Raw genomic sequence first — 72,089 nt, forward strand, 5'->3', positions numbered from 1 at the left:
ATAACTTTGCTTCTTTGCCCAAGCTCCCTGGAATTACTAACCCTTTCAATTCTGGATTTTGCCTAATAGCTTGAGCTAATGGTTCTATAGCTAACACAAAAAGCAGTGGAGATAAGCCACAACCCTGGCGCACTCCTGAACGAACTATAACAGGGGGGGACAGATGGCCATTAACCAATATGCGACTTTGACACTCTGTATATAACAGATTAATCCATCTGCGTATTGATTCCCCGAGCCCAAAGCCATCTAATGCTTTACGCAAAAAACAATGGTCTATGCTATCAAAGGCCTTTTCTAAATCTAATCCTAAAACACATAAGGGTATTTTGCGATCTTGTGCATAGAGAAGAGAATCGCGTATCAAAGCCAAATTTTGATGCAAGGATCTACCCTTAACTCCACTTGTTTGCTCATTCCCTATTAAACTTGTCATGATAGTTTGAAGACGAAAAAATATTGCTTTAGACAGTATCTTTACATCAGTTCCCAGCAATGTTAAAGGGCGCCAATTCTTTAGATCGGTTTTATCCCCTTTCTTAAATAACATAGAAATGGTACCCTCTCTCAATGTCGGGGGAAGTTTGCCCAGAACCAGACTTTCTTTGAACATTGACAGCATTGTATCTTTCAACTCTTCCCAGAATTTTACATAAAATTCTTTGGGTAAACCATCCATTCCCGGACATTTATTACCTTTCATACTTTTAAGTGCTCTTGTCAGATCGTCAATTGTGAAATCTTTTTCCATATCGATCAGTGACTCTTCTTCAATAAGAATTTTTGGAAGAAGCCTATCCATTATTTCTTCATCTATTTTCTTTTCATAAAAGAGATCTTGATAAAAGGAGTGAATGTATGAAATTAGTTCTTTTGTTTCAGTTATAGATTCATTGTCTTGATTTTTTAATTCATTTATAACCGATTTTGACCGGAGCACTTTTTTAAAGAAGTAGCGTGTACATTTCTCATTAGATTCTATATGTTGTAGTCTACTTCTTATCATCAAACTCTTACTCTGATCCGCATAAATGTCTAAGATTCTTTTTTTCAATCTCCTAATATCATCCATAACGTCGAACCCAGAATGAGCCATAGTATAAAATTGTTTTAATTCCTTTTGGTGTGATTTACAAGCCATTGCTTTTTTCCTCTTGATTTTTCTACCCTCATTCATAAAGAATTTTTTTGTTCTAATTTTACAATCTTCCCACCATTCACCCATAGAATTATATAATGACTGCAAACTTTTCCATTGACTCAACTTTCCTCTGTATCGACGCACCACTTCCTGGTGATCTAGTAAGGTGATATTCAGTTTCCAATATCCCATACCTTTCGCTCTTATCCCTCCAAGTTCTAATAATTCAGCATCCAATTTAGCATGGTCCGAAAAAAAGGTTGGGTTTACTTCTGAATTCAATACTGTTATCTGCGATGAGGTAAAAAGAAAATCAATCCTGGAACAACTCCGGCCATTAGACCAACTGTACCCAAGGCTATCTGGGTTTTTGGTTCTAAAGGCATCAACTAGTCCGAAGTCTTTAACTAATTTAATTAATTCTTGGGAACTTGAGTCCAAATTAGCTGTAGAGGAAGACTTTCTATCCTTCTGACTTAAATGACAATTGAAGTCTCCTCCTAAAATAACTTCTTTACCACAAATTAGTAGAGATGGTATTGCTTTCAAGACTTCTTTTCGACTTTGTAAGTCTGTGGGGCAATATACATTAATCACACGAAAATAAATATTGTCAAGTTTTACGTCAACATATATCAATCTCCCATTTACAACTTCTTGTGTTTTACAGATTTTTAAATCATTCCCTTTGAAGAGGATAGCTACACCAGAAGATCTGTTGTTGTTGTCTCCAGACCACACAGACGGACCATAAGTCCATCTGTCTTCTAGATATTTATAATCTGGTTTAAAGGGGATATTACATTCCTGAAGCAAACAAATATCATGATCTGCATTATATAAGTAGGAAAACACTGAAGTACATTTCACTGGATCCATGATACCTCTAGTGTTAATAGTAGAAACAGATAGAGGAACCATTATGGGGAGATGGGAAAGGAGGACAGGCAAATAACGTTAAGACAGTTCTGTTTTGCTTTTCAGCCTTTTCCTCTTTTTCTTTTTGTCTTGCATTTCCGTTCTTTTTGGGAGCGGTTGTTTATTAATATGCATGGTACAAGAAAGAGAAGTTATTTCATTGGAATCAAGAAAGGGAGTCGAATTAGATGACAGGGATGCCCAATTGGGAGAGTCCTCTTGATCTTGGATTCCCGATGATACATTAGTCGATGGAGAGGAATCTATCCCTTCTGCCATTTGATCGCCTGATGATGAGGAGTCTGAAAGAAGTGGAAAGGATGCAGGGAGAGTCCCCAAAACATCAAGAAGTAAGTTTCCATTGCAGGACTGGGGTTTCTGTGTGGGAGTGGAGGAGCCCAGAAGAGGAAAATCTGTGAGTGATTTTGGCGTATTCATTTCTAAATTAATCTCTTGCGTTTGTAGAGTAACATTTCCTCCATCTTTTGTGATGTAGTTCCTTCCTGCCCGAACAGGGTCCTCCTCGCCGAAAGACAGAGGAAGAAGGGCTCTCGGAGTAGCATCTTCACTCTGATCTGTTGTGGAGTTGATTGCTGAAGAATGTTGGTTGCTGAAAGGGATATTATCCGTTTCAGTTGTTTCCGGAGGATTGGTTTCCTTTTCCAAATCATCCCAGGTTGTTGTCGAACTTTATTTGCATATGCAGAAGGACAATCACGAAATCTATGATTATCTGCACCACACAGATTACACTTCATAGGTACCGGGCAATTTTTTGACAAATGGCCTTGGTTTTTGCAGTTTCTACAAAAAACAGATTCACATTGGGCTGCTAAATGGTTCAGAGAGCCACATTTTCTGCATTCTTTGGGTTGTACGTTGTAGAAAACAAAACCTCTAATTGTGCCTAATTGGATGATGGATGGCAAGTGGAGAAGCTCTCCTTTCTCGTTAGTTCTCAAACGAACATGAAATTTAGATGCTCCTGTCTTAATTCCATCTTCATCTTTGATTTGAAAGGCTTTTGTAACTGAGCAATGCATTGAAAACCAAGTAGATAAGTCCTCAATTTTAATCCTCTCTGAGTACATCATCACAGTCACAGTTCTGAGTTCTCTCTCAGCCAATGGAATCAATTCAATCTTTTGGAAGCAAGCAGCTTCCTTCTTTTTTGTTTGAAATCTTTCTAAGCACTGTTCGTATAGCAATAGCGTTGCAAAAATAACTTCAAAAGTTTTCCTACCCGGTAAGGCAAAAATGAAGTCCAGTTGAGAAGCACTAAAACCCAATTCTGTTTGCAATATCCTTCTGCTGAAAGTCAGCCGATCCATTTCTAGATCTTCCAGCAGCACAAATCTTGCTGTATTCCTTCGTGGTACTTGAGCCGCCATTTTCTCACTCCAAACCCAAGGGGCGAAGCCAAATAATCAGAAAAGAAATCTGAACCAAGGAAACAGTCCCTGGGTGAACCACCTTCCTGATCATGGTGTCTCCCCTGCCAGGTAAGTATGAATTCCCAGGCCTCCCGTCAGAGGCACCCTGTCCCTCTCCGCAATCCTCACCAACGGTCGGACAATCAAACACACACCTGATTCAACTCATCAGCTCATTCGTAAAAACTCCAAGAGATAAGAGAGAGACATCAAAAATCTGCAGCGTCGGGCTCTTTTGCTGTTGTTGTTGTTGTGGATGATGTTGTTTTCATGCTCCGGATCCATGAGCCAAAAATCTATTTCATACGCGGTCACCGGATAGTGGACGAATCAGATGTTAAACGAGATAAGAACAGAGTTGTTTTTTTTTTTTCCTCTCACACCACCATTACCTGTATAGCATATGATCACCTACAACACCTTTAAAGCACCCATACACAGCAATATACGTTACTTCCATTAACCCTCTGGGGTCCTATGTGTTTTGGGGTCCTGGAGGTGTTCTGACATGCTCTAACATTTGTGCTTTTTTCAGTTATTTATAAACATGTTAATGGCAAAGGTGTAAATTCACTCTATATAGCACAAACAGGGCTACCATAATATGTTAGCAAGATGTATGTACATGTTTGTATTTTTCAGAGAATATTGTTTATGCATGGTTATTGAAAAAACTAAAACTTAAAGTCTCTGAAATAAGGCCACAAAACACATACTAAATATGTGTCCACAAGCCTTTTGACTAATGGATGTTCTCGCCTAGGATTTTTGCTTCAAAATGATCTGAAAATCATCCTTCCAAATCATTCACATAAAACAATACATTGATTTAAATTTAGTAAAACACTTTTTGTTTGGAAAGGCAATATGCGAAATGGGCGTGACTCATGTATAATGGTCTGATTCACACCTGTGAAGACAAAAGACCTGCTTAATGAGCCTGCATAATGTGCTTTTCACAGGTGTGTCACTGAGCCACAAGAAAGAATACAAGGACACAAGAAAAGAAATGTGTATATATACTACAAAATTGGTTCACAGTTGGAAACATCTATAAAATCTATGCAGCATGAGATCAAGGAATATTATAACACTAAGTTTGAAGACTTTAACGAACATGAGCACAAAAAGTCTGTTTCTGATGACACACACAGACATCAACAATCAGCGTATGAATCTCAACAATGGTGACAATCAAAAGTACTTTGCTGCAATGCATGCTGGGTACCACCATAGTACAAAACTCCCAGCATGCATTGCAACATGAATAAATTATGCAGCTGAACTGTCCTATAATTTTGTTTGATTCTAAATATTTGTTTATTTTTTGCTGTTGTGTTTGTTGTGAATTAGTAGCTTTTCAGTGATGTTCTGAATTAATCTGTTTATCTAAATATTTGTGATTGTCACCATTGTTGAGATTCATACGCTGATTGTTGATGTCTGTGTGTGTCATCAGAAACTGATTTTTTGTGCTCATGTTCGTTAAAGTTTTCGAACTTATTGTTATAATAATGCTTGATCTCATGCTGCAGTATCAAGGTTTGTTGTGAAAAAAACAATTGTTAGATTAAAATACCTCAGTGAATCAGTCTGGTTCATGATGATTATAAAACCATCAACCATTAACCATCATCAGCTGATCTCATTTCACTTTAGCTTTCTTTGCTGCTCCAAATGTGTTTAACAAACACACTGTCACAGCAGCAAAAAAAGACAATAGATATAATAAGAGTTAAGAGCCCAACTAATGGAATCATTGATCACTGTTATGGTGACTTCAAATGGAAAACAGAGTTAAATCCCTGTTAATTCTCAATAAAACATTTGTAGACGCCTGACAGAAATAAAGTCATTCTGGTTAGTGATAAGTATTTGTTAAAAATAAGCTAGCCTCTCTCGTTTATATTCTTTTGCATCTATTTATTACAAATGAGTTAGGCTAACTGATTTACATTCTGTTGAATGGATGTACTCAGATTGAGTTGGGGCTACATATATTTATTGGATGGAAATCCTGCCCACAACTTAATTGAGTTCATCCAATGAATATTTTTTTTAAGTGGAGCTATTCATAATTTTTTAGTTAAACCAATTAAATATATTTACACATATGATCTTAAATAGATTTATTTAAATAAAGTAAATTAGATTTAAATGTGTCACCTCTAAGAAGGGCTTGAATCATTTTTTTGAGTGTACAAAAACTTACTTCTCAGATGGATATTTCATATTTCTTTGTAAAAACTAAAGTATACATTTTATCATACATATTTCAAAGTTAAGGATTCATTAGTTTGAATAAAGCCTACATTGGAACAAAATCTATAATAGCATCCTAGTTGATGACTTTATTTTTGACAAAACAAACATAGCCTAATATATAACATTTGAGCAGAAATTGGTGAACAAAAGCTTATTCAATGTGGCAGTAGTCTAGTTTACAGTAAACAGTTAATAATCTATCCAAAACTAGTCGACGAAATGTTGTCTTTCATATTTCGTCTGTAACATAGGCATGTCGTTTTTTTATGAGCCTATATTAGGGCATACATATTAATTTGCAGTTTAATACGTTGCTAATACAAAGACATTTTAACGTTATTTCAACATATTTCAGTAGATTTTCACTCATCTCAGTATAGCAATAGGGTTTGGTAAAAACTGTTCAGTTCATTCATTCACACACAGACGCGATTCATATTTAAACAGTCTTTTTGCGGTTTACATACACTATGATATCGCGATTAGAACAATACTAAAAAAAAACTTACTTATCAGATGGATCCGTTGCTCCTCGAAATGAAAAAAAACTGTACATGTTCTGAGGTAAATGTCCCAGGATTATTCCTCACACAGCCTCGCAAGAAGAAATAGTAGGCTACATTAATCTGATGATTACATTTGTTGTGTTATCGCGTTTATGAGGGGCGTTGACACTTTGCATGTGTTGCTTCAGATCATTTGCGTTTGAATACCGCGCGCTCTCCGTGGGCGTGTCAGATTAGCAGAATAATGAGCTGAGAGAACGATAATGAGATCGGCTGACACCTCTCTCTTTTTTAATAGATTACATAAACAGAGAATATTTATTTTAGTTTTGAATTAGATATTTTAAAAGTACAAATTTAAATGATTATAAAGATATATTGCTCGTGCTTGTGTGAATAGTATTCGCTGAGCTTTGTTTAAGTTTAGAGACGTGCACCAGAAAAAAATTTAACGGAGACAGAGAGGCAGAAAGCACACCCTGTTTATTTTCTTCATTTTACAAAAGCACACGGTTTTGATGTTAATGTGAGTGTACACAAAAAAAAAGAAGACCCTCTATAGTTTATAATCATGTGTTGATTTTATTTATATGACCAAAAATGACGGAGTATTTTAAGTCTATGTTGCTGCTATGTGGAAAAAAAACAGCAAAACGCGCCGGCGCGTTTCTCGACCCCAGAGAGTTAACACCTGCTGCCACACAAGACTAAAACATCTCTTTCATTGAACACAGTTTTGGGGGTGCACCGTTCCCAGAAGTACTGCAATACCGGGTCGATGCGTGGAGTGGACGGAGCAAGCCCCTGTTCCATCTCCCAGTTCCAAAAATCAATTTAATATATGGTGCCCGGGTAGGGCACGTATCAGATATTAAACTGATAAGAACAGATTTTTTTCTTTCGAAAAAATTTTGTCACAAGTTTTCATTCCATGTTTTTATTTATTTATTAATAATTTAGTATTTAGTATTAATTTAGTATTTATTTACACATCTTAAAACAACAAAACAAACAAATAAGAGGACACAATTTATAGTTAAAAATCAATTATTGATTGTGTGTTGTGTAAAAGTCCATGTATGTTAATATTTGTGTTGTTTTAAAGGAAACGTAAATGGATTAAAATAAATAGGAATAAAACATAAAAACAATAGAACAATAAAACATGCCAAATAAAACATCTCTTGTACAGGATCGAGGGTGAGTCCCTATCAAGATTGTCCATTCACTCCAGGTCTCCAGAACAGGCCCCAGACTCCCCGCTTCTGGTGCCCAGCGGAGATCCCCTCTCCTCCGGCCCGCTGGCCCGCTGTTCCCGTAGCCGGTGTGGTGAGGGTGCATCTACGGGCGGCCAGGGTCGGTGGCGGCCGGGACCTTCTACGTGTGACCCCGGCCCCCCCATCCGAATAACGACGTGCGGCCCACCCTGCAGCGTTGATCTTATTTTCTGCTCGCACGCGTGGAGGGGGACCGTCACGCGTTTCCCCACCAGCAGATTTCTGGTAACCCAGATGGCATCCTTGATCACGTTTAGGGTGAGCCAGAGCGAGGAAAATTTTGGTTGTGTCAGCTCCTTCAAGCCCTGACCCACCCCCAGGATGGCGAGCTTGTAGTCCACCTGGGCCCCACCCGCTGGCAGGCACGGGAAAAACAGGAGGCCGGTCTTGGCCCACAGGTCCTGCGCAGCGCCGCACTCCCAGAGCAGATGTCGAACGGTCTCCGGGGAACCACATCCGGACCGTGGGCAGGTGGAGTTTTTGGCCATGCCTCTGGAGTGCATAACCGCCCTGACCGGGAGGATCTCATGAGCCACCATCCACGACAAGTCTTTAAGCCTGTTCTGGAGAGCTGGGTGGGCTGCGTTCCTCCAAACGTCTTTGGCCTCACCTAGTGTGAGGCCTGGAACCGGGCTCACCGATTCTCGATCCTGCACAAGAGAGGTAAGAGACTTGTGATTAGTTAAAACAGTGGCATCATTTGTCTCTAAAAGGTATTTCTTTAAAAGTTTCTTAATAAAACTATGCTCTTTTGACAAATTAAAAGACACTGGACTTTTAAGATTAATGGGTAAAATTTTCAAAGTTCTTAGGTATGACCCCATCCAGAATCGGGTCATGGCTGCTGTCTTGTGTTCTCTGGATGGGGTCAGTGCGTACTGGATGTGGAGGGCGGCAAAGCGGCTGCCTAAAAACAGGTGGGGGTCTGGGAGGCCTTTCCCTCCATTTTCTTTTTTCTTTTTGACGACCTCCCTCTTTAGTCGTTCCCACTTGGACCCCCACAGGACATAAAATACCGCCCTCTCCAGGTTGGCCAGGAATCGTCTTGGGGGACTAAAAACAGAACAGACAAGTAAAATTAGTGGTAAAATCACTGCTTTAAAAATTAAAGGCTGAGCCCGTGCTGAGCCCGTGCACAGGTGTACCGACTTGGGTGTAATTGTCTCATTCCGTTGGAGAGATATGGCCATTTAAGTAAAGCCCGCCTCGCCCACTCCGAACGTTTTGGCGTCCCGTCGCCAACGTGAATCGAAATTCCGACTTTTTTCCCCATCGCTGTCGGCAATCAGACTCCAGGGAATCTTTCTGCACCGGTTTGGGTCAGATCGGGCGAAAGACCTAGGACTAGTGTGCAAAAGTAGCTTTTTCACAAAATCCCAAATACCCGAAAATCTCGCCAGCGCAACCATCGAATCCGAGGCCTGCGTCTTGTTCGGCCCGAGCCAAGGATTCCGGTGATGTAAGACACTTGGGTCTGCGACGGACGGTTCAGGAGTTACGAGGCATTTCGTACTTCTGATCGCTGCAGCGCCACCTTGGGGCCGATTGGGCCGAGCCTTGGTGATGTTGTAGACCGGGCAGGTACTACCATCCCTCAAGAGTTTCAAGTCTCTACGACATATGCTTTGGTCTGCCCGCTCACTTTTAGGGCAGAATGTTTGTTGGTCCAAAATCCCAGGTTGCACTCCAAAGTGTCGTGTTGTGCGCTCTGCTGTGATCCATTTTCGGTGTCAACAGTCAAGCTGAGCTTGTATTGCTGTGAGCTGAGCTTGTTTGTTGGCGACCTTTAGACCCTCTCGCCACGGCCCAGGTGGGCGTGGCCTTTGACGGCTCCCCCGCCAATGCGTCATTGTGTCATCGCTTCTCGGCCTTTTGGCTAAGATCAAGTATCTGGTCGTCAGGTGGAGTTGCGATCGCCTCTTGGAGGTTTCCTGGCTCGAGATCGCTTGTGTCCCGGGCCCTACACCTTTCGGGAGGTAAATTGAACTTGCTGCTTTCTATTTTACAGATTTAAGGTAAGACCTTTTTTATCCTTTTATCTTGTTATTTATTTATTTATTTATTCATTGTATAGTTTTAAACCTTTTAGGCTGTCGGTGCCTCCATCATGTCGGCTGCCCGTCCCGGCGCGCGGAGGCACCACAGCGTGCGTTTTATATTCAGAGAGGTTGAGGGGAAGCTCCTGGGTATGTCCCGTATGGATTTTTCCAGGAAGCTGATCCAAAAGACCTTACATTTTAAGCCAGACGACTTGAATTGTTTGATGACTCTGCCCCTAAACAAGGGATTTGATTTGAGCTTCAAGACTGCTTCCCTTCTTAATGATTTTTGGCAAAGGTTTGAAACTGTTAAGGCCCAGTTCTCCATGTTCACGGTGGAGAAACTTTCTGCTAACACACTTAAAACTGTGATTGTCAGGATGTTTAACGAAACAGTGACTGGAGATGATATTTGTGTCTGGCTGGGTAGATTTTGCACTGTTAGAAATCAGCCTGTCAAAGTGCTAGATGAGGATGGCATTTGGAATTGCTCCTGGCGGATTCCCATCAAACAATGGGAAGACGCTGGGGGCTACCAGGGCCTGAAACATCTGCCTTCTATGATTGTGCTGGGAGAAAACAGAGGCTACATACACTATCAAGGGATGCCCAAGCTGTGTAGGAAATGTGGAAGAGTTGGGCATCTTGCCGAGGCATGCCAAGAATTAGTATGTGGGAAGTGTAAAGAAATTGGTCACAGTTTTGAAATATGTACCAATGGCAGGCGGTGCAATCTTTGTGGAGAATCAACCCATCTCTACAGAGACTGCCCTAAAAGTTTTGCCAACAAGCTAAAAATGGCCGCCCCACAAGCACACCAAACAAAAGAACAAAGGAAGGAGGAGGTGGTCCCTGAGGTTTTGGCGGGAATTTCAAATCTCCTGCCAACCTCAGGGATTGGGCTAGAGGGAGCAAGTGGGGCGGCCACAGGGGCGGAGTCAAACATTCAAACTGAAAGGAAAGCCACCACGAATGAATTGAAAGCCACCATAATTGTGAAAGATAAGGAAGGAGAGGAGACAGAGGAAGAAACGGTGTCCTCTTTAGAAACAGTTCCGGATTCGTTTTCAGAAACCAGTGGGAGTGAAACTGAGCTTTCACTCCCAAATGCTCAGGTGCAAAAAAGGCCTGCGGGATCTCCTCTGTTTGATACAGAGGAGAAAAAGCCTAGGGCAGCACATCGTTCGGATAGTTCCGATCCGGAACGTATGTGGCCCCTAGATTCCCCAAATGCGGTATCCTTTTTGCACGTAAAGCTAAGAACATCATCACCGAAAGAGCTGCAAGAGGCTTTCTCTGTAGCCCCGGAGGTGGTAAGCATTTGCCTTCCTGACCCCAGTCCATCTGGGAGGAGGGAAAGGCAATTGCAACAAGAGATCACATGATTTTAATGATTTTATTGTAGTCTTTTATTTTCTTCTGTTTTAAATGTCTTATACCTTTTTAACCTTACTGCTCATGGCCCTCACCATCTCAACCATCAATGTAAGAAGTGTGAGGTCCACCATACGAGCACAGAGCATTTTATCCTTTTTAAATACTTGTAAATCAGATGTGTTTTTAATACAAGAGTGTGCTTTGCCCTTTTTAAATAGGTACACCAAGATGGAAGAACTGTGGCCCCCTGGTCCCTCCATATGGAGTGGATCAAACCAAAATAAAAATGACGGTGTTGCTATTTTAATTAAAAATCCCAATATCTTGGTGAAGGGCAGCACAGTGGTGAGGGAAGGGCAGGCTCTTTTAGCGAATCTGACTTTTTTAGGTAGAGATTTAAATGTTCTTAATGTGTATGGTTTTACAGGTAAAAATGAAAGGGATGAGCTTCTAGAAGACTTGCAGTCCCACATGTTAGGTAGGGTTCCCCTAGTGGTGGCAGGGGATTTTAACTGTGTTTTATCAAAAAAAGATAGGAAGAGGGTAGGAGAGGATTTTAAGGTCGATAAGACAACGGTTTTATTACAGGGCCTAGTGAGAGATTTTAAATTAGTCGACTGTTTTAAAAATGTGCATCAAAGAGAGGAGGGCTACACTTGGTTCAGTAGTGACGGCTCCAGAGCCTCTCGCATCGACTATATTTTTACAAGAGATTGCCCGCCAACCTATGCTACAGTGACCCCCCTCTTCTTTTCTGACCACTTAATGCTGTCTTCCACCCTTTCACTGCCCACGGGTGTGACGGTAGGGGGAGGGCTGTGGAAGCTGAACTGCTCCCTTTTAGAAGACGAGGATGTAGTAAAGGAATATAGGGAGCAGTTCAGCCAATGGCAGACCCTCCAAGACTTTTACGATACACATGCACAGTGGTGGGAGATGGTAAAGGACCAGACAAGACAGTTTTTTATGAAAGTAGGAAGGGACAAGAAGAATAGGGAAAAGAGATAAATGATGGGGCTGCAAAAAAGACTACAAAGATATTTTAATCTTTTTAACAATGGCTTTGATTTTAATGATGAAATGAAAGAGGTCAAAAAAGAAATGTCAGTTTTATCCAGTTTTCAAAGTAAAGGGGTTATTTTAAGAAGTAAAGAGAGAGATATAGAAGAAGGTGAAAAATGTACTAGGTATTTTTTTTAAAAGATATTAACAAGGGGAGGGGCTATGACCAGTGTAAAAGTAGAAGGGAGGGAAGTAAAAACAACACATGAAATTTTAAAAGGGGTTGAGCATTTTTACCAGGAGTTATATAGTCCAAAAGAAGTACATGAAACCACTCTAAAGGAAGTTTTAAATTTTTTAGTCAAGAAAGTAAATAGCCCAAATGAGCTTTTAACCCAAGATTTTACCATTTTAGAAACACAAAAAGCACTCAAAGGTTTTAAGAGGGGTAAATCCCCAGGGGCAGATGGACTCCCCCTGGAGTTTTATCTTACCTTTTGGGATATTTTAGCTCACGAATTACTGACTATTTTTAAAGACTTTGAGACCCTTGACAGACTTCCGGACAGTTTTAGAACAGGGATAGTCTCTTTACTTTACAAAAAAGGTGACCGGACTGACTTAAAAAATTGGAGACCTATTACGCTTTTAAATTTTGTTTGCAAACTTTTTAGTAAAGTTTTAACTACACGCATGTCGACCGTTTTAGAGGACGTAATCCACCCGGATCAAGCTTGTGCTGTGCCCAGAAGAAAGATAACAGACAGCCTAGTTCTGATTAGAGATGCCATCTGTTATGCGAGAGACAGAAACATTCGGCTTGTAGCCCTAAATTTAGATTTCGAAAAAGCTTTTGACCGGGTCTCGCACCAGTACCTCTTTCAGGTACTGCAAAAAATGGGTTTTCCAGAGAGGTTTATAGCTTGGGTGGGACTGCTGTATAAGGGCTTGGTCAGCAAAATTCTTGTAAATGGGCATCTTTCCAAAGCTGTAAATATCCACAGCGGCGTCCGTCAGGGGTGTCCTTTATCTCCCCTTCTGTATGTGGCTTGTATTGAGCCACTGGCACAGATCTTGAGAAGGGATACATTGATAAAAGGACTATACATACCTGGGACCGGTGGACTGACAGCAACGTGTGTTTTATATATGGACGACATCACTCTTTTAGCCACGGACATTTTATCCATACGAAGAGCAATGGACTTGACTGACTGGTACAGTCGGGCCTCGGGCGCTAAACTCAACAGAAGCAAGTCCGAGGCCCTGCTCTTCGGACCGTGGGACGAGACCGACACAGATGGACTCGATATAGATTTTAAAGACACGGATTTCAAGATTTTAGGAGTTAAATTTGACAAGGAAGGGGGTGGACGTGAAAACTGGACTGACTTGCTAGGGAAAGTTAGGAAAAGACTGGGGTTCTGGGGACTACGACAGATGACTTTGGAAGGTAAAGTTTTAATTTTTAAAGCCGTCATTTTACCTCTAATGTCACTTGTTTGTTCTGTTTTTATCCCACCTAGGAAATTCCTGAGGAACCTAGAGAGAGCGTTGTTTTATTTCCTGTGGGGGTCCAAGTGGGAAAGATTGAAGAGGGAGGTGGTCAAGAAAAGACCAGAAAATGGTGGAAAAGGCCTCCCAGACCCCCACCTGTTTTTAGGCAGCCGTTTTACCGCCCTGCACCTGAGATATGCCGTGACCCCATCCAAAGAAAACAAGACCGCAGCCTTTGCACGATTTTGGATGGGGTCTTATTTAAGATTTTTAAAACTTTTACCAGTTGATTTGACGACCCCTGTGTCTTTTAACCTCCCAAAAGAATACGGTTTTATTAAGAAGTTTTTAAAGAAGCATGTTTTAGAGGATTTAGATGTCACAGTTTTAACTAATCACAAGGCTCTTGTCTCTTCTGTGCAGGACCGGGAATCAGTGAGTCCAATCCCAGGCCTCACCCTTGGTGAGGCAAATCAAACATGGAAAAACGCGGCCCACCCTGCTCTCCGGAACGGGCATAAGGACTTAGCGTGGATGGTGGCCCATGAGATCCTCCCGGTCAGGGCGGTTATGCACTCCAGAGGCATGGCCAAAGACTCAACCTGCCCACGGTCCGGGTGTAATTGCCCGGAGACCGTGCGGCATTGCTCTGGGAGTGCCGTGCTGCGCGGGACCTGTGGACCAGGACCAGCCCCCTGGTTTTCCCGTGCCTGCCAGCGGGTGGGGTCCAGATGGAATACAAGCTCGCCATCCTGGGGGTGGGTCAGGGCTTGAAGGAGATGACATCGAAACAATTTACCTCGCTCTGGCTCACCCTCAACCATATCAAGGATGCCATCTGGACCACCAGAAACCTGCTGGTGGGGAAACGCGTTACGGTGCCCCTCCACGCGTGCGAGCAACTTGTAAGATCAACGCTGCAGGGGCGCCGGACGTCGTTATTCGGATGGGGGGGCTGCGGTCGCACGAAAGAGGTCCCGGCCACCGCCGTACCTGGCCGCCCGTAGATGCACCCTCACCAACGCCGGCTACGGGAACAGCGGGCCAGCGGGCCGGAGGGAGGGGACCTCCGCTGGGCACTGGAAGCGCTGGGCCGGTTGCCTGTTCCGGAGAGAGGAGTGAAGGGAAATCTTGATAAGGACTCAACCCGGTCCTGCACAAAAGATGACTTCCTTTTTTAGCATTTTATATTTATTTTATGATTGATTTTTATCTTCTAAAGATGGTTTTTGAAACATTCTAACAACAACAGCACCAACAAGACTCTTGAAAACACACATGGACTTTACAAACAAAACACAAGCACAAAGACTTTTAACAAACATACATACATACATACACAAATTTTGTTTTTTTAAATGATTCCACTGTGGTTTTTAATGAAAAAATGTAATGTCTTTGTAAGTTGTATGTTGTGAAAACTGTGACAATAAAACTGTTCAAAAGAAAAAAAATCTGTTCTTATCAGTTTAATATCTGATACGTGCCCTACCCGGGCACCATATATTAAATTGATTTTTGGAACTGGGAGATGGAACAGGGGCTTGCTCCGTCCACTCCACGCATCGACCCGGTATTGCAGTACTTCTGGGAACGGTGCACCCCCAAAAACTGTGTTCAATGAAAGAGATGTTTTAGTCTTGTGTGGCAGCAGGTGTTAATGGAAGTAACGTATATTGCTGTGTATGGGTGCTTTAAAGGTGTTGTAGGTGATCATATGCTATACAGGTAATGGTGGTGTGAGAGGGAAAAAAAACAACAACTCTGTTCTTATCTCGTTTAACATCTGATTCGTCCACTATCCGGTGACCGCGTATGAAATTGATTTTTGGCTCATGGATCCGGAGCATGAAAACAACATCATCCACAACAACAACAGCAAAAGAGCCCGACTCTGCAGGTTTTTGATGTCTCTCTCTTATCTCTTGGAGTTTTTAAGAATGAGCTGATGAGTTGAATCAGGTGTGTGTTTGATTGTCTGACCGTTGGTGAGGATTGCGGAGAGGGACACGGTCCCTCTGACGGGAGGCCTGGGAATTCATACTTACCTGGCAGGGGAGACACCATGATCAGGAAGGTGGTTCACCCAGGGCGAGGCTCGGCCATTGCACTCCGGTTGTGCTGACCCCTGCGAATGGCTTTGCGCAGTACCGGAGTGCAATTGATTGTAAACGTGTTTGGGTGTCATTCTATGATTGATCACATGGTATCGTTCTGTTTACTTCCTAGGTCCACACGTGAGCGATGGAATCCCCGAGCAATGACATCACCAATACAACTTGTTATGATGACATCAACCATTCATTCATGGCTAATAATAGCATTTCAACGGATTATGAAATACTGTTTATATGTGATTGACTACTATCTCTCTCTTTTACTTGAGTATTCATCTTACATTAAGTAATTTAATTTAAAGTAATTATATTAAGTAACTTAATGTTTCATTGTTATTGCTTTATTGTACAGATTATATAAACTAGTACTATGAATAATCTTATATGTACCCCAATTTTCCACACCAATTAAGTATGTACATAAGTTTACTATGGATGTTCATTATTTAATATAAGCATGTAGTTCCTTTACAATGATGATGAAAGTTTGATCTGATGTAATTATTCAAAAGTTGCCTCATTCATATAAATAAAAGGACACTTTTTAACAATAAAACAAATGATCATTTTATTTAGTTACATAGAATAGAATATATTATGCAAGAATATATATATATATATATATATATATATATATATACACACACACACATTACATTACAATAATCAATCAAAAGGTTTACATTGATTTTATTGAAAATTGTTTTAAGTAAACATTGTGGAGATATACACATGTAACTTGCACACATGACACTTTTGAATGATAAAACAAATTTTCACCATAAAATAGAACATATTAAAGGAATGGTTCATCCAAAAATTAATTCTGTCATAAAGTGACAGATAATTAGATAACCAAAGGTGCTGTGTTAAAGTGCACTTTTAATACCAGAACAACACCTCATAAAGTGCATGAAACACATGAAATAGTGCATTTTTAGTGCATGAAACAGGGCAACAGTGCAGAGAACCAAAGGTGCCGTGTTAAAGGGCAATTGTAAGACAAGAACACACAGAACGTAGAACAATAAACAAGAACTATATACATATACATATATATATATATATATATACACTATATATATATGTACACAAGAACTATATACACTATTTACAACGGGCCAGCCGTTCACTCCTCTGAACATTTTGTTTCTGTTGTGGACGGATTATAGTTTTTAAATACTCTGTTCTCCAGTCCCTTGGAGGCTGAACGGTTTATCGAAGGGCAATATGTCTTTTTTTTGTACTTTTTGTGTCCCTGAATTGTTTGCCCGCACACCCTGCAGGTCGGGATATGCCTCACCCTCGTAAGCTTAACACCCAGGTCCGTGGGATGATCTGCCAGCTTCCTCTTATACTGTGTGGATCGAGACCACGACGATCCTAGCACAGGGTTCCGTCCAGAGGCCGGCTGAACAGCTGGCCTGATGGGTACAGGTGGAGTGACCGGGATGGATGCCTGACCAGCAGGGGGCATGGGTTGCGTGGATGAGGGGCCCGCAGACTGGGAGACGAGGGGCAGCACAGGCCTGGTGATGGTGGAGGTGGGGGGGATTCTTCTCACTGGCAGGGGCAGTGGTGGCTGAGGAGGAAGCTGTGGAGGAGGCTGTGGCGTCGTCACCACCATGCTGGCCCGTCCCTTCAACACCTTTGTGCCGGCTGTGCAGGGCGTGGGGACGTACTCCATCACAGGGTAGTCAGGTGGAGGGAGGACGGCAGGCTGGCGCGGTGCAGGAGGCAGCTCTTCAGACGACACCGAGGTGGTCTTGGAGATGACGGCTGGCTGCCTGGTGGCGTGAAGGTTCACCAACCTCTTCTGCTGCCGGATGAAGTCCCTCACTGTTTTGGTGTTTATTTTGGGGAGAGGGATGCCTGCCTTGCACAGGATTGGGTCATCCACCAAGACCCGGTGCTGGATCCTGTCATAGGCCTTGAGGATGCTGGCCTTCTCGGGGTTGGAGCGAGAGGCCTTAGGGGAGCGAGCCACAGCAGCTTGACAAGCACATACATGAGGCGGTTGTGCTGCGGGCTGATGTCCTGCTGTGCTGGCGCATACCTTTTTGCCATCTTCACTTTCTGGACCAAGGCGGCGTCAGCAAGGTCATCCCTCTTAGTACGGCAGTACAGCGTGTTTCCCCAATGTGTGCGGTACAGCTGGTGGTACTTTTGTGGCTGCTTGTCGTGCTCCTCAACCGCATTCCAGGCCTCGAGGACCCTGTTCCTTTGCGCGGTGTTGAGGAGCAGCTTCTCGTCTGTCAAGCCGACCTCTACCAGCGCAGCACAGAATGCCTCCAGCTTTTGAAACCCCGGCAGAGGATTGTCACTGCAGACATCCTCCTGTAAAACATACACAGAGAGACACACAGAAAATTAGGTAAGTTCCAATGCATACAATATCTTTTTTTTCAACATTGATTACTGTATTCTCTTCTATGAGACAAGTCGGTACTCTACTCACAAAGGCAGGAGGGTTGACAGTAGCAGTCTCACTGCTGGTAAGAGTAATGTGGGGCTGGACAGCAGGATGGTCCTCGTCGCTTTGGTACGCCTCGTCCGCTTCGTCGTCTGAGTCAGCCTGCCCAGGCTGAATGACCTCCTCCTCCGGCCCAGGACCGTCATTGACAATGCCCTCAAGAGAGAAGGCCTCCCCCGTGCTTTGGCTGAAAAGATATTCAAGGCCAAGCAGCTCGTCTGACTGGACGGCGGCCGGGGCCCTGAAGTTCTCTTCCACCGTCTCACCAAACAGCTGCTTGCAGCGGGAGTTGAGGCGGTCAATGAGCGGTGCAGAGTATACTCTGTTGTGCCGGCCTCTGCCCCCAAACACGGCGTCCGAGCTGCGGTCGGAGTTCCACCTGGCGATCCCACTGATGAGGTAGACCTGGTAAGGGCGTGCCGCACAGTGGGGACCTGAACATCACAACAGGTATTATCAGAATGATACAAAAGGGACACGTGTTGTTTGCTGTTAAACAAGTATTTTTCTCCCTTAGATTACCTGGAATCATATGGGGCAGCGACTTGTGGAACCCCTCCAGGCTGTTGCTCCCACGCAGGCCCTTATAATACAGGAGGTCCACACCGTTGATGGTCGTGGTGCGGGCAACCCGATACATGGCCATGCCTGGTGGGTCTTGGATGCATTCCAGGTGTCGCTGCTGGCTGGCCCACATCTCATCAATTGCTGCTGTAAACACAAAAACCCACAGACATGCATGATGAGCTCTTGTCATTTTGCACATATTGTGTGTGTGCGTGAGGTGTTTTTTCTTACCAGGGGACTTGAAGAGGCTGACCCCGCTCTCGTCGAGCCCTGCTGGACCCTTGAGCTCTTCAATTACCAGGTGGACAAGACGAAATGTCTCCTGGGCACCGAGGGTGAGACGCCGGACATGATGCTGGAGCTGGTCCCGGGAGATGTAACGCCGGACAACATCCTCGTCCGTCACCACCTCCATTGTGGCCGGGTCTCTGGCCCTGACAGCCGTGATGAGGAGCTGGAGGTCCTCACGGTTGAAGGCCAACACTGCCCCGACCAGCGCAGACTTGAAGGCGGCATACTTAGTGTGGGCCTCGGTACGCAGAGCAGCATCAAAGCGGTGAATCCAATGGAAAATATCCAGCCTCACCACCATCCCGTCGTCCACCCAAGGCTGGAAGAGCGTCTCCAGGGCCGTCGGACCCTGTGCCTTGCAGCATCCCCGGTCGATATACAGGATCTTGGGTGCCGGTTGATTGGCGAGCCGAAACCGCTCCACCACGCCACGGCACATGGGACCCAGCTTCTCTACAGACTCCTCGCAGGTGAGGACAAAAGACACGATCTGTGAGTACTCGTTGCCGATGCTGGTGAACCACTCGGCCGAACCCTTGCCCTCCCCAGACAATTTCTTCACCACCTACAACAAAACAAACAAACAAATACAAAACAGTTTAGTTTAGTTTTGCATAATGTTGCGTTTCCCTGTGAGTACTTGTATGTCAACACACTTGCCTTCTTTGTGGAATCCATTTTCAGGACTGTGCCGAACGTGGAGAGGATCTGGCTCCGGTAGTCCTGTACGTTGTCCGCCTCTGCCAGGAGGAAGGCGTGCCGCAGGAGCCGCGTGCAGGGTAGCTCTCTGGGTAGAGGTGCCGCCTGGAACTCCCCGTGGCCCAACGCAGAGACGATTCCTCCGGGTTCCACCAAGGCCATGAGGAGCGTGGTGTTGAGATCCTTCCTTTGATGGTAGTCCTCCATGTGGTTCTCCTGCACCTGCCGCCACACCTTGATCATGGTGTTTCCCTCCGTGCGGTCACGCATGAGGCGAACTACTGTTTTGTCCACCCCACGCTTTGCGGTCAGCACGGCCGGAAACATGGCCCGATGAGCCTCGCTCAGCTGCTGCAATATTACATCGTCCCAGGCCAGCCACCGACCCATGGGACCACTCGCTCCACCCCTGGCAGCCTTGAGGCACGGTCCACAGGAGACCACCTCTGTTGCCATGGTGTACCAACCGGACACGTCACAGATGTGACGTACCTAAAACACACATCGGAGAGAGGGAGAGAGAGAGCGAGCGAGATCACACATCAGTCACAGAGCAGCATTCAGAGGCGTCTTGTATATTGCGGGTTTCAAGGCTATAAATCAGAGCATTATAATGTTTGTAGCATTTTACATTGTGAATGTAAAATGTGCATGCTTTGATTAAAAATAATAATAACAATGTCTCAGGAATTTAAAATTCATGTTGATGGACATTTCATTTTCAGCAACATTTTGATTAACATTTCAGATTAACATTTTGATTGACAATTATTGATAAATTAAAAATGTATTTCAAGACTAACATGATACATATTAACATTATTATTGCATCATAAACTAACAATAACAATAGAAAATTGTAAATAACATTAAGAAAGTTAGTAAATGCTGTAAGAAAGTTAGTAAATGCTGTAACAAAAATATTTAATTGTTTAAAATTCCCAAAGCATTTACTCATGAAAACAAAGGGGACTTTTTCATGCATGGATGACTATTATCTAATAATTTATCTTCTACTTATGTTGCTGTAGTTAGCAGTCATATAGGAGGATGGCAGGAGGCCGATGGTGTAAGTGCGAGCACATGTTTCTGTGTGTTGTGGACACTGTGCCCCCTCTTAAAAAACAAAAATAAATAGGTACATGATGCCTCAGTCAGAATTCATGTGTGTTAAGTAGTCAATAATTATGTATGTATTACTCTAAACAAAGGTCTGAAGAGACTGAGCCTTACCCGGGTATGGTAACCAGACTTGGAGAGGTGTGTGTTGCCTCCGGCCCCAGGGCACTTATCTCCACGCGGACACTTCAGGGAGCACCGCCACACTCCGATGGGGCGCCAGAAGAAAAAACGGCCTCGGAAAAAGGCCTGTGGAGTGGGGATGCCGCCGCTAACGAAGCCGGGTGGCTCGGGGGATAAAACCACATCCTGTCTGACTTCAGGACGCGCCGCCTTCTAATGACGCCCTTGATGTCCTTGTAGATTTGGACAGGCGTAAAGAGGCCTCTCTCGCTGTCCTCCTTCAGCCAGGGGATGTCTGCTGACGGGATGCCATGGGAGTCTTCCCACAGCCGCACCCAGCCTTCCAGCTCCACCTGCAAGACACAAGACATACAACATTTAGTTAGGGATTTTCTAAAAATTGCTTGTGCATGTTATGATTTTACACTTACAGGAGAGTCACTCTGCGGCAAAGAGGTGGCAGGCGCAGGCTGGCTGTTGGAGGTCGACGGCAGTTCCTTGGGGCGAGCATCAGAGGGTGACTGACCAGGCGCTGAGGACGGGAGGAGCATCTGCTGCTCGGGACGCTCACTAGAGGCAGCCTTGCTGGTGGAGTGAAGCGAGGACAGCATGGCCTTATGCTGCTTCTTGTGCTTTGCCTTCTTGCGAGTAGACAGAGGAGGCTGCTCGGGACGCTCTGCAGTTGCTGGCACGCTGGTGGAGGGCAGCGGCTGTTCGGGACCCCCGGCCGACACAGGCTGGCTGGTGGACATGGGCACCTCTTGGCTCTCAAAGGTGTCGAGGGCATCCACCAAGACGGAGTCGTCCAGAACGCCATCGGACCACGACGAGTGGGAGGTGTCAGCTGCTGCTGGGGAACCTTGATTTATTAAACCTTGATTTAACACACCACACTTCTAATTTACATTATTTTTATTTACATCCCCTTGCATTTGTACATGCATACCTGTACATACCATCTGTTGTCTACTTTTTTGTATATTTTCTTTAAAAAAAAATACATTTTTGTATTTTGTGTATTTCTTTTTTGTAATAAATGTTTTTCATTGTTGAATACTAATTCTAGTTTTATTATTTGTATTATCTGTGTCCTGTCACTGTTATTCTGTTTGTGCTGTAGAAGCTTCTGTCACCAAAACAAATTCCTTGTATGTGCAAAACATACCTGGCGATAAAGCTCTTTCAGGTTCTCTTCTTGAAGAGCTGGAAGTTTCGGCAGCAGGAGTGGCATCAGATGAAGGCTTCTGTGAATTACAGCTTTGTGCTCTTGAAGTTTGTCAACATAGCATGTGTAGTAACAATCACGGCTGTTTAAAAGTCACCTTAACCTACCTCTCTATCGAGAATGTACTGCCTGAAGCGCTTCAGGGATTTGGTGGTGATGTCCTCCTCATTCATCACCAGCCAATGCCGCACAGAGCAGTACGCCTCCTGAGCCATCTTTCGCTCGTAGTCGGTCCCAGATTGCGGGACAGCCTGAAGCAGCTTGTGCAGACTGTACCACTGCCACATCTCGATGAACGTGAACGACCTGAACCGCCCCTGCCCGTAAATGGCCCTGTCCACGTTCATCTCGAGGTGGCAGGAGACCTGTGGAAGCAGCTGCGCATACCTCAGGAGGTAGTCCTTTATCCACCGATCATTGATGGCTCTTTTATCAGGATGCCGGCTTTCTTTGACGTGGCGATCAAGGACACTAAAATGTGACAAAGCATAATTAATTTATGAAAAACATACTGAACATAGTTGGATTACTATTTAACGTATCCAACGTCGTTTTCTACCAGCCATTTGAAAGTTTTCCCGTTGTATTTCCTAAACGTGATTATTAGCTGACCCAAACACTGCACCTCCGTTGGAGTGGACGTGACCAGCCGGCATCTCTCTTTAGCTGAAAACAGAAATTGTTCGGCCCTTGATAACACGCAAGCACATATTCTCTAGTGCACAACAGTAGGTTATCATGACTGCGTTGGAATCATAAGGTGGAAAAAACATCCCAAGGTATTACCTTTGTTATAAGTCTTCTTTGCATCCCTCAGGTCGCCGTCGTCCGTAGTTTGGCGCGGTTTATACGCCTTGGCCTCCTTTGTTGCCTTAAGAAGGCATTGTTGCCTTTCCTTTGGCACACTTGTGTCGAGGATACACAATAAGGGGTCCATGTCTGGTCAATTGTCTAAAAATAAATAAAAAACAGTATACTCAAAGTTTTATAAAAACTCCAGAAGGGTAATGTTTGCAACATCTCACCTACCCCAGTGTCTATCTGATGCTGCAAGTCTTCCAAATTTAGTCTGATTGAGGGAACCTTACATGGTATGGTATATACATTCAGTTGGCAGTCCTTAAAAGTGTTGACCTTAACACAGCCTTAGAGATGACTACTAAATCTAATCATACTGTGATCATTTGAGTCAAAAAGATAATGGTCCTCCACACAGCCTTAGAGATGAAAACTAAATCTAATCATACTGTGATCATTTGATTAATGGTCCTCCACAATTGTATACACATCACCTGGTCACAATAACTAAGGTTATGTAAACATTCACACATATAAACCCCAAAAATTGATGACATAGCATGATGTCATCAATTTTTGGGGCTAATATGTGTGAATGTTTACATAACCTTAGTTATTGTGACCAGGTGATGTGTATACAATTGTGGAAAATGACGTTGGATACATTAAATAGTAAGTCAAAAAGATAATGGTCCTCCACACAGCCTTAGAGATGAATACTAAATCTAATCATTCTGTGATCATTTGATTAATGGTCCTCCACAATTGTATACACATAACCTGTTCACAATAACTAAGTGTATGTAAACATTCACACATATAAACCCCCCAAAATTGATGACATCATGCTTACCTTGAATGCCCAATATAGTGTAGTTCACCTTAACTTTTCACGTGATATTTTATAAGCATGAAGGATCAGCAGATCGTAAACATATTCTTAAATGTGTAATCGTTTGCAGGCGTTTATTATTGTTTACCTTGTGTGAGCTAATCGTTCATATATGGAAATTCAGTAGTAAGCAATACAATCGAAGACAGCAATCTAACATATATAATGAATAACAAAGTAATACAATCAAAGACTTCAATCTAACATAATTATAGATTGAATGAAACGGTAATGCTAGCGTTCTCACACATCACGTAATAAACAGTTAAGTATAGTCATGCGTCACGTTTGGCTTGTAGTTTGACACATAATACAATCATATTTATAATTTTTTACACAATAATATATCATTGTCACTTACCTTCAAATTCTGAAAAGGTTTATTCCGATCTCCATCACCTGTTCGCTCTGATTGAAAGTCTACGCTCGCGGCTGAACGTAGACAGTTCGGCTCTCTGATTGGCCTAGAGTCTACAGTGAACGTAGACTCTGAGCCAATAACGGTTCGCCGGCTGAACGTAGACAGATCGGCTCTCTGATTGGCCTAGAGTCTACAGTGAACGTAGACTCTGGGCCAATGAGGGGCCGTAACTGTCTACGTTCAACGTAGACATTGCACTTCGCTAGAGAGAACGTCTGCGAATTCCCCAAATGTGGGAATCTCGACTGCATAATTTATGGTAGTGGGGGACTGCGTTCGCGCTCTCCCCTGGACACACTGGTTAAAAGAGCAGATTGTTCGAGTTCCTCTTCTTCTGGTAGTTAACGACCTAGGAAGTCCAGAGAATTTACCTGCAGTGGTTGATCGAGAGATGTAAAACTCTCAACCTAGGACCAGTCTGCAAAAGTAGGGCTGTTTTTTAGTTTTTTTTTTCATCATTCTTCAAATAATCTCCATTATTCAACCAGCGCTTTGATTGGCAGCAGTGGTCCTAGAAGCAAAGTTGTTCCGAATGAGGAGTTCTATCATGTGGTATGAATACCTTGTGCATGTGTGAAAAATCACCTGACATACAGTCGCCTATGGCCGTATTCATGTTGTTGTTTTTACTGTTTACAGCGCCACCAAGTGGCCAGTCGCCACATCCCTTTTCACCTGAGCACAGGCTGAGCCCGTGCACAGGTGTACCGACTTGGGTGTAATTGTCTCATTCCGTTGGAGAGTTATGGCCATTTAAGTAAACCCCGCCTCGCCCACTCCCAAAGTTTTGGCGTCCCGTTCCGCAACGTGAATCGGAATTCCGACTTTTTTCCCCATCGCTGTCGGCAATCAGACTCCAGGGAATCTTTCTGCACCGGTTTGGGTCAGATCGGTCGAAAGACCTAGGACTAGTGTGCAAAAGTAGCTTTTTCACAAAATTCCAAATACCCGAAAATCTCGCCAGTGCAACCATCGAATCCGAGGCCTGCGTCTTGTTCGGCCCGAGCCAAGGATTCCGGTGATGTAAGACACTTGGGTCTGCGACGGACGGTTCAGGAGTTACGAGGCATTTCGTACTTCTGATCGCTGCAGTGCCACCTTGGGGCCGATTGGGCCGAGCCTTGGTGATGTTGTAGACCGGGCGGGTACTACCATCCCTCAAGAGTTTCAAGTCTCTACGACGTACGCTTTGGTCTGCCCGCTCACTTTTAGGGCAGAATGTTTGTTGGTACAAAATCCCAGGTTGCACTCCAAAGTGTCGTGTTGTGCGCTCTGCTGTGATCCATTTTCGGTGTCAACAGTCAAGCTGAGCTTGTATTGCTGTGAGCTGAGCTTGTTTGTTGGCGACCTTTAGACCCTCTCGCCACGTCCCAGGTGGGCGTGGCCTTTGACGGCTCCCCCGCCTCTGCGTCATTGTGTCATCGCTTCTCGGCCTTTTGGCTAAGATCAAGTGTCTGGTCTGAAGGTAGAGACAGCGATCGCCTCTTGGAGGTTTTCCCGGCTTGGGTCGTTCAGTGGCTTGAGCCCCAAACTTTTGAGAGGTATATTGATTCAGCTGTTTTCACTTCTGTTCAGTTTTAAGGTAAGACCTTTTTATCTATTTATTTATTTATTTATTTATTGGTATTTTAAAGTTTTAGGCTGTTGGTGCCTCCACCATGTCGGCTGCATGTGCCGGCGTGCGGAGGCACCACAGCGTACGTTTTTTATTTAAAGAAGTTGAGGGGAAGCTCCTGGGGATGTCACGTCTTGACTTCTCCAGGAAGCTGATCCAAAAAACTCTAAATTTTAAACCCGAGGATCTTAACTGTATTGTGACTCTGCCCCTGAACAAATGTTATGATGTTAGCTTTAGAGCGGTTTCCCACCTGAACGATTTCTGGCACAGATTTGAAGCAGATCCCAGTTCTCCATGTTTACTGTTGAAAAGCTCTCTGACAACACACTTAAAACTGTGATTGTCAGAATGTTTAATGAGACAGTGACTGGGGAGGACGTTTGTGTCTGGCTGGGTAGATTTTGCACAGTTCGAAGCCATTCAGTCAAGGTTTTAGATGAGGATGGCATCTGGACATGCTCCTGGCGAATTCCCATTAAACAATGGGAAGACGCTGGGGGCTACCAGGGCTTGAATCATCTGCCTTCTATGATTGTGTTGGGTGAGAACAGAGGCTACATTCATTACCAGGGAATGCCCAAATTATGTAGAAAATGTGGAAAGTTTGGGCACTTAGCTGAAGCATGCCAGGAAATTATATGTGGGAAATGCAGAGAAATTGGTCATAATTTTGAAGAGTGTACCAATGGCAGGCGGTGCAACCTCTGTGGGGAGTCCTCCCATCTCTACAGAGATTGCCCAAAAAGTTTTGCCAACAAACTCAAAGGCAACAAAATGGCCGCCCCACAAGTAGCGCAAACAAAAGAACAAAGGGAGGAGGAGGCGATCCCTGAGGTTTTGGCGGGAATTTCAAATTCCCAGCCAGCCTCAGGGATTGGCCAGGAAATAGGAAGTGGGGCGGCCATAGGGGCGGAGTCACAGATTGAAAAGGAACAGGGGGAGGAAACCACTCCCAGACAAGACAATGAAAATGAAATCGAAGAGGAAGAGGAGGAAACGGTTTCCTCCCTCAACACCGTCTCGGAGGTGAGTATGTCCTCCAGTGGGAGTGAAACTGACTTTTCACTCCCAAATTCTCAGGTGCAGAAGAGAACTGCGGGATCTCCCCTGTGTGTAGCAGTGGAGAAAAGACTGAGGGCAACGCATCGGCTAGATAGTTCCTCCCTGGAAGATCTAGACCGGATGTGGCCCTCAGAATCCCCTAATGAAGTTTCCTTTCTGCATTTTAAGCTAAGAACATCGACACCAAAAGAGCCGCAAGAGTTCAGCTCTGTGGTTCCGGAGGTGTCAAGCTCTTGCCCTCCTGAACCCAGTCCCCATGGGAGAAAGGAGAGGCATGAGAAACAAGATGTAACATAATTTTAAAGATACCTCTGTATGTCTTTTATTAGTCTTCTTTTAAAAGTTCATATTCTTTTAACTACACTGCTCATGGCCCTCACTATCTCTACAATAAATGTGAGAAGTGTGAGGAGCAATTTACGAGCACAGAGCGTTTTATCCTTTTTAAAATCCTTTAAGTCAGATGTGTGTTTATTGCAAGAATGTGCCTTGCCGTTTTTATTGAATTACAGGAAGTGGGAGGAGCTTTGGACCCCAGGACTTTCTATCTGGAGTGGGTCCAATCTTAACAAAAATGACGGTGTTGCTATTTTAATTAACAATCCAAACATCTTGGTGAAGGGCAGCATTGTGGTAAGGGATGGGTGAGCAATTTTAGCAAACTTGACTTTCTTAGATAAGAATTTTAACGTTCTTAATGTTTATGGTTTTACGGAAAAAAATGAAAGATATGAGCTTTTAGAGGACTTGCAACCCCACATGCTGGGTAGGATTCCCCTCGTGGTTGCAGGGGATTTTAACTGTGTCTTAACTCAGAGAGATAGGAAGAGGGTAGAAGATTTTAAAATTGACAAAACATCGGTTTTATTGCAGAATTTAGTCAGAGATTTTAACTTAGTCGACTGTTTTAAAACATTGCATCAAAGAGAGGAGGGCTTCACCTGGTTCAGTGGTGATGGCACCAGGGCCTCTCGGATCGACTACATTTTTACAAGGGACTGCTTGCCAACCGATGCTACATTATCCCCCCTCTTCTTTTCTGACCACATGATGCTATCCTGCACCCTTTCACTGCCCTCGGGTGTGACAGTAGGAGGAGGGCTGTGGAAGTTGAACTGCTCTCTGTTGGAGGATGGGGAGGTTGTTAGAGAATACAGAGAGCAGTTCAACCGATGGCAGACCCTCCAAGACTTATATGACTCACGGGCACAGTGGTGGGAAACGGTGAAGGAAAGGACGAGACTGTTTTTTAAGAAAATAGGAAAAGAGAAAAAGAAAAAAGAAAATAGATGCATGATGGGGTTGCAAAAACGACTGCAGAGGTATTTTAACCTTTTAAATATTGGGTTTGATTTTAGTGAAGAAATAAAAGCTGTAAAACAAGAAATGTCAATTTTAGCCCAAATTCAAAGTGAAGGTGTCATTTTAAGGAGTAGAGAACAAGAGATTGAAGAAGGTGAAAAGTGTACAAGATATTTTTTTAATAAGATTATAACGAGGGGAGGGGCTATGACAAATTTGAAATCAGATGGGAGGGTAGTAAATGAAACGGAAGATATTTTAAGAGGGGTGGAAAACTTTTACAGGGATTTATATGACCAAAAAGAAGTACACGAAGACAGCTTGATGGAAGTTTTACATTTTTTAGACAAAAAACTCCAGAGTCAATGTGCACTTTTAAGACAGGATTTTACAATTTTAGAAACACAAAAAGCTCTCAAAGGTTTTAAGTGGGGAAAGTCCCCAGGACTAGACGGACTTCCACTTGAATTTTACTTGACCTTTTGGGACGTTTTAGCACATGACTTACTAACCGTTTTTAAAGAATTTGACAACCTGAACAGACTTCCAGACAGCTTTAGAATAGGGATAGTGACACTACTACACAAGAAGGGCGACAAGACTGACTTAAAAAATTGGCGACCCATTACTCTTTTAAACGTTGATTGCAAACTTTTTAGCAAAATTGTAGCCACACGTATGTCGACAGTTTTAGCAGACGTAATCCACCCGGATCAAGCATGCGCCGTGCCCGGAAGGAAGATCACGGACAGCCTGGTACTGATTAGAGATGCCATCTGTTACGCGAGAGACAGAAACATTCAGCTAGTAGTCCTAAATTTAGACTTTGAAAAGGCATTCGACCGCATCTCGCACCAGTTCCTTTTTAAGGTACTGGAAAAAATGGGGTTTCCAGGGAGGTTTATAGCCTGGGTGGGACTGCTGTACAACAGTCTGGTCAGTAGAATTGTAGTTAATGGGCATCTTACCAAAGCTGTAAATATCCACAGCGGCGTCCGTCAGGGGTGTCCTTTATCTCCCCTCCTGTATGTGGCTTGCATTGAGCCACTGGCACAGATCTTGAGAAGGGACAAATGGATTAAAGGACTAAACATTCCATGGACTGGTGGACTGACGGCAACCTGCATTTTATATATGGATGACGTGACCCTTTTAGCTACTGACATTTTATCGGTACGAAGAGCAATGGACTTGACTGACTGGTACGGTCGGGCCTCAGGCGCTAAGCTCAACAGGAGCAAGTCTGAGGCCCTGCTCTTCGGGCCGTGGGGGAATGTTGACACAGGTGGACTAGATTTGGATTTTAAAGATAATGATTTGAAAATTTTAGGTGTAAAATTTGACAGAATGGGTGGAGGACAGGGAAACTGGACTGACATGTTAGGGAAAGTTAGACAAAGACTGGGCTTTTGGGGACTAAGACAACTGACGTTAGAAGGCAAGATTTTAATTTGTAAAGCTGTGATTTTACCACTGATTTTACTTGTCTGTTCTGTTTTTAGTCCCCCACGAAGTTTCCTAACCAACCTGGAGAGGGCAGTGTTTTATTTTCTGTGGGGGTCCAAGTGGGAGCGACTCAAAAGAGATGTCGTCAAGAAAAAAAGAGAGAACGGCGGAAAAGGGCTCCCAGACCCCCACCTGTTTTTAGGCAGCCGCTTCACCGCCCTCCACATTAAATACGCACTGACCCCATCCAGAGAGAACAAGACAGCAGCTATGACCCGATTCTGGATGGGGTCGTACCTAAGATCTTTGAAAATTTTACCAGTTGACCTAAAGTGCCCGGTGTCTTTTAATCTGTCAAAAGAGCATAGTTTTATCAAGAAATCTTTAAAGAAATACTTTTTAGAGACAAATGATGCCACTGTTTTAACTAATCACAAGTCTCTTATCTCTCTTGTGCAGGATCGAGAATCAGTGAGCCCGGTTCCAGGCCTCACACTAGGTGAGGCCAAAGATGTTTGGAGGAACGCAGCCCACCCAGCTCTCCAGAACAGGCTTAAAGACTTGTCGTGGATGGTGGCTCATGAGATCCTCCCGGTCAGGGCGGTTATGCACTCCAGAGGCATGGCCAAAAACTCCACCTGCCCACGGTCCGGATGTGGTTCCCCGGAGACCGTTCGACATCTGCTCTGGGAGTGCGGCGCTGCGCGGGACCTGTGGGCCAAGACCGGCCCCCTGTTTTTCCCGTGCCTGCCAGCGGGTGGGGCCCAGGTGGACTACAAGCTCGCCATCCTGGGGGTGGGTCAGGGCTTGAAGGAGCTGACACAACCAAAATTTTCCTCGCTCTGGCTCACCCTAAACGTGATCAAGGATGCCATCTGGGTCAACAGAAATCTGCTGGTGGGGAAACGCGTGACGGTCCCCCTCCACGCGTGCGAGCAGAAAATAAGATCAACGCTGCAGGATGGGCCGCACGTCGTTATTCGGATGGGGGGGCCGGGGTCACACGTAGAAGGTCCCGGCCGCCACCGACCCTGGCCGCCCGTAGATGCACCCTCACCACACCGGCTACGGGAACAGCGGGCCAGCGGGCCGGAGGAGAGGGGATCTCCGCTGGGCACCAGAAGCGGGGAGTCTGGGGCCTGTTCTGGAGACCTGGAGTGAATGGACAATCTTGATAGGGACTCACCCTCGATCCTTTACAAGAGATGTTTTATTTGGCATGTTTTATTGTTTTATTGTTTTTATGTTTTATTCCTATTTATTTTAATCCATTTACGTTTCCTTTAAAACAACTCAAATATTAACATACATGGACTTTTACACAACACACAATCAATAATTGATTTTTAACTATAAAGTGTGTCTTTTATTTGTTTTTGTTGTTTTAAGATGTGTAAATAAATACTTGATTTATAAAAAAATGTAAATGGAAAACATGGAATGAAAACCTGTGACAATAAAACTTTTTCGAAAGAAAAAAATCTGTTCTTATCAGACTACACTGCTCATGGCCCTCACTATCTCTACAATAAATGTGAGAAGTGTGAGGAGCAATTTATGAGCACAGAGCGTTTTATCCTTTTTAAAATCCTTTAAGTCAGATGTGTTTTTATTGCAAGAATGTGCCTTGCCGTTTTTATTGAATTACAGGAAGTGGGAGGAGCTTTGGACCCCAGGACTTTCTATCTGGAGTGGGTCCAATTTTAACAAAAATGACGGTGTTGCTATTTTAATTAACAATCCAAACATCTTGGTGAAGGGCAGCACTGTGGTAAGGGATGGGCGAGCAATTTTAGCAAACTTGACTTTCTTAGATAAGGATTTTAACGTTCTTAATGTTTATGGTTTTACGGACAGTCCGGTTCCAGGCCTCACACTAGGTGAGGCCAAAGACGTTTGGAGGAACGCAGCCCACCCAGCTCTCCAGAACAGGCTTAAGGACTTGTCGTGGATGGTGGCTCATGAGATCCTCCCGGTCAGGGCGGTTATGCACTCCAGAGGCATGGCCAAAAACTCCACCTGCCCACGGTCCGGATGTGGTTCCCCGGAGACCGTTCAACATCTGCTCTGGGAGTGCGGCGCTGCGCGGGACCTGTGGGCCAAGACCGGCCCCCTGTTTTTCCCGGGCCTGCCAGCGGGTGGGGCCCAGGTGGACTACAAGCTCGCCATCCTGGGGGTGGGTCAGGGCTTGAAGGAGTTGACACCACCAACATTTGCCTCGCTCTGGCTCACCCTAAACGTGATCAAGGATGCCATCTGGGTCACCAGAAACCTGCTGGTGGGGAAACGCGTGACGGTCCCCCTCCACGCGTGCGAGCAAAGAATAAGAACAACGCTGCAGGGTGGGCCGCACGTCGTTATTCGGATGGGGGGGCCGAGGTCAATAGGAGAGGGTCCCGGCCGCCACCGTACCTGGCCGCCCGTAGATGCACCCTCACCACTCTGGCTACGGGAACAGCGGGCCAGCGGGCCGGAGGAGAGGGGATCTCCGCTGGGCACCAGAAGCGGGGAGTCTGAGGCCTGTCCTGGAGACCTGGAGTGAATGGACAATCTTGATAGGGACTCACCCTCGATCCTGTACAAGAGATGTTTTATTTGGCATGTTTTATTGTTTTATTCCTATTTATTTTAACCCATTTACCTTTCTTTTAAAAACATGCATGGACTTTTTACACAATACACAAACATAACAAATTTTTAACAGTAAATTGTTTTCTTTTTTGTTTAATATGTGTAAATAAATGTGATTTAAAAGAAAATATTAATGGATGTAAATGGAAATAGTGGAATGGAAAACTGTGACAATAAAACTTTTCGAAAGAAAAAAAAAATCTGTTCTTATCAGAAAGTTGAATGAATGAATTATCAGTCAGTTTTTCCACTGTGAACATGGAGAAATTGGCTTTGCATGTTTCAAAACGAGACCAGAAAGTATTCAGCTGAGTAGCGGATGCAAAACTTACATCAAAACCCCGATTTTGGGGCAGAATCAACAAACAGTTTATATCCATTGCTTTAAAACCTAGAGTCTGTTGGATGTACTTCCGTGAAAAATCCAATCTAGAACAAGTCAGGAGAGTACCATCCTCTTTTGGCTTGAAATTAAAACGCACGCAGTGGAAAGTTGCGATTGTCAGGATGTTTAATGAAACTGTGAGTGGAGAAGACATTGTAGTGTGGTTGGCAAGATATTGCTCTATTCGCGGACAACCAGTCAAGGTTTTAGACGAAGACGGTATCTGGAGCTGTGCGTGGAGAGTGCCCATACAACAACGGGCAGATCCCAACAGCTACCATGGCCTGAGTCAAATACCATCATTGATTGTGTTGGGGGAGAATAGAGGCTACATTCACTACCAAGGGATGCCCAAGCTATGCCGTAAATGTGGTAAACTTGGACATCTCGCCGAGGCATGTCAGGAAATAATTTGCAGAAAGTGTAGAGAGATTGGGCACACCTTTGAAGAGTGCCACAATGGCAGAAAGTGCAACCTTTGTGGGGAGTCATCCCATCTCTACAGAGATTGCCCGAAAAGTTTTGCCAACAAACTGAAAAGCAACAAAATGGCCGCCCCACAAACAGATCAAAGGAAAGAACAAAGGAAGGAGGAGGTGATCCCTGAGGTTTTGGCGGGAATTTCAAATTCCCAGCCAGCCTCAGGGATTGGTCAGGAAAGAGAAAGTGGGGCGGCCACAGGGGCGGAGTCACAAATGGAAACGGAACAGGGGGAGGGAACCACTCCCGGGCAAGACAAAGGCAAAGAAATAGAAAACGGAGAGGACGAAACGGTTTCCTCCCTCAATACCGTCTCGGAGGTGAGTATGCCCTCCAGTGGGAGTGAAGTTGAATCTTCACTCCCAAATGCTCAAGTGCAGAAGAGAACTGCGGGATCTCCTCTGTGCATAACAGTGGAGAAAAGGCCGAGGGCCACACATCGGCTAGATAGTTCCTCCCCGGAAGATCTGGACCGCATGTGGCCCTCAGAATCCCCCAATGAAGTTTCTTTTCTGCACTTCAAGCTGAGAACATCAACACCGAAAGAGTCACAAGAGTTCAGCTCTGTGGATCCGGAGGTGTCAAACTCTTGCCCCCCTGAACCCAGTCCCCATGGGAGAAGGGAGAGGCAGGAGGCACAGGGAATTCTTTGATTTTATTTGTTTAAAACTGTAACCTTTTACAAAACGTATGTTTTAAGCTTCATGCCTTTCTATTTAATACTGCTCATGGCCCTCACAATCTCGACCATCAATGTGAGAAGTGTGAGGTCCACGTCTCGAGCACAGAGCATTTTTACCTTCCTAAAATCATGTAATTCAGATATGTTTTTATTACAAGAGTGTGCTTTGCCCTTTTAACCCAGTACAGGAAATGGGAAGAGATGTGGACCTCTGGACCCTCAATATGGAGTGGGTCAAATTTTAATCGAAACGATGGAGTCGCTATACTGATTAAAAATCCAAATATCTTGGTAAAGGGCAGCACAGTGGTGAGGGACGGACGGGCACTTTTAGCAAACATGACTTTTTTAGGAAGGGATTTTAAAGTGTGCAATGTATATGGTTTTACGGAAAAAAATGAAAGGTATGAGCTTTTAGAGGACTTGCAGCCCCACATTCTGGGGAGGGCTCCTCTGGTAGTAGCAGGGGATTTTAACTGTGTTTTAACTAGAGCAGATAGGAAAAGAACGGGGGATGATTTTAGAGTGGACAAAACATCAGTTTTACTGCAAAGCGTAGTCAGAGATTTTAAACTAGTTGACTGTTTTAAAAGTCTGCATCCAAGAGAGTAGGGCTTCACCTGGATCAGTGGTGATGGCACCAAAGCCTCTCGCATTGACTATGTTTTTACACGTGAATGCCCGCCAGCTGATGCTAGATTGACTCCCGTTTACTTTTCTGATCAGGCAATGCTATCCTGCACCCTCGCACTACCCACGGACGTGACAGTAGGCAGAGGGATGTGGAAACTAAACTGCTCCCTGTTGCAGGATGAGGAGATAGTCAAAGAATACAGGGAGCAGTTTAGCCAATGGCAGACTCTTCAAGATTTCTTTGACTCACAAGCACTGTGGTGGGAAATGGTGAAGGGTAGGACTCAGACGTTTTTTAGAAAGAAGGGCAAAGAGAAGAGAAAAAAGGAAAAGAGGTGCATCGTAGGGCTGCAAAAGAGGTTACAACGATATTTTAATCTTTTAAACAATGGTCTTGATTTTAGTAAAGAAGTAAATGAAATCAAAAGAGTAATGTCTGCTTATGAACAAGAAAAAAATAAGGAGTAATACTTAGAAGTAAAGAACAAGAGATGGAAGAAGGTGAAAAATGTACACGCTATTTTTTTAAAAAGATTATAACAAAAGGTGGGGGAATAACAAAATTAAAAACAGGTGGGGAAGAAGTGAAAGACACAGAGGGAATTTTAAAGCAAGTGGAACATTTCTTCTCAGAGTTATACAATGAAAAAATAGTGCAAGATGATGCAGTAAGAGAAATGCTAAGCCTCTTAGAAACACAAATTAATAAGGAGTGTGCCTTTTTAACACAGGATTTTACGGTTCTCGAGTTGACAGAATGTAGAAAGGGTTTTAAAAAGGGGAAGTCCCCAGGGATGGATGGGCTTCCCCTGGAATTTTATGAAACATTCTGGGACATTTTAGCACACAATCTATTGACCGTTTTTAAAGAGTTTGACAGACTGGACATATTACCCGACAGTTTTAGATCAGGGATAGTATCACTTTTACACAAGAAAGGAGACAAAGCAGACTTAAAAAATTGGAGACCAATCACCCTTTTAAATGTTGACTGTAAAATTTTTAGTAAACTTTTAGCTAGTCGTATGTCAAGAATTTTAGAGGACGTGATCCACCCAGATCAAGCGTGCGCTGTGCCAGGGAGGAAGATCACGGACAGCCTGATTTTGATAAGAGACACAATCTGTTTTGCGAGAGACAGAAACAATTGGCTTATAGTTCTAAACTTAGACTTTGAGAAAGCATTTGACCGAGTCTCGCACCAGTACCTGTTTCAGGTACTGGAAAAATTGGGGCTGCCAGGGAGGGTTCTAAAGTGGGTGGGGATGCTGTATAAAGACATAACCAGCAGAATTCTTATAAATGGGCACTTGACAAAAGCAGTAACTGTATGCAGTGGCGTCAGTCAAGGGTGTCCGTTATCTCCGCTCTTGTATGTGGTTTGCATCGAACCACTGGCACAGCTCTTGAGAAGGGACCAATGGATCAAAGGACTGAGAATTCCAGGTACAAAAGGACTGACGGACTTAAAATGTGTTTTATACATGGACGATGTGACAATTTTAACAACTGACCTTTTATCAGTACAGAGAGCACTCGACCTGACTGACCAATACGGGCGAGCCTCTGGAGCAAAACTCAACAGAAACAAGTCCGAGGCCCAGCTTTTTGGACCATGGGGTGACAGACACGACAGGACTAGACGTGAATTTTAAGGAAACTGACATTAGGATTTTAGGAGTAAAGTTTGACAAAGAGGGGGGTGGACAAGGAAATTGGACAGAAATGGTAGGGAAAGTTAGACAAAGACTGGGCTTTTGGAGATTACGGACGCTGACATTGGAAGGGAAGATTTTAATTTATAAAGCTGTGATCTTACCCTTGTTTTTATTGCTTTGCTCTGTTTTTAGGCCACCAAGGTTCTTCCTCCTGACAGTCGAGAGGGCAGTGTTTTATTTCTTCTGGGGGTCAAAATGGGAGCGCCTGAAAAGAGAAGTGGTGAAGAAAAGGAAAGAAAATGGAGGGAAAGATATTACCTTCCACAAGAATATTGTTTTATTAAAACCTTTTTAAAAAGACATGATTTAGAGAATCAAGATGTCACTGTTTGAACAAATCATAAGTCTCTCATCTCTCTTGTGCAGGATCGGGAATCGGTGTGTCCGGTTCCAGGCCTCACACTAGGTGAGGCCAAAGACGTTTGGAGGAACGCAGCCCACCCAGCTCTCCAGAACAGGCTTAAGGATTTGTCGTGGATGGGGGCCCATGAGATCCTCCCGGTCAGGGCGGTCATGCACTCCAGAGGCATGGCCAAAAACTCCATCTGCCCACGGTCCGGATGTGGTTCCCCGGAGACCGTCTACCATCTGCTCTGGGAGTGCGGTGCTGCGCGGGACCTGTGGGCCAAGACCAGCCCCCTGGTATTCCCGTGCCTGCCAGCAGGTGGGGCCCAGATGGAATACAGGCTCGCCATCCTGGGGGTGGGTCAGGGCTTAAAGGAGCTAACATCAAAGCAATTCACCTCACTCTGGCTCACCCTCAACCACATCAAGGATGCCATCTGGGCCACCAGAAACCTGCTGGTGGGGAAACGCGTTACGGTGCCCCTCCACGCGTGCGAGCAAATAGTTAGATCTACGCTGCAGGAGGCGCCGGATGTCGTCATTCGGATGGGGGGGCTGGGGTCACACCAACGAGGTCCCGGCCACCACCGACCCTGGTCGCCCGTAGATGCACCCTCACCACACCGGCTACGGGAACAGCGGGCCAGCGGGCCGGAGGAGAGGGGATCTCCGCTGGGCATCGGAAACGAGGAGTCTGGGGCCTGTTCTGGAGACCTGGAGTGAATGGACAATCTTGATAGGGACTCAACCGCGATCCTGCACAAGAGACAATGTTTTAGTTGGCATGTTTTATTGTTTTATTTGATTTATTGCTTTTGTATTTTCATTCCTTTTAACTTTCTTTTAAAAACCAACATTTTACACACATGGACTTTTATACGACACACTATCCAACACTTATTTTTAACCTTTAATTGTGTTATTTTGTTTTAAAGACATGTGGAATGTTTAAAAGATAAATATGGAAGTGTAAAGAATGAATTTGTAACAATAAACTTTTTTCGAAAGAAAATCTGTTCTTAACAGTTTAATATCTGATACGTGCCCTACCCGGGCACCATATATTAAATTGATTTTTGGAACTGGGAGATGGAACAGGGGCTTGCTCCGTCCACTCCACGCATCGACCCGGTATTGCAGTATTTCTGGGAACGGTGCACCCCCAAAAACTGTGTTCAATGAAAGAGATGTTTTAGTCTTGTGTGGCAGCAGGTGTTAATGGAAGTAACGTATATTGCTGTGTATGGGTGCTTTAAAGGTGTTGTAGGTGATCATATGCTATACAGGTAATGGTGGTGTGAGAGGGGAAAAAAAACAACAACTCTGTTCTTATCTCGTTTAACATCTGATTCGTCCACTATCCGGTGACCGCGTATGAAATTGATTTTTGGCTCATGGATCCGGAGCATGAAAACAACATCATCCACAACAACAACAGCAAAAGAGCCCGACGCTGCAGGTTTTTGATGTCTCTCTCTTATCTCTTGGAGTTTTTACGAATGAGCTGATGAGTTGAATCAGGTGTGTGTTTGATTGTTGGTGGACATTTTTACGTTGGTGAGGATTGCGGAGAGGGACACGGTGCCTCTGACGGGAGGCCTGGGAATTCATACTTACCTGGCAGGGGAGACACCATGATCAGGAAGGTGGTTCACCCAGGGCGAGGCTCGGCCATTGCACTCCGGTTGTGTTGACCCCTGCGAATTCCCCAAATGTGGGAATCTCGACTGCATAATTTATGGTAGTGGGGGACTGCGTTCGCGCTCTCCCCTGGACACACTGGTTAAAAGAGCAGATTGTTCGAGTTCCTCTTCTTCTGGTAGTTAACGACCTAGGAAGTCCAGAGAATTGAACTGCAGTGGTTGATCGAGAGATGTAAAACTCTCAACCTAGAACCAGTCTGCAAAAGTAGGGCTGTTTTTTAGTTTTTTTTTTCATCATTCTTCAAATAATCTCCATTATTCAACCAGCGCTTTGATTGGCAGCAGTGGTCCTATGAATACCTTGTGCATGTGTGAAAAATCACCTGACATACAGTCGCCTATGGCCGTATTCATGTTGTTGTTTTTACTGTTTACAGCGCCACCAAGTGGCCAGTCGCCACATCCCTTTTCACCTGAGCACAGGCTGAGCCCGTGCACAAGTGTACCGACTTGGGTGTAATTGTCTCATTCCGTTGGAGAGTTATGGCCATTTAAGTAAAGCCCGCCTCGCCCACTCCCAACGTTTTGGCGTCCCGTCGCCAACGTGAATCGAAATTCCGACTTTTTTCCCCATCGCTGTCGGCAATCATACTCCAGGGAATCTTTCTGCACCGGTTTGGGTCAGATCGGGCGAAAGACCTAGGACTAGTGTGCAAAAGTAGCTTTTTCACAAAATCCCAAATACCCGAAAATCTCGCCAGCGCAACCATCGAATCCGAGGCCTGCGTCTTGTTCGGCCCGAGCCAAGGATTCCGGTGATGTAAGACACTTGGGTCTGCGACGGACGGTTCAGGAGTTACGAGGCATTTCGTACTTCTGATCGCTGCAGCGCCACCTTGGGGCCGATTGGGCCGAGCCTTGGTGATGTTGTAGACCGGGCGGGTACTACCATCCCTCAAGAGTTTCAAGTCTCTACGACGTACGCTTTGGTCTGCCCGCTCACTTTTAGGGCAGAATGTTTGTTGGTCCAAAATCCCAGGTTGCACTCCAAAGTGTCGTGTTGTGCGCTCTGCTGTGATCCATTTTCGGTGTCAACAGTCAAGCTGAGCTTGTATTGCTGTGAGCTGAGCTTGTTTGTTGGCGACCTTTAGACCCTCTCGCCACGGCCCAGGTGGGCGTGGCCTTTGACGGCTCCCCCGCCTCTGCGTCATTGTGTCATCGCTTCTCGGCCTTTTGGCTAAGATCAAGTGGTCTGGTCAGACGTCTGAGACAGCGATCGCCTCTTGTTGGACTTGGTCTCGTGTGTTGCTTGTCACACGGGACATACACCCTTCAGGAGGTAAAGTGACAACCCAGCTAACACAGTACGTTGTGACGACGTCGTCAGTTAGTCGTCACTTGGTCAGCGTGACATTACTTTATGACAACGTTGTGAGGACGTCGTGGTAAAGTTCCATTTTTTATAATCTTGGCTAACGTTCCAGAAACGTTGTGGGCACGTTCTCAAAAGACGTCGCCAGTTTATCCCATGGAAAACGTTGTAAAGACGTGGTCAACTGGTCACCAGATAACTTAATACAATTTTTGCTGAATTAAGTACATTTCCCAAATAATATATAAATGGCGTTTCACTAGGCTAATACTTGCAACGCAATATTCTGAAAAGTTATCTGGAGACCAGTTGACCACGTCTCTACAACGTTCTCCATGGGATAAACTAGCGACGTCTTTTGAGGACGTGCCCACAACGTTTCTGGAACGTTAGCCAAGATTATAAAAAATGGAACTTTACCACGACGTCCTCACAACGTTGTCATAAAGTAACTACAATGCAACTACACTAACAGGCTTTAAAAGTTTTATTAAAATAGAAATAACAGAAAGATTTTTACAGCATTAAAAAAAAGAAATAACTGTGCTAATAGTATTAAAAGCAGGACCAATAAAGGAAGGGGGGAGGGGAAAGAATAAACTATTTTGGAGCAAAACACTGGTGTCATTAATCTTTCACCAATCTGTGTCTTTCCTGTAATGCTGACATTAACCTACCATTACCATGACTTTTAAATACTGTCAATTTAATGTGTTCTTCATAATGTAAATCAGTGTGCAGATATTTTTTTTAATGTATGACAATGCTTATATAAATCGAAATGTTGAGGTGGGCCGGTGGGTTAAAGGTATACTTCACCGCTGGAAAGATTAATGTCTTTTTAAATTGGGTTATGTAGTAGAAATGTGAAATTATTTTAGAATTTGGTGCCTTCTAGACTGAGAAAATCCAGAAAATGTATTTTTTGGCTCATGTGGATGAAAGACAACTCCCAGAATGCACTTGCTTCACTGCCCTATGAGGCCAGTCCCAAGCCACGCCTACCGGTTACAGAGGGCAGCATCAGAACTTGTTTACAGCTGTGTAAAACTTTTTTCCTTGGAATAAATATGAATTATACAAACTCAAAGCAATTGGTAATAATTATTTCATTTATAATTATCATAGGCATAAACGAACATATTCTGATAGTGAGAGTTGGTAACCACAGGTAAAACCATGCATGGCCACTCGCTCACTACCACTGTATAAAAAAATGCCTAAACAAAGGTAAAAACTAGCAACATACACCGGTATTGAGGTATATTAAAAATTCAATTACTTTTAGTAATTAAAATGTTAAAGGTTTTACTTTGGTTAGTTTGAGCTTAAACTATAAAACATTAACTTTTCTGTTATAGTGATGCTACCAGATTTGTGTTTAAATTTTATTTTGTTTCGTGAGGAGAACAGTTGCAAAGTTCAAAGTTGCAACTGTTCTCCTCACAAAACAAAATTAATTTTAAACAGTTGCAAAGCTTCAGTTTGATTGATATTACTTAAAATGCACACATATATATAAAATAGTGATAAGGTGTCAGGTAGTTGTGTGGCATTTTAATTTGCTTACCTACAGCTTCATCCTTCAAGCCAGGAAGTAAACTATGACACCAGGCACTTAAACACAGAAACAGAGGGCACAGTAATGAGCATCAATTGTTAGGTTGCGTGAATGCACTCTCTAAACAATTTCCCCATGAATGAACTATCCATGTATACACAGAGCAACAGCCTCAACATTCTTAACAAGCTATAGCCTAACTTACCTGCATCATAATCCCCTGACCCAGTTAGGGTTGTAAAGGAAATAAGACATTTAAAATGCATAGAATGCTCCTCGTCAGTCATACTAAATAACTGCCATAACGGAATTAACGTTTGTTGGTTGAAGACGGTGGTGGATATAGACTGATATAGACGAGCTCGAGTTGATTTTATTTTTTTTCATATAAAGATTGTTGTTCAGGTATTTTTAGTTTTTTAATTCAGGTCCATTAGACCACTGTCCCCGCTAAAACATACAGTGACATTTGTGGTAAGTAAAGTTACGTTAAATGTGTAGGGATACGTTAATGTAGAGCAATCCGACAGGCTGATCAGGACCCCGACGCGAACGGAGTGGTCTTGAATCCGTCTGAAGGGGATGTATTCGCTATAACAACAGCATCGCTATACATTATCACACTTATTACATGGCTACCTAACAAATAAATCAATAAATTGACACAAAATATTGATTTTAAAAAGGGGTTTATCCTCCAGAGCAAACAGAACTGTGTCCATGGCAACGCTCTGTTTTTCATGGCAACGGTGTGTTATACAGATGTCTTTTATCAAGAAATAATAGACCGCATACTACCAAGAATTCAACCATTAGAATTCAACCAGGCCATGTAATAAATTAATATATTAACCTTTCGTCCACAGCATTTTAACTCGTATAGAGGCCCATCACACTCATATTCAGCCTTGTTTATTGTTTTTCTCTTTTTCTTTTGCACGTGTCCACAGCAGCCCGATACTGTACACCCCAAAAGTTCTTTTAAGAGCTAAGACTTTTAAGAGCTTTGGTTTCGTAAGTACGTTTTGACTAACTATCAGACAAGTTTTCAGTATTTATTGGCATAATGAAGCATACATGTAACATGAAACTTTAGGACTGTTACCAGGTTTGATTAATGAAATACATTTTTTAACTACTTTTGTTTTATTAGATTTTGGATTGTCTTCCTCTGTCGCCTCAGTTTTAATTGCAAGGTAAATAATATTACTTAGTTGCTCCTAAATGTGTTGTCAGTAATATATGTTGTATATTTTATTTTTAAACTTACATTGGATATTTATATTTGGTAATTTTTTTGCGATGGGACAACTATCCATACATAGGCTATTTATGTAGATTCAGAAATTAAGAGAGCACTGCAAAACTTCCAACTTGATAAATAGATTTTTTTTTATATATTTGCAGTTTAATTTCATGTGAATTGTTCAATATATAGCAAAGTAACATTTTACCAATTAATATCTATTGCAAGTGCCTAAAAATAACAAACCATTCACATTGATGTGTTGCAGTTTTTGTCCATAAGTTCTTTCATTTTGCCTTCAACACTACAAGGTAAGACATTTACAAATTTACAGTAACATGTTCTTTCTAGTAGGATTTGGTTTTAGTGCTGAAAGACCACAAAAGGACCAAACATTACAAAAATACAATATTTAAAAATAAAATCTGATAATCAGTGATCCCTAAATATTTAAGAAAAATAAGACAATTTAACTAACTTGAAAGCTCAGATTGGGTATATAAAAAGGGTGTACAAATTAAATATAAATTAAATAAATGCTACTCTCCTAGAATGAGCTCTGAAAAGAGAGAGATGCACAGGAAATATGTGCATGCTTGGAGAACCACAAGGCAGGCATTGTCCAGATCGCCATCTCACCTGGAGACTAATCCAGCCGTTGAAGTACAATCACTTGATCTTCCAGTTGAAGAACAATCAGAAGGTGCTGACGGAGTAGTAATGTCAGTTGATATGGAGCAGAATTGTGAGGAATATTCATCTGACACTGAACACCATTTGCACTCTGAAAATGCAAGAGAACAGCCAATAGCAACAACATGGGAGGTAATTAACAGCTTGAATGAATCCTTGGCCTTTCACCTTGAAGACGACGACAGTAAGGACACGTCACTGGCAGAAGAGCTGTCCACTTGGGCTATTGAAAACCAGATAAAACACAATGCACTTGACAACCTTCTTAAATTGTTAAAAAGGCATGGACACAGTGAATTACCCTCAACTGCCCGGACCCTTTTGCACACTCCCCGGCAACTTGACACACAGCAATCATCTGGAATGGAATACGTTTACTTTCCACTAAAACAGAAATTACAAGAAACGTTAGAAAGTTACCCACTTGATGAAGTAGTTAAACTCCACTGTATTGATTTATCCCTGAACGTTGATGGATTACCACTGTACAAAAGCTCCAAAACATGTATGTGGCCAGTCCTTTGCGCAGTCATGCTAGATCCTGTTACCATTTTCCCCACGGCTCTGACATGTGGTGCAAGTCGACCAACAGATCTTGGTTTTTTGGAAGACACAGTAAGGGACCTGGGTCATCTGATGAATGACGGGATTACCTTCATGGGAAGAAAAATAAATGTCAATCTGAGGTGCTTTGTGTGTGATGCTCCAGCTCGTGCATTAGTGAAAAATATTAAACTGTATTCCGGGTACTTTGGCTGTGACCGATGTGAGCAAAAAGGTGTGTGGTTAAACAGAGTCACATACCAAGAGACTGCTGACCTCACACTCCGGACAGATGAAGCATTCAGAAACCAAACACAATTTCAGCATCACCATGGGAACACACCTGTGTCTCACCTCCCCATAGACATGGTGAGGTGCTTTCCCATTGATTACATGCACCAGGCTTGTCTCGGTGTAATGAAAAGGCTCCTGCTCATCTGGACCAGAGGAGACAGAGCTGTGAGGGTTTCGGCCAGCCAAACCAAAGAGATTAGTGCAAGACTGCTGTCTCTCCGGAACTGCATACCATCTGCATTTGTGCGAAAGCCTAGGGGTCTTGAGGAGCTGGACAGATGGAAAGCAACCGAGTTTCGTCAGTTCCTTTTATACACAGGGAAGATTGTGTTAAAGGGAATACTGCCAGATGACATGTACTTACACTTCCTTTCTTTCAGTGTGGCCATGGCAATCCTAGTATGTCCAAGTCTTGTGCAGGAACATTCCAAATATGCCAATGAACTGCTGCAATACTTTGTGGAAAAAGGTAGGACACTCTATGGACAGGAGTTCCTCGTGTACAACACCCATACCATGCTGCACATAGCAAGTGATGCAGAAAACTTTGGTTGTCTGGAAAATTGTAGTGCCTTCATGTTTGAAAACTACCTGCAGTCACTGAAGAAGATGGTGCGTTCTGGCAGACACCCACTGATTCAGGTTTCTAAGAGACTGGAAGAGATGAGCAAACAGAAAAAAACTCCAAACAATACAAATGTACAGAAAATCTCTACAAAGGCCCGAGACTGTGCATACATCCTCAGTGGGGGCCAATGCTGTGAAATTCTTCAAGTGCCAGACAAGGAAGAAAGAGTGCTTTGCCGTGTGTACAGTAAACCGTACCCTCTGTTCCACAGCCCATGCATGTCATTTTTGATTGGTGCCTACACGTACAACCAAAAAAACAACACTATCAAATGGATTCCAACATCAGAACTCACAAAACATGCGATAAAGATGAATGCAGAAGACAGGAGTGTGATTTTTCTGTCATTGCTCCACAAGTTATAATCAAAGGTAATAGGTTGTCATATGATGTGATTTGAGGCGATTGGTAAATATAATTAGCTTCTTTTCCATTTATAATGATTTTTCTTGCTTCTTGCAGAATGTATGCAATAGTTGAATTTTTGGAGGAGGGGACTTGTGATTTGGTACTACAGACCTGGCTTTTTGAAGAAGATGAGGTATTAAATCTCACTTGTATCAACAACATACATTAACAAATATCTTTACATTCACCATGAAAATCAAAATGGACAATTCTTGCTTTTATGGAACATAACAGTGCATCTTTAAAATTATTCATGCACATTTTTTGTAAAGCACTTTTAATCTTTTTTTACAAAAGTATTTGCATGCCCTCCTTGTAAGGACAACTCTTCTATTTTTTTTCCTCATGTTTCTCTTTTCAAATTTAACACATTGTTCTCCCAACGAATGTTAGTTCCATTTAGCGTGTTTTGAGTACAATTCTCAATTATTAACATTTACATCTAACTTTTTACTTGAGTTAGATTTTCAGTTACTATTGCTTTCATATTACAGTTTGCAATTATTTTCTACTTCTACAATATTTATTTCATAATTTAATTGTACTATTTTAATGCAGGTACAATACTGTTACTGGCCACCAATTAATGTGACCAAAAAAATTAAAAGGCTTGAACTACCTGATAAAAAAAATTGGACCAGGCACAGGGTCAGAGTGTTTGCAAAAACAGGTATTTCATTTTACTTTAAAGGACCATTCAAACAAAATGTTAGTGCAACTACTGTTAAGGAATGCTAAATTATACTCACTGTATTTTTACTTCAGGTGACTATGAAACTGCTAAAAAGTGGTCCAAAAGAGCAGCTGTGCAGTCTTCTGTGGAGAGCTCTGATGACGTTCCTAAGAGAAAAAAACGACAAGTGTGTCTCAGCAGCTCCGATGAAGGTATGAACCTGAGCATGTGAAAAAGTTTACCAGTAAACAATTAAAAAAAAAATGAATAAAAATGATTTTTGAATTACTTTAAAGATACTTCTTCAGTACCTCACCCCAAAAAGAAGAACCGGGTGAACTGTACAACAACTGGTAGGCCTTTCTTAGTTTTAATTTTTTTTACTTTACCACAGTGTTTGGGGGTTTTCAGAATACCCAAATTAATTTCATTAGTTGATTGATACCAATACCAGTACATTTCATTTCTTATTTACAGTGGAACCTCAGCTGCCATTTCCCCCAGCATTTAAACCGAACAAACAAAACACACTAACGCAATCAAGACCTGAAGATTGTACCATTCTTAATGCATCATTAAGACCAGCGCCTCCTAGAGACATCCAGAAGAATGGTAAATGCAAAACATAATTTGAAACTTAGTTTTTACCTTTATTTGAATGAATCAATATTGATTCTCCCAGATCACCTCCTGAGCCTACTCACTCAGAGAATCATCAGCATAGAGAGTGAGATGAAGGCGATGAGGAGCTCAACAGCAGCCCTGTATGAACTCTATGCTCGTGCCCTGGGTGATGGCACTCGTCAGCGAGTGGAGGAGATGAGCCTTGATGTGTGTGGCACTATGGAGGAACTCCTCTCTCTTGAAGAAAAAATGAAAGAGGAGACATTTCGGAATAGAGTGGTATGTGAATAGTGAACTATACGTGAAATGACAAAAAAGTGTTAGAATTAAGTTAAATAACAAAAGTTATTACCATTTTGAAAATGTATTCCATCTTGTAGACACACCATTTAAGTCTTGTTGGAGGTCCAAACCCTGGGGAAAACACCCGGCGGGTGATGCGGGCAGTGGCCTCCTACAGTGTGTGGAAGGAGTTTAGTCTGAAGGGGAAGAAAGGGAAGAGACCACTGCAGAACTTGAACATTATGAAGGTCATAAAAAGTCCAATATGTTAGTGACTCAAAAACCTGTATTACCAGTACTTTTTAAACCATTGCTGCATAATTATGGAATTTAATATTACAGAGGCAGTGATGATGTCCAATCCAAGAATCCAGCAAGCAACAGTGGAGGACATTGTGGCAGACACGCTTAAGCATGCTCCTGCAAGGTGTCAGAATGTAAGCTCCTTTGGTGCAGTTTGCTGTAAAATAGTTATTATCATTATATTCTAATTATATCATTTAAAAAAGGGAGATGACATGTTCAGTTCACTTAGTAAAAGTAGAAACAATGTGAAGTTGACCGCTTAGTCACTGGTTTGATTTACTTACACAAACAAAGAACATCTGACTGTACATGTGAGTGGAACATTTCACATTATGTCGTTTAGGTCAATTAGGCTTGGGGTATGTTTGAATTTTAACTATTCCAATTCCGCTCATTCGAATCTAATTAACGTTAGGTAAAACAAAAGTTTGGATCTCGTGCTATAAACTAACATGATTAGCGCATCTCACCTCGTCATAATTTACATACAGTTGACATCTGACAATCATAACAACAAATAAAATATTAGAATGAAAGATATGATTCATGGTTACTCACACAGCGCAGCTGAAGTTTTTTCTTATATCGTTCATTCAACAACTGCCGAACAAACGTCAGTTCTTCATTTTGGTTTAATGGCGGGTTGCGAACCAACATGCCGCCACCTACTGTGATGAAGTGTGAAGAGAACTGGTTTTCTCACGTAATCCCTATATAGGCTACTATTTTTTAATCCACTAATACTAATAAACTCACTATTGCATGTATTTGTTTCCTGCATTTGAGCCATTTAGTAAACACAATTACTGGATTTATAGTATATTTATAGTTATCTTATATGATTAATATAATGAAACCATCATATTTTAAATAAATCATATTGACCAGCTGAATCTAACATTTAATTTAATTTCAACAAATGTCAAAGTCAACTAAAAAAATTATGTGCAATTAATTGTATAAAACTGAAATATACTTTTCATTTTGCAGAAGCAGGACCAGAGAAAAGGTGTGCAGCAGCATGATGACGATGATGAAACACTCCTACTTTTTGAAGACGAATAAGACTTTTTGATTCATTAGAAATTTTCATTGTTTTTTTTCTTTTTTTTTTCTTAAAGATCAAATTAATTAAAATTAATGTATATGCCAAATTTTCACTTCTCAATAACTTTGTTGTTAACTTTTACAATATATATTAAAAAATTATATGTTAATTGTTTATTAGCTTACTGTGGAAAATGTCATCAACTAACTGCTGATTAATAAATGATATGAATGTTTTCTAGTTGATTGATTCTTGAGGCACACGTGTGTGACACATTGATGCATGCGGTGCATATAGGCTACACACAATCGTACAGGTAACACACTGAATAAATGCTGATTAGAGATTTTTTTTATGTGGTTTTGGTCGTTGCTCCAACTAACACGGTGCTTTGATGTTACGTCCTCACAACATACCAGTTTGGTCATTGAGACGTACTCATCACGTTCTTGCGACGTACCACTATAACGTCGCCACGACGATTATGGGAATCACAAAGTTACGTCGCTGGAACGTTATGTGGTACGTCGCTACAACTAACACGGTCCTTTGATGATACGTCCTCACAACATACCAGTTTGGTCATTAAGACGTCCTCATCACGTTCTTGCGACGTACCACTATAACGTTGCCACGACGATTATGGGAATCACAAAGTTACGTCGCTGGAACGTTATGTGGTACGTCGCTACGACGAATATGGTCTGGTCCGGTTACGTCTTCACAACGTAACTGTGTTAGCTGGGTATAGGCCAATCAAAAAGGTTCTTTATTGTAAACCAAAAACTATTAACTTTAACCAAAGAAAAGGGAATGAGGTGTGAAAATGTCATAATGTAGGATGTATGTAAAGTGCAGGGATGCGTGAATCTGTGTGTGTGAACATGACTGAGTGGAAACTAAGTAAAACTACAAAGGAACAAAGCAGGATCATACCTGGAGGAGCAGAGAGAGAGAGACAGAGTGGTTAGTGAGGAAGTTTAAATACCCTGAGCCCAGGTGGCTCCAATCACTAACGACCCTCCTGTGCCTGCAGGAGAAACCACCCCTGTAAAGCAGAGGGGCCATGACAAATGGAAGCACACATCTTACCTAATTCAGACTAAAACACATATATTTATCCTCACATACTGACTTTATATTTATATATGACCCTGTATTTTCTTTGTCATTTTTAGGAAAAGCACTTAATTACCATTGTTTATTTCTATACCAAATGTCACACACTTGCAATGAAGCTAAAAATATAAACAACTACATCATTATGTTGATATCCTATATTTTTACAATAAAACTTACGACAAACATGTCTTCTACTTCTGCTCTCAACGAAGGCGGTCGCATTTTCTCTCCCTCTCCCTCCCCTGCTTTGCTCCTCTCATCACGTCTAGTCTACTGTCTTGTACTTTGAGAGACGCTCTCAGCACTGATCAACTGCACAACCTCCAAACTAAGAGATCAACTGGTCTCTCAACGCAATTGACACCATCTTCTGGACGAGAAGCTTGGGTTCGGGGGAACCTGACTGCCCTGCCGGGACGTTCCCAGCTGGCTACACGATGCGTGGGAGAGGTGGCGGGTCGTGTGTCTGGCGGCTCTTTCCGTGGAGGACGTTGAAGATATCTACCTATAGACCAAAACGGACCAGGAGAATAGCCTGTGTAAATTGGAATGCGGCTACTCGCCCCAAGACCAAACAATCCCAATCTTATCTGTTTCGGCACCAGCCAGCACTGGCCTTCCGCTGCTGGAACAACAACTCCCCCGGAAAGATTGTTTAAAAGCGGACAGAACATGACCAGAAACAAGACAAGTATTTATCAATGATAAAATACATGGTCCTACGGTGTCAAAGACTTCTCGGATCAGACGAGAGGGAATACTGTCTGAGGGCCATTCTGTGGGCCGCAGATGATTGACCATCTCAGATAGGGAGAGGATTGATATAGGCTCAAACTGATCTAGCGCCGCGAGGCATATAGGAGGAACAGAGGGATCATGGTCGCAAGGATGAAGTTACAGAAGATCGAAGAGTAACAATCTTCTCAACAAAGAATTCTAGAAAAGAATTACAGAGGTCCAACGTAGGTGTAATAGGAGCAGAAATACGGGGATTTGTAATAGTATTAAACATGTTAAAAAGAACCTGTGGCCTGTGACGGTTGTTTGCGAGCAGTTTAGTAATAAAAACAGATTTTGCAAATTTTACAGCTCTCTGATAATCAGATAGGTATTGCTGTAGAATTTCATATGACACTCTGAGTTTATCTTTCTTCCACCTTCTCTCAGCTTGCCGACATGTACGTCTGATCGCTCGGGTGGCGTCATTTAGCCAAGGCTCTGAAAGTGCTTTCGTGCGTTTCATCCTCAACGGATATTTGTGCAGGTTGAGTTAAAAAGAGTTGAAAAAAAGAAACTGTGCCGGGGTTTGACTGTTAATTACACGGCGGCAGTGTGCAAAAGGAGACTTGCCCACAAAACATGGGACTGTAATCGTAAATAAAACAGGAAAGTGATCCGAAATACATACGTTACACATTTCATTTACATGAACACACAAGCCATGAGACACATGAGTCTAATGTGTGTCCTTTTTCATGTGTTGGGCCAGACACCGACTGAGTGAGATTAAAAGCATTAAGTAGATTTAAGAAGTCCTTAACCATAGGTTTGTTTTCACAACAAACATGCAAGTTAAAATCACCAAAAATTATAAAATGATTATAGTTTAACCTTAGACCTGCTATAAAATCAGCAAAGTCTTGCATAAAATCTTTGTTAAATCTCGGTGGACGATACACAACTGCACACAGCGTCGGAGATGAGGTATTTCATTTGAATAGCTGCAGCTCAAAGCTAGAATAGTTGATAGCCGACATTGGAAGGTGGATTTAAAGGTTACACCACCTTGACACTTCAGGAATTTCACTTGACTCACATGATTCCCCAAATAATTATAATATTCACAACAACGGTGTTCCATTTAATTTTATTTACTGATAAATAGTTCTAATGTAAGATTATGCCAAACTAGCTGTTTTATTGAGAATTTCACCATAATTTAGAAGATTTGCTAGTGTATCAATGTCTGCATGTTAGTGAATTAATACAACTTGTCCTTGTCATGTCATTATATTTTAAATAACTTTTAGGTTTCTTTTATCAAGTAATTTGTAACTATTCTTAATTTGTGGTAAGATGTGTCAATTATGTAGAAATTATGTATTATTTTATTTTGTGTGTGTATTTGTATGTATTGCCAATCCTTAGCTTTTACATCCTTTCCACATGTTATTGTTATTCGAGGATTAATAAATTCAACTCCAGCACAGTAGGTGGCGCTATGAACCTACAACCTTTGTTTGTTTGCTAATTATCAGGAAACGCATAAAAGAAGAAGAAACGCGGACGAACCTAAGAATGGAGCATCCAATAGCCGGGATCTTCACCGTGGGCCAGAGGACAGGAGTGGAGGTGGCCTTCATTCGAGAAGGCCAGACCGGACCTCCACACTGTCCCAGGTAACATTAACACATCTAGTGAGGAACTCTCTCAACAGCTGCTGTTTCTGTGAGTTTAGTACTGTTACTAACCTGTGGATCATCAGTACAGTGAATCTGGAACCTGTAGTGTTGAGACTGCATTGTCCAGTCACTCGGGTTTGCTTGTGTTGGCATGACATGTTTAGCCTCATTGTGCATATTTTAAATGTTGAAGACATGATATATACATATGAAATTTAGAGCAGTATTCAGTGGCGGCTGGTGAAAAATATCTGAGGTGGGGCTGTGTCATATTCTGTCGGATTCAATCATTCAATAGAGATTGCTAATGTGACGTCATCGTGACGTATTACCAGTGGTGAACGCAAAGCATTTTGGGAATCCGCGGCACAAACAGAAGGCGCCAGACTTGACTGCATGGAGGGAAGAACGCAGTGTTCAAGATGCCGTCTACCTGCTGTGTTATAAACTGCAATAGTCCTTCTTGCACAGTTTTGAAAACGAACGTTAAGGGTTGTTTTAAGGACATGTTTGTGTATGCTCGTAGACAGCCACTCTGAAGCGGTCAGAGGCGATTCTAAAAGATTCAAAAAGTCGAGACAGGACCCATCGTCAACATTCTACCCATCACTCTAACTTAGTTCATCCAAAACAAACTAGAAAATAGACTCAAAGTGCTAAATACCTGATTTATCCTTTAAGAACGGATCAATATATTTGTTTTCCTTAATTTTAATTAACCCTAACTTTATTCTCATCTGAATATGTAACTGCTCTGAAGACAAGAAATGAAAACCAATGCGATATGAATAATGTCCAAAAGATGTAACCCACAGACTGTTTTGAAATGGAGTTGGATAAATATGTTGCTTTTAAAACTGTGTGTGAGGTTACAGTTTGACAAGAGTTTAGAGTGTGACAAAAGCACAATGTTGGGTTTTATTGCGAGTGTAAGTTACACAAATAAGTAAACACTTTGCAGTTTGAATGATAACCTCTATGAACAAAATGACGGAGTATTTTTTTTATGTTTCCAAATTCCACTGTTTGATCTGTCTCTCTGTCTCTCTCTCTCTCTCTCTCTCTCTCACTCTCTCTCTCTCACTGACTGACTGACATGGGCTTTGTTCATGTCCATGTTGTGGACATGGAATAAAGATTATATTCTCCTTCCTCCTCTTTCCCTCTGTTAGGTTCACGGTGAGGGTGCGCCTGGGACTGGAGGAGTTCCCGGAGGGGTCCGGGAGCAATAAGAGGGCGGCGAGGGAGGCAGCGGCCCGTAAAGCTCTGCGGGAGCTGAGGAGAAGAGGGTCGCTGCCGGAGAGGGTGAGAGAACGACCGACACCACAGAAACAGTGTGACGATAGTTGTCACCGGTCCCCTCCAGATGATATTTTATTCATTAGTGAACCGTCACCAGTTATTGTAATCTAGTCTCTGTGAGAGATGATTGACGCTGACAGCTAGTGGAAAGCATGAGGCTTTAGTTCACAGTAGTGTTGTCACGATACCAAAATTATTGTTTCGATACCGATACCAAGTCAAGAACTGCGATTTCGATGCTTTTCCTGAAAAGGGAGAAACAGTGTCAAATATCATTGCTGTGCTTTATTTTAAAACCGGGACAACATTCTAATCATACAACACACTAATATATGAACAGCAGATATGTTAAACATTTGAACAAAATATGAAATATAAAAAATAAATTAGAGCAATGACCTTCAAGGTAAAAAATATAATAAATAAGAGTTACCGGGAACTGATAAGATTTTATCAATATCAATGCCACTGACGATTCTGCTTATCGATCCGATTCTTTAACGATTCTCTTATCGATTCCTGACAGCACTGTGTGGAAAAAAGTAGTCATGCTTTTTTGGGTGGGAAAAACAAGTGGTTTTATTCGTTTTAAAGCTTACACTTGAGTAAGCAAACTGTATTTTTATGTAATAAATGAAACCTTATTGTAAAGTGTTACCGATTAGTTACACACCGATTCAGACGTCTCGTGAGTTCAGTGTTGGAAAGATCAGTTGTTTAAACCGCCCTCCCTCTCGCCCTCCCTCTCGCCCTCCCTCTCGCCCTCCCTCTCCCTCTCTGCTCGTTCAGTTAAACATGCGCCCTGTCACGCTTAGCAGTTCATCTAAGTTACATTACTCACTGATCAAATAAGTCTTTAGCGGGACAAAAATTCGCTGTAGTGTTTGTCACATGACAGCTGCAGCTTATTAGTATCGGTACTAATACATTTAGGAATCGTGACGTTTTTAATTTCTGAGAATCGCGATACTTCAGTACTTCACAGCAGAGACTCGTTCAGAAACCGAGAGAAATGCACTAATAGTGCTAAAACTACTCCGACTAGTAGCCATCAGTGTCTGGGACGGTTTTCCATTGTTATTCCAGGTAAAACAGACAAGACGCACCGCAGTAAACCTGTAGCGACCCGTATGGTTTCTATAGGAGACGCTTCAGCAGTTTAATACAGAACTAGAGTCAGACGTTCACTAACCACACTCTTTTATTCCCTTCTGCTGTGTGTCACATGATGTAATCTCGAGTTTCTCTGTCCTAGCAGAGACTCAGAGAAGGGCCACGGCTGCAGGACTGCCTGAACCGGCAGTCTCTCTCTGGCCTGCGCTATTACGCTGCCGCTCATGGGGAGGAGCTGGAGGTGGTTTTAGTGGAGCAGACGGGGCCCCCCAATTCCCAGAGGTACACACACACACACACACTATCTCTCTCTCTCTCTCTCAAGGCAAGGCAAGTGTATTTATAGAGTATCTTTTATCCTTTTACACTATGGCAATTCAAAGTGTACACCAGTGTATCAATATTATGCACAGCTGCTTGTTTTACTGTGAGATTTCCCCATGGTGATTACACTGTGTCTGTGGTGTTATTTCGGCCCGCCTAAGAAATCGATTGGACGTCTCCAGTAGACCCCATTTTCCCCTAAAACTGACTCACGGGGTAAACATCACTTAATTTACTTAAGCTGTGACGCTATTTTCTTCTGGAAGCAAACTTTTGCATCACTTTCCTGTTATCTCTGTAAAGCTGCTTTGAAACACTCAGTATGAGCTATATAAATAAAGGTGACTTAACTCTCCCACACGCATCTGGACCTCATCTCATTGTGTCCCCACTGTCATGATCACGTTTCGCACACCTGTCATCCACTCTTCTCACGGTCTCTCTGTCTCTCAGGTTCACCTACCAGGTGAAATTGGGGGGCCGCTCCTTCCTCCCCATGAGCGGCTCCTCAAAGAAGCAGGCCAGAGAGAAGGCGGCCCACGCAGCGGTGGCCATCCTCCTCGAGGAGAACTCTCAGGTACTCACTCACTCTCTCTCTCACTCTCTCACACACAATCACTCACTCTCTCTCACACAATCACTCACTCTCACATGCCCTCCCTCACTCTCTCTCACTCTCTCACACAATCACTCACTCTCACACTCTCTCTCTCTCACACTCCCTCTCACACAATCTCTCTCACACAATCTCTCACACAATCACTCCCTCACTCTCTCACACAATCTCACACTCTCACACTCCCTCTCTCACTCTCTCACACAATCACTCACTCTCACACTCCCTCTCTCACTCTCTCACACAATCACTCACTCTCACTCTCACACTCCCTCTCTCACTCTCTCACACAATCACTCACTCTCACTCTCACACTCCCTCCCTCACTCTCTCACACAATCACTCTCTCACACTCCCTCTCTCACACACTCCCTCCCTCACTCTCTCACACACTCCCTCCCTCACTCTCTCACACACTCCCTCCCTCACTCTCTCACACACTCCCTCCCTCACTCTCTCACACACTCCCTCCCTCACTCTCTCACACACTCCCTCCCTCACTCTCTCACACACTCCCTCACACACTCCCTCCCTCACTCCCTCCCTCACTCTCTCACACACTCCCTCCCTCACTCTCTCACACACTCCCTCCCTCACTCTCTCACACACTCCCTCCCTCACTCTCTCACACACTCCCTCCCTCACTCTCTCACACACTCCCTCCCTCACTCTCTCACACACTCCCTCCCTCACTCTCTCACACACTCCCTCCCTCACTCTCTCACACACTCCCTCCCTCACTCTCTCACACACTCCCTCCCTCACTCTCTCACACACTCCCTCCCTCACTCTCTCTCGCACTCTCTCACACAATCACTCTCACTCTCTCAGGCGGCAGTGGATGTGTTTCTATGAACCCCTAAAATATTTTTGGCAATTGTAATTTTTCTACTGGTGTTTTCTCCCAATTTTTTTAATTATTGTGCTGGTCCCCAAATTTCACATCCATATAAAATAATTGTTTTTATTATTGAATTATATAATTTTATCCAGGTTTTAATGGGTAATTTTAAGTGGCCACATCGGGATTTTATTGCATAAAAACCCCTCTGAGCCTTTTCACTCAGTGTTTTGACAGCCAGACCGAAGCGTCCCGAAGCGCTGATGTCGATGCCCAGATAGCTAGAGCTATGTAATGGATTTTGATAATTTTTAATTGTTTTCTCCAAGTCTTCCAATGTTTTCTGTATTTTACTCTGAGGTTGGTTAAGGTCCGCTGGTGCAATTTTTCGATACAAAATTTCAAAGTGAGATTTCCAAATTGTGCCATTCTGGAGTGACATCTCTAATTTGGGTTTTTCAAGTTTTTTATATAGGTTCCAGAAAGTGTTTTGATCTACCGAATCATCAATTTTGACTTTAAAATATTTTTCTTTTTTGTTCCACAAAAGTCTTTTATAATTTTGCAGACAGTCTGAATAAGAAAGCCGTAATGTCTGGCTGGACGGGTCTTTGTGCTTTTTGTTAGAGAGTCTCCTCAGTTCTTTTCTGAGACCTGCACATTCATCATCGAACCACACATCCTTTCTCATTCTCTGTTGATTTGTGTTATGTTTGCTTTGCGGTTTAATGTTAGATAGAGTTATCAATGTTTTGAATATGTAATTTAAGTTTTTTGTTGCTAAATTTATTCCATTAATATCTAAAGTGAAATTAGTGGACATAAATTCATCCAGCATTTTTAATATAGTAGGACTGTTCATATTTTCTTTGAATTGATCCGAGTTGGATTGATTCCATTTGAGTTTAGGTTTCAAAGGAAACAGTTTTTCAGAATTAAGTGGAGAAGTTTTAGTTATATCACATGAGGGTTTCAGATAAAGCACAGTTTGACAGTGATCGGAGATCGGGAGCTGAGGTCTGACTGTGAAGGCATTAATAAAGCTTGGGTCAATATCTGTTATTGAATAATCAACCACACTGGTTCCTAATCTGGAGCAGTAAGTGAATCTACCTAAAGTATCTCCACGAGTCCTGCCATTAATGATGTAGAGTCCTAAACCTTTACAGAGTTTTAACATTTGTTTTCCATTAATGTTCACTGAGTTATCATAGCTGTTTCTTGGTGTGATATTTGATGAGGAATCTCTCTCTCTCACTCACAATCACTCACAATCACTCTCTCTATAATTAAAAAAAAAATGCATGAATACATTTTGTACCAACATTCAAACAAGACAAAAACAATTCTGACTTTGGTTTTGTCCACTTGCTGACTCTCGTAGTTTGTGGCAGGCTGTTACATACTTTGCTGCTGTTGTGATTGAGCTAGATTCTTCTCCCAAAATATGATTTAATTTTTCTGAATTTGGTAATGCCATAAAATTTGGTTCTAGCTGTTGGAATCTAGTGAAATAGTCCGATCTAATGCTGTTATAGTGATCACAGTGTATCAGGAAGTGTTCTTCTGTCTCCACCTCTCTCTGAGAGCACAGAGAACACACACACACCTCTCTCTGAGAGCACAGAGAACACACACACACACACACACACACACACACACACACACACACACACACACACACACACCTCTCTCTGAGAGCACAGAGAACACACACACACACACACACCTCTCTGAGAGCACAGAGAACACACACACACACTCTGTCACTCTCACTCAACCACAACCCTAAAGCTTTGAATCTTCTGTCAGTAGCTTTTCACACTGAAGCTTGATTCCTTTCCCCATTAACACCTGATCTATGATGTCCACAGCCGTCCTCCGGCAGCTCCCAGTCCCCGACCCACGGCAGCTCCCAGTCCCCGGTCCCCGGCCCCCGGCAGCTCCCAGTCCCCGGCCCCCGGGACCCACGGCAGCTCCCAGTCCCCAGCCCCCGGGACCTCCGGCAGCTCCCAGTCCCCGGTCCCCAGTCCCAGATTAAGGTTATTATTAGTATTATTATTATTAGGAATATTAATTTCATCAAGCTTTTCTATGAGCTCTTTCATTCAGCAGACTCTTGTATGCTTGTATGTGTGTGTTTGTTCATCCTGTGATATGATTCAACTTCTGCTGTGCAAATTATTCACTTGTGTTTGTTTCAATTTAATTTTCAGATGGAGCAGGACTAAAAAAAATAAAAAAATATTTGTAGAAAAATCTGTTTCTAATTTTTTTTTCAATAATTTGTGCTTTAAAGCACCAAAATATAATGGTTCCTTCAGCAAAGGCCAATCCACACGGCCCAGACAGATGCCAACATTTGAGTTGTTAATTCATGAGTTCACACAAATAATTAGAGTAAAAGACTAGTTAATGAAAAATACTAGAGTTAGTCAAGGCAAGGCTATTTATATAGCACATTTCATACACAGTGGTAATTCAAAGTGCTTTACATAGAAGAAATTAAAATAATCAAAAGAAATCACAATAATTAAAACCGTTTTGAATAAAAAAATAAAATGCAGTACGTACAGACGGACGAACAGTGGTACAGTGCTCATCCAGTAAATGCACAGCTAAACAGAAGTGTTGTGAGTCTGGATTTGAATGTGACTGTAGGAGCACATCTGATCTCTTCTGGAAGCTGGTTCAGCTGCGGCTGGCATAGTAGCTAAAGCGGACTCGCCATGCTTAGAGTGAACCCTTGGTGTTTCTAGCTGATGTGATCCTAATGATCTGCAGATATGCTCACTGAATATAAACCCAACAGATCACTCAATGTATTGAGGTCCTAGACCATTTAGTGATTTATTTACCAGAAATAATACTTTAAAATCAATCCTATATGTAACTGGCAGCCAGTGTAAAGAGCTGAGGACTGGTGTGATGTGTTCATGTGTTCTGGTTCTGCTCAGCGTTCTGTATGAGCTGCAACTGTCTTATGGTGTTTTTGGGAAGGCCAGTGAGGAGTCCATTACAATAATCCACTCTGCTGGTGATGAAAGCATGCACACGTTTCTCTAAGTCTTGACTGGAAACAAAGCATCTAATTCTTGAAATATTTTTCAGGTGATAGAATGCTGATTTAGTTATTGCTTTGACATCCCAGCTAGAATTTTTTTTGTTCTAAAAATGTTCTGAGAACATTACCATGCAGTGTTCTAATAATGTTTTCAGCAGGTAGTTTTATTTTGGTTCCCAGAATGATCTCCTATAAGCTAGGATAACATTCTCTAAAAACATTCTAAATATGTTTAATGCTAATATTGTTAGAACATTATTCCCAAATGTTCTTCTGACATTTTCAGCTGGTAGTTTTATTTTGGTTCCCAGAATGTTCTCTTAAAAGACGGCATAACATTCTCTAAGAACACTCTAAAAATGTTTTGTGATGACCTTCTTTTTTAATCATTAAGGTTTAACCATAACATTTTTAGAACATTACATCCCCTAACATTCTTATAAAGTTTTTAGCGGGAAGTTTTATTTTTGTTCCCAAAATGTTCTCTTAAACAAAACAAAAAATGCTTAGCTATAACATTGTTAAAACATACAATTGTATTCATCTCAAAATCTAACAGGTTTATAAATGGCATCCACATAAATTATTAGAAGTTCTGCGTACACTAAATGCCCAACATTACATGAAGAACTCAGTAAAGTCCAATGTGCAATCATGCGTCTTGACTGCAGTGTTTGCTCAGAGCGCTCATCATCAGTCTTCGCTTGTCTTGGTTCTTGCAGAAGAATAATACAGTCATCTGTATTAATATGTGTTCTACTGTTCTCTCTTCTAGTTGTCCAGCTGCTCTCCCAGTTAGCAGCAGTGAACTCTATTCTCTGTGTGCATGGTAGAGTTTTTCCTCATAGCCTATAAAAGAAGATCATGCATCAGTGTTAACAGAAGGAATACAAATACATACATATTAAGATCACAAGCAATATTGACATTGAAAACTTTCAAAGTTAGCCAGCCTAATTAGTAATCAGAAATTATGTAAAGACTACTTTATTGAAAGTATAAATATGATACCTTATAATCCGTGTATCATTTGTTCAGTCTTTATTTAATACTGAAAATAGAAAATTCCCCCAGAAAATCAAGAATTCAGCTTGATTCTTCGTTTTTCGTTCTGAGGTAGAAAAATAAATAAACAGCTTGAATATTCTATTTCTACAGGTGGGCGGGAATGAAACGCCCCTTTCCTCTGATTTGTCAGCCGCAGATCAAACTGTTCCGTCATCTCTTCCTCAGTTCCGCACAGCAGAAGAATAAGTAATAATATCAATATATATCGCAATATTTTTTTTTTCCGATAACGGTGATATGATTTTTAAACACATTTTCGATATTTCGATATACAGCATTTGTCACTGACTGACGTTAGGGGTGCAGCCGGCAGAAAGAGCAGAACACAATTGGCGACTTTCGTGATGACGTTCACCACAGACACGCGGACGCAGCCAGTGCTCAGCTCAGCAGGAGTGGGCTGATCTCATTCTCCAACGCGGCAAGTTTCAGCTGCAGAATGAGCGCCCCTGACCGCAATACAAATGTGACTTAACGAGCTTCCACAAGCGAGTAGAAAGCAGACGAAATAGTTGATAAGAGAGGAAAGACTAATTCAGTGGTGTTTCGGCTGAGATCTCAAAACTTCAGGTTTCAGCGCGCTGCAAAATGTGGCGGAGAGTGGTGCCGACTAGCAGCGGGAACACATCAAACCTGTTCCACTATCTGAAGCAGTTTCACCCGATAGAAGCAGCATAAACAACACTTTAACCGGCACAAACAAACGAGACTTTTTTGCGTGAATTTGGAGCATGTGGGGATGCTGAGTGACCTCAGAATGACCAATATGATTTTAATATCTAAGAAACCGAAACTTCACGCAGTGATTGACAGGGCGGGAGGGGGCGTGATCGGCTCGGAATGCAATTTCAATTTGCACATTGAATTTTGCTACATTCATTGCGGGACATTTAATGTAAATGCAATCGCAAGTGTCTTAACTGTGAGTGTAAATGCAATTAAGAAAAATAACAATCATTTTGCTACAGTTTTTGCTTGAAAATGTTAAACATATCTAATCTGTAATACATTTTAATTTTGCAACTAACAAAGCGTTAAAATACACTCACCTAAAGGATTATTAGGAACACCATACTAACCATACCTTCGCCTTAATTCTACGTGGCATTGATTCAACAAGGTGCTGAAAGCATTCTTTAGAAATGTTGGCCCATATTGATAGGATAGCATCTTGCAGTTGATGGAGATTTGTGGGATGCACATCCAGGGCACGAAGCTCCCGTTCCACCACATCCCAAAGCTCAACCTCTATTGGGTTGAGATCTGGTGACTGTGGGGGCCATTTTAGTACAGTGAACTCATCGTCATGTTCAAGAAACCAATTTGAAATGATTCGAGCTTTGTGACATGGTGCATTATCCTGCTGGAAGTAGCCATCAGAGGATGGGTACATGGTGGCCATAAAGGGATGGACATGGTCAGAAACAATGCTCAGGTAGGCCGTGGCATTTAAACGATGCCCAATTGACCCTTCGCTAAGCCACGCCCGAAAACCGCCACTAGCCAATCGTGTCTTAGCAACCGTAACTAGGCGCGGGAGGTCTGGCAAGCTTTCGAGCGAGGGAAACATGCCGAAGCGTTGTGCGTATGGATTGTGCAAATCTGATACCCGGGATTCCTAAAAGTTTGGATGGGGGAGTGGAATTTTTTTCCTTCCCGAAAATCTAAAAGCCGAGGGGAGAAATGATCGGCGCGGATCAAGCAGTGTGTGTGACCCCATTCACAACTAAGTGTCGACAGGATTAACAAAAACACATATTGCTTGGAAGTTGGAAATAATAACGGTTCTTTGTTCATAATGCACGTTTTAACGTAAAATAAGACGTTTAAAGACAAGACGGAGGCTCACTGACATACTTTAAAATATATTTCAGCATTTTGTTTATCGACGGCCTACTGTTGGCCCTGACTGAGTAACTTTAACCCAATCCGATCGCGGCTCTCCCGGTGTTAGTGTTATTCCACAAGATTTATGGATAAACTGTTTGATTTATAATTATTAGATTAGTTTCACATTTCACTTACCCTGCTTTGCACGAACACAGCTGTTCCTCAGTGTGTTTGTTTCCCATGATCGGTCAGCGTACGAGGCGGCAGCTGCTGCGACTATAGGCTTTAGCTTCAATTTTTATGAAATTATTCTCTAATCGGTTGCATATGTTGTGACGTTTTTCCTTCTCAAGTGTTGAAAACTTAGAAGTGCAGACCAGGAGACTTTAAGAGGTATCTTTCGAGCAGAAGTTCTTTATTGCGTCGCTGTAGTCATCTCAATCAAGTCTAAATAAGAGAACTTTACATTGCAGTTTATATACATTTCAAGGGGGTGGAATTAATTTCATAGAGGAGGGGACTCTTGATTCAGCTGGTTACCTGATTTCATCAGGTAACAGTGTAACTCAGAGTCTTGAGATGCTAATTCAACAAGCCTGATTAGATGAACAAAAGGCCCAGCTGACCTTTGAGATGTGACAAGAGGTTAATGTCTGAAACCTTGATTGCCTCAAAATGGAAAACAGTGTGTGCATCTTTCTCAGTTAAAATACTATAGTATTGGAAGCTCAATAAAACATTTAAATAAAATTTGCAATCCTACATTTCCCCCTTTGAGAGTTCTAAATAACTCTCACAAAATACAAATTTAGACACTTAAAAATTCATTCTTGTAACTTGTGTAAGTTACAGGCACATAGCAAGTTCATTCTTGTAACTTTTTTAAGTTACAGGCACATAACGTGATCTGTGTTGTTCATCTTTTTCCGAACCATGAAAAGTTATCTTCAGTCATCTGGTGTAATTTTGTTGAAAGATCAAGAATGTCTTCTTGTATGTTCTCTGATGGATGACTGAAGTTCCCATAGGTTAGTCTCTGCGTTGTGTATTTTTTTTCTTTTGTGATTGGCTCGTTCAGCAGTGCGTCTAGTTGTCTTCTTAAGGTTGTGGCTTCATAGGCAGATGAGGTCGTTGCCTATGGATCCCAGAACAGCCATCACAGCAAAGTGGTATCTGCACAGAGGAAGACAGAAAACAAAAGACAGGAGAGCAGTATTTGTTCAAACACTAGGGTTGTAAACTTTTTCTGAGTCTGCTAAACAGTAGAGCAGTACTGGTTCAAACACTAGGGTGGTAAATTTTCCGAGTCTGCTATTGTTGTTCCTTCTTTCCCTATTTCTTAATTATGACACCTAAAGAACGCAGTGAGGTGAGGATGGATTAATGGATGGGAAGGCCAATGAGGGATTCTTCACCGAAGGGTTGGCCCCGACGCCTGTTGCAATCGGTTCTTCCCTCGGCTCCCCACTGGTTTGTGTCCTATCCTATCCCTGTTGGAGGGGGAACAACTTTACAGTGTGATACGTGAGTCCAGGTTTTCCTTCCCTGACACAATACTGCAGCTGCTGTAATCAACATCACTTGATGTGGTCCATGCCACTTAGGTTCTAATGGCTTTTTCCTGAATGACTTTATCATGACCCATTGACCTGGGATGATTGTGTGTCCACCTTCTGGTGGAGTCTGCCAACATGACTCAACTCTCCCTCTGCCACTCTGTACCGCCTTTGTTAGGTTTTCACAGTAAGCAATCAGGGCATCTGAGGCAATGTGTACATCAGAATTTCTAAGATCAATCACACCTGGCATCTGCATGGGGCGTCCAGAAATAATCTCATGAGGGCTCAGTCCTACTGTTCTGTTAGGTGATGCTCTCATACTACACAGTACTGCTGGCAGCGCTTCCACCCATGGTACCCCTTCCTGATGCATTTTGCTTAGTCTGGTTTTGATTGTTCTGTTCGATCGTTCAACCTGTCCTGATGCTTGTGGCCTGTATGGGCAGTGAAGATTCCACTTAATCTTCAAAATTCTAGACACTTCCTTGACTACCTGTCCTGTGAAGTGTGTACCTTGATCTGAGTCAATGCAATCTGGTAATCCCCATCTGGGAATGAAATCAGTGACAAGACATTTAGCAGTATGTGCAGCTGTAGCACGCCCTGTTGGATAAGCTTCTACCCATCTTGAGAACTTATCTATTACTACCAAAACATCAGTTTTTCCCTTACAACGAGGCAAGGATATGTAATCAACTTGCAGGTGACAAAATGGTCCTGGTGGGGCTGGGGTATGTGCTGCTGGTGTAGTGGCTGCTGGTACATCATTATTTTTCTGACATGTAACACACCTTTTGGATGTTTCCGTGGCTACATTTCTGAATTTTGGATTCCACCACTGATTTGAGAACCTGTGATTCATCGTTGCTGGACCACTGTGACCCAAATTTTGTATTTGTTGAGCCAAATATGGCAACAGTGATTCGGGAGCAACATACTTTTCCCCTTTGGTCCAGCACCCGGATGAATCCACTGTGGCTCCTTTGTCTAACCATGTCCATGCTTCATACAGAGGAACGTCTTTGTACAGATCAATTATTGATTCAGGAGGCATAATTGTCTTCTGTGCTGCACTACCTGAACACACTTGTACAGTTGCATAGAAACAAGCCTGTTTAGCTGCTATATCAGCAAGAGCATTACCTTTAGCTTCCGTAGTATGAGTTGTGAGATGTGCTTTCACTTTTATCACTGCTAATTTCTTTGGAAGTTTCATGGAAAACATTAGATCTTTCACTAATTCAGCATGCTTAATGGGGGATCCAGCAGAAGTTAGAAACTGTCTGGTTTGCCAAATGACACCAAAATCATGAATTACCCCGAAAGCATATCTGGAATCTGTGTAGATATTAGCAACTGATCCTGAAGCTAGTGTGCATGCTCTTGTTAGGGCTACTAGTTCTGCAGCTTGAGCTGAAAAATGATCTGGAAGACGTCCTGAAGCTAACACTTCCGTGGTGGACGTTACTGCATAACCTGCTCATCTGTTACCTTCAATTACTTGAGCTGACCCGTCAACAAACAACTCAAATTCTGAATTCTCTATGGGAGTTTCTCTTACTACACTCGTAGGTGTATATGTAAGCGTAACACAATCGTGAGTACTTCTCCTTCATCCTCTAACAAATTCTCAGTCATTGCAGACATCATACATGAGGATGGGTTTGTGACAGGTGCACGCTGTAAGACAATATTCGGGGCTGTGAGAGTTGCTAACCAATTTCCCCTGCGAGAGGAAGTGACAGAAGTGACTTTTGCTTGATTCATTAATGCGGACACAGCGTGCGGACATCTTACGTTTACAGACTGTGCTAACACCATTCCTGATGAAGCCTGTAGCGCTAGATGCACTGCCTGTACTGCTCTGAGGCATGGGCCCATACCTTGAGCTACTATGTCAAGTTTACCAGAATAGTAATGAATTGGGCGTAAACTGCCCCCATGATCTTGCATTAGACATGCAGTCATGAAGCTTAAATGTTCATGGACATAAAGCACAAATGGTCTATCAGTTTGGGCAATTCCTAATGCTGGTGCTTGACATAGCGCTCTTTTTCAAATCATTGAACGCTTTGAGGTGACATTCTTCCATACAAACAGTATCAGAATCTTTACCATGGCCTTTCAACAAGTCATAGAGCGGCTGTGCAATTGAGGCATAGTCTTCAATCCAAGGTCTACAGTAACCTGCTGTTCCTAAAAATGATCGGAGTGTTTTAATGGTAGTAGGCGGGGGTATGGCTTTGACTGAAGCCGCTCGATCCTGTGTAATGGATCTATTTCCTGCACCAATTGTTTGACCCAGAAATGTGACTTGCTTTTTAGCAATTTGAGCTTTGTGAAAGCTGCATTTGTGTCCTTTCTTATGCAAATAGTCCAACAATGATGCCAATTCAGTTTGATGTACCTCGTGATCTGTTGAGGCAATCAAAATATCATCGACATATTGGATCATAGTGGACTGTTTTACCGGACATTCTGGGTCACACAAATCACGTCTGACAGCCTGATGGTATATGGTTGGGGAGTTTTGAAATCCCTGTGGCAAACGTGTCCACTGGTATTGCTCATAGTCAACTGTGAAAGCTAACCATGGCTGGCTGTCAGAGTGCAATGGTACAGAAAAGAATCCATTAGACATATCAATTACTGAAAAAATCTTACTCTCTAATGGTATGCCATTACAAATTGTGGAAGGATCTGCCACTAGAGGGGTGATTTTATCAATATTTTTATTGGCTACTCTGTTTTGATGAGTCTCCATGTCCCATTGGATTTCTTGATGGGCCATATGGGCGAGTTACAGGGACTATTGGTTTTAACTAGCACTCCCAGCATCAGCTTTTCTACAATAGGTTTGATCCCCTGTATAGCTTCCTTATTGATCGGATATTGTTTGGTGACCGGGGGTGGAATCCCCGTCAATTTAATTGGTTCTACACCTGTCAACAAACCACAATCATCCTTGTCTTTAGCCCAAATTGGATGATTCTGTAAGAAAGCATACTCAGAAGGGATCACATTATTGGTAGAAACTTGTGCTGAGGAAATTTTAATGCTAGCAGATTCTGAGGACACGTCTAAAGTTAGATGTATTTGTCTCAGGAGATCCATGCCTAAAATTGCACCTGTATTTAATGGAGCACATAACAATTTTGTAGTCAGAGTTTTCGGGCCAAATTGTACATCTATGGGCGGGGTTTCATACAAATCAGAATCTTCACCTATTACGCCAGTTAAAGAAAATTTGGTTTTCTTGTACGGAATGTCTAAACCTTTAGCCAATTTTGTAGGAATTATGGTAATTTCTGCACCTGTATCAAGCAAAAAATCAATTTCTTTCTCTTGTATGCTACCTTTCACAAAAATTCTTGTGTCATTATGATGGATTACAGGGGTAAGGTAGCTACTCACAGCCCCAAAAATTAGTTTTTTTCCTGGTCTTTTTGTGCTCTTAAAAGAGCCTGAACAAGCTGTCCTAAAGTTTCAGTGGACACGTTCGGAACTGCTTCCGGGTTGTAAACAGGCTGAGAAGGAGCAGAATTATGCATAGCATTTCTTTTTGTATCTTGCAATTTCTTCCTACACTCTTTCTCCCAATGTCCTAATCTTCCACAATAGTGGCAGCTCCCTTCTTTTTTAGACCACCTGTTTTCTTGTTTTGCTGTGCTAAATGTAGCTGCTGCTGCTACTCTCACTTTGGTTTTAACATCAGCATCTCTTTCCCATGCAGCTAACCTGTCAACGTTACTTCTGAGAGTTCTGTTAGACCAAGTTAGATCTAGGAATGGCAAAGCTCTTCTGTATTCGGCTACAAGGCCATCTGACCAGATACGAATTAGTGGTCCTTTGTCATCGAGCACACTTTCAGAATCATCCACTATTCCACTGTAAGTTATGGCTGACTGACAAAACCGTTCAGTATATTCATTTACCGTTTCTTCTTTCTTTTGTACACAGCTAGTAACTCTAGACCAGTCTATTTTGGGTCCTAAGATAGTCTTTAGGATTTTCAAAACACCTTCTCTCATATCGCCTCTACTGGCATGTTGTAGTTCAGAAGTCACTGCAGATTCAAAACTGTTGAATTCAGAATCAGTTAAAATTTGTGACATTAACTGTGTGACTTCTGTTAACGACATGTCATATAGACGAATTTTGCTGATCAATGCCCTTCTAAATTCAGAAAACTGTTTACGTGGTGAGGGTAAACTCTCAGAGAGTCGAATATCCTTAGGTCCAAGGGCTTTTGCGACAGTTTGTATTCGGACTACAGAAGGGTGGGTAGAAACACTTTCATTTTCCTCAATTCCCTGTGATCTTTTTCTAGCTCCACATACATAAACTGAATTTACAGGCTTATCAGTGACTGATTGGGCGGCTACATCTGTTTCAAAGAACGCTCATAAATCAGGGTAAATGTTATCAGGCTGACTTACTTCTTCCACATCAGTTTTTTCTGCATCTTTGTTGTGGTTCAATTTCTTGGTCAATGCGGAAACTCTAGCACGTAGCTCTTTGTTCTCTTTCTCTAGCTCTGCGTTATGCTGAGACTGTTCTGTAGCTTTTGCTAAAAGAAATTCTCTATGGCAACAAATTATGGCTTTCACATTGTTCTTGCGAATACTTGCTCCTAGTACTTTTTTACACTCTTCTACAGACCAAATCTTATCTGGATGAATCTCATATTTCCGTGTTAGTTCTTGTCTAACTTTTTCAGTGACTATTAGATCCATCTGTTCTCCTAACAGTGTTTTAAATTCGCTATCTGACCACAAAGGAGTAGCAAGACCACCTTTTTTAGTTGTGGAGATTAGTCTAGCACTTTTCTTAATCATTTTGTGGATTTCTTTGTTAGCACACAAACAAACACTAAAACTTCTCTGATCAGAAGAGGTTACACTCGTTAACACAGACTTGTTACCAACACATCACAAACTATTAGCAGGTTACGCTAATCTTCCCTGCCTGAAACAGAGGGTCAAACTTTTCTTCTCTAAAATATTTTTTTTAGAGGGTAACAACACAAAATAACAAAAAAATAATAATAATAATAATAATGATTTCCATTACACGAGAGTAGATGTTAAAACTTCATGCTGATTTGTACTCGGCTTTCGCCAAGATAATCACCAACTAAGACGTAGCTTTACAGTAACCTATGCTTCTCCATCCATTTACGCTTCTTTCCATCTGGTGACGTGAATCTTCTGTCTGGTGTTAATATTGCGCGTCAGCACACACAACGGCTGCAACCACAGTGCGGTCCCCCCATAACAACCCCCTGGATTGAGCGGAGTAGGGAACATCTCTAGGGTCTTCAAGTGGGCACCTTCCGTCCTCAGTGTTTCGTCGACTAGCCCACGACACCTCAAGAGGGCTCGACAGTGACTCTGGCGTCCCAGAGTCACCCCCCTCCGTCCCCCACTCAAATCAGCCCAGCTTACTGACCTCTACTTCCCTCTTGCTGCTGAGACCTAACCACAATCTCACAATCTCTCCGCAACCCAACCATACGCGCAAACCCGTTTGACTAAGGCTGTCGAGCCCCACTGGTGCATTAATATGCAGTTTCAGTGGCAACGGTTCCGTATGGCATACCACCTACCACAAAACACAATATCTGCCCAACCACCCGTCATTCACGCAATATACACAGGAACGTAATGACTGTAAATACAATACAACCTCTACAAATAAACCACCAGTTGCTGCTGAGACCTAACCACAATCTCACAATCTCTCCGCAACCCAACCATACGCGCCAACCCGTTTGACTAAGGCTGTCGAGCCCCACTGGTGCGTTAATATGCAGTTTCAGTGGCAACGGTTCCGTATGGCATACCACCTACCGCAAAACACAATATCTGCCCAACCACCCGTCATTCACGCAATATACACAGGAACGTAATGACTGTAAATACTATACAACCTATACAAATAAACCAACAGACCTTTCAAGTTTTCCTTTCAAATAATTAGCAAATGATACTAATCTTCCCTGCCTGACAAACAGAGGATATCTTTTTAACACGTGATGTTAAAAACTTCTCTGCCTGAACAGAGGTTCAAACTCTCTTCTCTAAAAGAAATTTTTTAGAGGGTAACACCACAAGGTAACAAACAACAAAACAAATAATTAGCAAAATAATACTAATCTTCCCTGCCTGACACAGAGGATATCTTTTTAACATGTGATGTTAAAAACGCCCCTGCCTGAACAGAGGATATATTTTCATCTTTAAAAGACAACTTTTAAAGGATAACTTTAGGTAATCAAACACTACAGCTGTCTGATAACTCTTTCTCTGACGGCACAGAGGCACAAAATTCGTACTGGTCTGGTTCTTTGAATAGAGTGAAACTCACCGAATCGTTGTTTGAATGAAAAGATTCAGTCTGGAAAACTCAGTCAGCTTTGTTGAGGTCCAGTTGAGATTCAGTTCTGGAACTCAGTCAGAAAGTTCATTCTTTGTTGAGATCTTTTGTTGATTCAATCTGGATTCTGGTGAGTAGCTCTATCCGGGTCGCGGCAGCATCTGTTGTGACGTTTTTCCTTCTCAAGTGTTGAAAACTTAGAAGTGCAGACCAGGAGACTTTAAGAGGTATCTTTCGAGCAGAAGTTCTTTATTGCGTCGCTGTAGTCATCTCAATCAAGTCTAAATAAGAGAACTTTACATTGCAGTTTATATACATTTCAAGGGGGTGGAATTAATTTCATAGAGGAGGGGACTCTTGATTCAGCTGGTTACCTGATTTCATCAAGTAACAGTGTAACTCAGAGTCTTGAGATGATTAGATCAACAAAAGGCCCAGCTGACCTTTGAGATGTGACAAGAGGTTAATGTCTGAAACCTTGATTGCCTCAAAATGGAAAACAGTGTGTGCATCTTTCTGCATACAGTGCATACACACTGTAATAGACGTGCTAGACGAGAAAGCTTGACAGGCGTAGCAACAGTAACTAAGGAGGGCGGGGCTTAGCGAAGGGTCAATTGGCACTACACACGCAATGGAGAATGGAGTTTATCAAACCAGGAGAAAATACATCTGCTTTGGAGAAGAAAGTAAAAAACAAGTGGCGCTGGGCATGGCTTGAAGAAAGAGGACAAAACGGGAAGGCTTTAGGCACTTGGTGCAGTAAACTTGCGGAGCCTGGAGCTTGTTTTTGCATAGTTTGCCACAAAAAGCTTCACTATGCCACTAGCGGTAAAAAAACAACAACAAACAAAAGACTTGTCCGTCATGATGGAGAATGGAATTAAAGAGTAGTGAGAGAATGAGATGCGTGAGATCCTGTCAGCAGCGGCAGATCTTAAAGTTACAGCAGCCACTAATTCTCTGTCAGTAAAGTTAACCTAAGAACAAAGGGAACAGAGAAAACTACTAACTACTCTTTGACTAAAGAACGCTTGTAGTTTTAGTAAGGATTAATCTAATTTAATTTATAATTTATGCAGTGCGGACTGTTTTATAACCTTATTCAATTTCTGTATATTTCATACCTGTTAGACAGGAAAGGTACAGATAAATATGACATTTATTATGGGTTTAAGTGAGGATTGTTTTAAGTTCACTTTAATTAAAAGTTATTTTTTTGAAGCCTAACAAATGTTTAAAATTTGGGGGGGGAAATAATTTTCATCGAGACATCAGTAGCTATATTAATATCAGTGATACTGGCCCAGTAATAAAAAGATGCAATTAAGATACAGCCGTAATACTTGAGAATAAATGGTTCCATTTGAGAATAAGTCCGTCTCTGCAGTCTGTCTATTCAGTGTCTGCCCCCCCCCCCCCCCCCCCCCCCCCCCAAGCAAGAAAAAGTTCAGGCTCAGGATTTTTTTTCACTTTAACCCCTGTAATAACTCAACAAAAACATCATACAATTTTAGAAATATGTATTCCATAATAACACCAGTAGCTACATAAAATATACATATGGGCACAAATATGTAAACAGTCTACACAAGACTAAGTGCAAAATGTGTAAGTGTGTCAGGAAATAAACGAAATAGCCTTTTTAGTCTTAAAGACGACACACATGAACAGCATGTATCAACACATTTATGAGCCTCACAAGACATTGCTGTCAGTGTCAGGAGCTCAATCTATTTACCTCTACAAAATCCACACGCCGTACCAAAAATCTACATTACACATCTTCTATACAAAATTCACACCCTATACAAATCCCACAGCTGTACAATTTTCACAATTTTATACGTTTATATACTTTTAAAAAATATAACATTTTTATACAATTTTATACTAATTTTACCCTATACAATACTCATCTGGATTGAAGCAGCAAACATTCAGTGTAGGAGTAAAAACAATGACATAACATTATTTAGCTAATATTTGAATCACAGCTTATATCGTGTTTTGACCATGGTTTTGACATCTACAACCCAACTGCATTTTACCTTAAGAAGCCGCAATCGCTTCTCGGGTCGACATTAACACACTGACAAAATTGTATTCAGAATTTAAAATATTTTAAAATATTTGTTATACCACTTTTTAATGTGTGATTGTGTAAAGGTGTTCACGAGATACCAACCTTTCGCGAACTTGCTTTCAACGAACACTCGTTTTCATGGAGACGCGGGAGGGACTGTCTGTCTGTGTTTGTGTGTGTGTGCGCGTATGTGAGAGAGACGCGTGAGTGACAGAGAGAGAGCAGGGAAAGGAAATGCAGCTGAACGAATACGCTGCGTTTTTTTTTTTTTTTAAATGAATACCGAAACGCAATATGTGGCGGCCGGGGCGGCGGCCCAAGACATTGACAAAGACGAAAACTAAGGACATTTACTCTATAATTTTATTTTATTTTAGTTAGTTTTGCCAAACACACATTACAGTTTTAGTTAGATATCGTTTTTTTGTAATGCCTCGTTTTTATTTTGATTTCAGTTAACGACAATGTTTTTTCCCACCTAGTTTTGGTTTTTCGTTCGTTTTCGTTAACGATTATAACCTTGGTGAGTGAGTGCGAGAGTGAGTGACGGAAGAGGTGTGTGAGTGAGCGTGAGAGTGAGC

The 72,089-nt window shown here is 42.4% G+C and overlaps 1 long non-coding RNA gene, 1 other non-coding gene and 4 pseudogenes across 2 annotated transcripts; 5 read left to right on the top strand and 1 right to left on the bottom strand.

Annotated features, from left to right (window-relative positions):
- Positions 1 to 7,000: 7,000 nt before the first annotated feature.
- On the bottom strand, positions 7,001 to 7,173 carry LOC143741346 (U2 spliceosomal RNA; annotated as a pseudogene).
- Positions 7,174 to 14,886: 7,713 nt separating this feature from the next.
- Positions 14,887 to 15,062, top strand: LOC143741347 (U2 spliceosomal RNA; annotated as a pseudogene).
- A 433-nt stretch (positions 15,063 to 15,495) lies between these two features.
- LOC143741345 (U1 spliceosomal RNA) lies at positions 15,496 to 15,648 on the top strand (annotated as a pseudogene).
- A 21,826-nt stretch (positions 15,649 to 37,474) lies between these two features.
- On the top strand, positions 37,475 to 37,647 carry LOC143741348 (U2 spliceosomal RNA; annotated as a pseudogene).
- A 444-nt stretch (positions 37,648 to 38,091) lies between these two features.
- On the top strand, positions 38,092 to 38,255 carry LOC143741351 (U1 spliceosomal RNA). Its single transcript, XR_013205021.1, has one exon. It is a non-coding gene; the product is annotated as a U1 spliceosomal RNA (small nuclear RNA).
- Positions 38,256 to 46,329: 8,074 nt separating this feature from the next.
- LOC143741331 (uncharacterized) lies at positions 46,330 to 46,857 on the top strand. Its single transcript, XR_013205009.1, has 3 exons — positions 46,330 to 46,446; positions 46,548 to 46,707; positions 46,792 to 46,857. It is a non-coding gene; the product is annotated as an uncharacterized LOC143741331 (long non-coding RNA).
- The last annotated feature ends 25,232 nt before the right edge of the window (positions 46,858 to 72,089 follow it).

Source organism: Siphateles boraxobius, unplaced genomic scaffold (genome assembly GCF_051911475.1).
Source record: "Siphateles boraxobius isolate OS27281-9 unplaced genomic scaffold, OSU_SipBor_1 189, whole genome shotgun sequence".
NCBI classification, from domain to species: Eukaryota; Metazoa; Chordata; class Actinopteri; order Cypriniformes; family Leuciscidae; genus Siphateles; species Siphateles boraxobius.